The sequence below is a fragment of the Coregonus clupeaformis genome, chromosome 3 (genome assembly GCF_020615455.1).
Source record: "Coregonus clupeaformis isolate EN_2021a chromosome 3, ASM2061545v1, whole genome shotgun sequence".
NCBI lineage: Eukaryota > Metazoa > Chordata > Actinopteri > Salmoniformes > Salmonidae > Coregonus > Coregonus clupeaformis.
In genome coordinates, this window is record NC_059194.1 from 9,030,569 (window position 1) to 9,102,657 (window position 72,089).

Below are 72,089 nucleotides of genomic sequence, written 5' to 3' on the forward strand. Positions count from 1 at the left end.
GAGGTGTCATCTTGCGGTAGTGACAGTAGTATTTGTGGCATCATTCCAGAGCTACCTGATCGTGGTGACATGAGAGCGCACCCTCTTACGATTCAGAGGGCGATGGAAGAAAATTGTTGATTGAGTGCATGGGCCATGTATCACCTGTACAAAGGGCTCTTGAGACAAGCCAGAGCAGACTTTGCTACACAAACAAGACTTCAAACCTTAGGCTCTTTCACTCATGCATGAAACGCCGCCATTCCTTCTGGATATATGATAATACGGGCATCTATTTGAGTTAAGCTATGTGTTTGATACGGGTCAGTCACCTTTAATGTGTGCTCTGTTTCTATTGAGTCGTAGCAAAATGCTTTTCACCATGAACCTGTATAAGGTTGCGACACTAATTCTCTTTTTAAAAAGAAGGACAGCTGACAAACCAACAACAAACACTTAATTGATGTAGAAGACAAAAGTATTTCAAATCCTTAATAGGATTGAAGAATACATTAAATAATGTGAAGCCCCAAAATTGCTCCTGTTCTTTTGACCCACTGCATCACTTTAAGTTAGGTTGGTCTTGTACCTAGTAGAGACAGTTTTTTTTACACAACAACACTGAATTAACAGTATTTTTGTTTTTGCACAGCACTGGTGATAAGTGGTTTATGTAATTGGAGAAATAGGGACAGTTCCTTATTCCAAACACTACTCCATTACTGTGCACTGACAAAAGTAGCAGTGTTATTGTAGTACATCAAATCAAATCAAATTGTATTTGTCACATGCGCCGAATACAACAGGTGTAGACCTTACCGTGAAATGCTTACTTAGAAGCCCTTAACCAATAATGCAGGGTAAGAAATGATTTGCTAAATAAACTAAAGTAAAAAAAAGTTACACAATAAAATAACAATCATGAGGCTATATACAGGGGGTACCGGTAGCGAGTCAATGTGTGGGGGTACGGGTTAGTCAAGGTAATTGAGGTCATATGTACATGTAGGTAGGGGTAAAGTGACTATGTATAGATAATAAACAGCGAGTAGCAACAGCGTAAAAAAGGGGGTCAATGCAAATAGCCCGGATAGCCATTTAATTGACTGTTCAGCAGTCTTATGGTTTGGGGGTTGAAGCTGTTAAGAAGCCGTTTGGACCTAGACTTGGCGCTCCGGTACCGCTTGCCGTGCGGTAGCAGAGAGAACAGTCTGTGACTTGGGTGGCTGGAGTCTTTGATCATTTTTAGGGCCTTCCTCTGGTATAGAGGTCCTGGATGGCAGGAAGCTTGGCCCCAGTGATGTACTGGGCCGTACGCAATACCCTCTGTAGCACCTTGTGGTCGGATACAGAGCTGTTGCCATACCAGGCGGTGATGCAACCAGTCAAGATGCTTTCGATGGTGCAGCTGTATAACTTCTGGAGGATCTGGTGACCCATGCCAAATCTTTTCAGTCTCCTGAGGTGGAATAGGCGTTGTCGTGCCCTCTTCACGACTGTCTTGGTGTGTTTGGACCATGATAGTTTGTTGGTGATGGGGACACCAAGGAACTTGAAGCTCTTGACCCGCTCCACTACAGCCCCGTCAATGTGAATGGGGGTGTGCTCGGCCCTCCTTTTCCTGTAGTCCACGATCAGCTCATTTGTCTTGCTCACATTGAGGGAGAGCTCCTCCTTATAGGCTGTCTCAGCACTATGGTGTTGAACGCTGAGCTGTAGTCAATCACCAGCATTCTCACTTAGGTTTTCTTAGGGGCAGTGTGGAGTGCAATAGAGATTGCGTCATCTGTGGGGTGGTATGCGAATTGGAGTGGGTCTAGGGTTTCTGGGATGATGGTGTGGATGTGAGCCATGACCAGCCTTTCAAAACACGTTATGGCTACAGACAGTGTTACTACACAGGTATAAAAGCAATATTAATGTAAAATGGTACACATCATTACAAAACAGCAATTTCATACTACAGTAGATGTTCAAATCTCAAGTATCACAGGCTTATTTCTAGTTCCTTTGCAATGACTCCATCTGGTGGACGTAAATCAAAGTGGGGTTCCCCCTTTTGTCTCACCCCAAGCTTTGATTCGATTGGACAAATATGATTTCCACAACTTCCTTTCAGCTATCCCATTGGCTTACTGAGCTGTCACTTGCCTTTACGGAACAGAACAATAACATTTAGGTGGAAAATGGCGGAGGATAGCGTCCCAGATTTAACCAGACCTCAAATGTATTTATTTGGTGAGCACGTCTGTACTGCCAAGATTAATTTTAGTGCACAGTTAGTAATGGCAGACATTTGTCCTTCGTTACATAGCTATAGCTCTTCCACACACACCAAATGTCTATATTAAGCTAGCAATGCATATTAGCTTCTCGCGCCAATTCAGCAAAACCCTCTTTTGTTTGCAAGTTAGCTAGCTAGGAAGCTAGCTGGCTAGCTAGCTAGCTTAACTTGTTATCAATGATACTGTTATATTTCTGATTTCAATGTAGAATGTCAACAGCTATTTGCTTAGAGTTTGCTAACCTGTGTGTTGTGAACTTCAGGTTGTGCACTCAAATCGGACAAAAAGGAGTTCAAAGTCGAGGTGGAGGACGATGATGCGGATCATCAGCTGTCACTCAAAGCAGTAAGATCATGATGCCAATTCTGAGATCGAGTTTCCAATTACAGAATATCATGATATTGTAACTAGCTAGCTACTTTGCCAAAAGTTCATCATGGCGTTTTAAAACAATAAAAATGGCCATCAGAATTAGGTCCTGAAAACGGATGCATTTCAGTATGCTACAACTACTGTGAGTTTCTTTAACTGTAATGATATAGCTAGTTATATGTTCTTAAATATTATTCATCAAGTCCATTTATTTGTACACTTTTTGCAGTATATTTATCTTTGCACCTGTGCAGACTGGCACCTGTTAGGGATTTTTTGGGGACAAAAACGTTTTATTTTATGTAATGGAATATGTAGTCTCTTTCACCTGTTTCCCTTTTGTTTCATTACCTTTGGAAAATAACAGAAGTCCCTTTGTACCAGTACGCCACAATACCAAGTTCACCTTTGTCAACATAATGAGTAGAGATTTCTAATAGTCACAGTTCTTTGATGTGTATTTAAAGGAATAACATATTCATCAACAGACAATGTGTTTTCTTATACTTAGCTGACCTTCTGCTCATTTTCTTACCATTGCAAATGATCCAGTTCCTATCCTCTAAATAGATATCCTCATTGTAACATTCTTTCAGTCACTCAAGCAAAGATGATGATTGACAGACAAATGAGGGAGACTGGAGGGTGTTGGCGTGTTCCAACATGGAAAAACATACAGTATCATATCTGTGAAACAGCTGTGTGTGTTGGTGTTGCAGGTGTGCCTGGGTGCGGAGGCCGAGGATAAGTTTCACACGGTGGAGATCGAGGGCGTCACATACGACGGAAAGACCACCAAAATTCCACTGGCTGTGCTGAAGCCGTCCGTGCTGCCCTCTGTGAGTGTTTTAGAATGATGAATCTCCATAATTCGTGCTCTTACTCACTGTAAGCTTTAGGAATGTTCTTTTAACCTTGTCCCTTATTCCACTTTTGTAATAGCGAAAAACACTCCACTCCATTACCATGCAATTACTAAGATAACATGTGTTGTTACTGTAGTAATTACAGTGTTACTACACAGGTCTACACAGATGCTACAGGTATTTTTGGCCATGACCCAAGTCACAATACTGGGCTGGATTCAATGAACCACACAACCTATTACTATTGCACATTTTTGCACACGCTACATTGGTGGCTATAGAGACAGCGACCTACGCTTGTTATGACAAGGCCATGCCAGTGAGGGGCTATGTCTCCATGATGTCAGCCTGGTTTCTCCTAAAGCAATGATAGGCAACTTTGATGGGGGTGGGGGCCACAAAAAATCTGAACTCAACATGCGGGGCCACAGTGGCTTGCGGGTCTGCGTACCCACATCTATACCCACACATGCAGTCAGAGCTAGCCCTAGCCTTTTGAGGACCCTAAGTGAAATTTAGTTGGGGAGCCCACCAAAACAATTTCCTGCAATTCTGCACATTTTGCCATGGGGCGTAGAGAAAATATTGCCGTTTTAAAGCAAGTTTACTGCAATTCTACACATTTTACCATGGGACGGAGACAAGATTTAGCTATTTTTTAAACTAACTTCATACAATTCTACTCATTTTGCCATGGGGCGGAGAGAAATCTTTGCAGTTTTTAATATGATATCTGAGTGAGAGTGACTAACAAAATCAATGGGGGCCGGCGGTCGGTAAATCGACCATGATTACTTCAAGTTTAGATACTGTAGCTGGCCGCTAGACTTACTTACCAATAAATAAAAAATGCTCTGTGACTGACATAACAAGAGAGAAACTGCTGATGCACAACCACATTTTGAAATTGCACCCTGTGTATTCTACTATTCTAACTCTCAGCAGTAAGTTGACACCCTGACTGAGTTCCCTACTGAGTTCCCTACCTGAACACTTCAACAGTAGCGGAATTGATCCACGATCATACAAAAGGCCGCTAGTTGCCCATCCCTGTCCTAAAGTAATCCAGTTTCTACATATTAAATGGAAAATATGACTGCCGCCCTGATCCAGAGGTCCAGAGAACACTGTCACTGTTTCTGACTTCTATTATTGTAACATGCTTGGCTTGTTGTCTGCTGCTTGACTTGTGTGTGTTTTGGTTCTGGTTCAGGCTTGAAAACACTAGCTGGGAGTGGATAATTGTGTTACTTTATGGAAGTTATCACTACCTGAACACTTCAACAGTAGTTACTCTAATACCTACACCTGTGTTTTGTTTGGTTGCCATCACCACCAGAACAATGGCCTGGCACTTAGGAATTCACATTCACAACTGTCTGGCAGCACCCACAACTTTTATGTTTAGCAAGCAGATACAAGTGAATAGATGTTTTGATTTTAATATGGTAATACATTAATATATCATTTGATAAGATACCTTTGCTAGCAGATCCATGGGGTTCCTTCCCCATGGGGAAAAAACAAGTTGAATGTACATTCTCTAATGTCATTTGTGACGTTGAACTTCTATGTTTGATAGTTTCAACCTCTCATAAATGTGAAACACTTAAAATATTGATTATTTTATTCCTCATTTGAATGCTCTCCCCTGTTTGGCAGGTGAGTTTAGGAGGGTTTGAGATCACCCCTCCGGTAACCTTCCGCCTCCAGTCTGGCTGTGGACCAGTGTACATCAGTGGACAGCATTTTGTCAGTGAGTGACTTTTTATTTGCAGTCTGCTCATTTAGTTTCTTTGGGCTTGATATAAGGTGACATTTTGACAGGTCAAGACAGCAACACTGAATTAATTATTTCCACTTTGCAAAAAAAGAGGCGTAACCTAATCTCAATTTATAGGTGTGAAGGACTCTGATGAGGAAGAGGAGGAAAACAACACATCACCTGTGAAGAGGCTGTCAAGCTTGACCTCAGGGAAGCGTCCTGCTCCGGTAAGTTCCTCCTGCTGTTTACTTAGCTCATACAACAGGTATATAATGGAATAAACATGTTGTATTGTATTAAACTGCATACATACAGTTGAAGTCGGAAGTTTACATACACTTATGTTGGAGTCATTAAAACTTGTTTTTCAACCACTCCACAAATTTCTTGTTAACAACCTACAGTTTTGGCAAGTCGGTTAGGACATCTACTTTGTGCATGACACAAGTCATTTTTCCAACAATTGTTTACAGACAGGACAGATTATTTCAATTATAATTCACTGTATCACAATTCCAGTGGGTCAGAAGTTTACATACACTAAGTTGACTGTGCCTTTAAACAGCTTGGACATTTTCTGAAAATGATGTCATGGCTTTAGAAGCTTCTGATTGACATAATTTGAGTCAATTGGAGGTGTACTTGTGGATGTATTTCAAGGCCTACCTTCAAACTCAGTGCCTCTTTGCTTGACATCATGGGAAAATCAAAATAAATCAGCCAAGACCTCAGAAAAGAAATGGTATAAGTCCGGTTCATCCTTGGGAGCAGTTTCCAAACGCCTGAAGGTACCACGTTCATCTGTACAAACAATAGTACACAAGTATAAACACCATGGGACCACGCAGCCGTCATACCGCTCAGGAAGGAGACGCATTCTGTCTCCTAGAGATGAACGTACTTTGGTGCGAAAAGTGCAAATCAATCCCAGAACAACAGCAAAGGACCTTGTGAAGATGCTGGAGGAAATAGGTACAAAAGTATCTATATCCACAGTAAAACGAGTCCTATATCAACATAACCTGAAAGGCCGCTCAGCAAGGAAGAAGCCACTGCTCCAAAACAGCCATAAAACAGCCAGACTACAGTTTGCAACTGCAAATGGGGACAAAGATTGTACTTTCTGGAGAAATGTCCTCTGGTCTGATGAAACAAAAATAGAACTGTTTGGCCATAATGACCATCGTTATGTTTGGAGGAAAAAGGGGGTCACTTGCAAGCTGAAGAACACCATCCCAACTGTGAAGCACGGGGGTGGCAGCATCATGATATGGGGGTGCTTTGCTGTAGGAGGGACTGGTGCACTTCACAAAATAGATGGCATCATGAGGAAGGAAAATTATGTGGATATATTGAAGCAACATCTCAAGACATCAGTCAGGAAGTTAAAGCTTGGTCGCAAATGGGTCTTCCAAATGGACAATGACCCCAAGCATACTTCCAAAGTTGTGGCAAAATGGCTTAAGGACAACAAAGTCTAGGTATTGGAGTGGCCATCACAAAGCCCTGACCTCAATCCTATAGAAAATTTGTGGGCAGAACTGAAAAAGCGTGTGCGAGCAAGGAGGCCTACAAACCTGACTCAGTTACACCAGCTCTGTCAGGAGGAATGGGCCAAAATTCACCCAACTTATTGTGGGAAGCTTGTGGAAGGCTACCCGAAACGTTTGACCCAAGTTAAACAATTTAAAGGCAATGCTACCAAATACTAATTGAGTGTATGTAAACTTCTTACCCACTGGGAATGTGATGAAATAAATAAAAGCTGAAATAAATCATTCTCTGCTATTATTCTGACATTTCACATTCTTAAAATAAAGTGGTGATCCTAACTGACCTAAGACATGGGATTTTTACTAGGATTACATGTCAGGAATTGTGAAAAACTTTGTATTTGGCTAAGGTGTATGTAAACTTCCGACTTCAACTGTACCATATTCCTCATCAGGCCTTATTAACAAAAGTTTTAAATACATTGTGTTTATTTCCCTTTGCAGAAGAAACTGAAAATGGAGTCAGATGATGATGATGATGACAGCGATGATGATGATGATGCTGAGTATGTATATTTGGTTGTTTAGTGTGTCTTGCGTCATGTATCTTTGTAGGACTACCATTAGGTAACCTGACAAATCAATTTTCTTGTTCTATTCTTTGTAGTGATGATGACGACGATAGTGATGAAGATGAGAGTGAGGTGAAAGTACAGAAAGTTCCAGCCAAACCAACCATAAAGAAAGTAAGTCCTGTTATTCTCTGTCCTCAAATTTAGCAACCATAAGACCTTGACAAATGATGCTGGGTATAGATGATGAATCTTACATGTCCACTAGATGTCATGTTAGACAAGGACTTGTCCATGTAGAGGAGCACGCCAATAAGAAATCCAACAAGTACTATTATGTCATCTTAGATAGCTAGGATTGTGACACATTTCACCAGACCTTGGAATAGCCACAGGATGAGACGTTTCACAACATAATCTAAAATGTTGTAGGCATATTTTATTGTCTTATGTCAAGTCTCATTTGTGGTATTGCATATCAGTGTCAAAGACCATTTTGTCAAATTCTTGTTGTTATTGCAAGTCTGGTAAACTATACATGTTTTTAGTGCTCTCATTTGCACTCGCTGACCGGCGGCCATTTTGCTCGAGACGGAGTGGGGGAAATTTTTTCATCTTGTTCCCTCTAGTACCCATCTGGTTTTTCGAGACTAAAACACAGGGTCTGCGGGTATAATGATCACATTTCTCCTCTGTAATCTACCTCAACACTCACTGTTTCACCAGCACCGTGCAGAGCGAGACGCAGTAAAGACAAAATGAGAAACACAGCCCACACGTCTAGGCATGGGAATTCCCATTTCCTTAACCCCCGCCCCCTCACCTAGGCCTACATGTCCTGTCCCTCTGTCCTCCTGCCGCATCTTTCTTTATTCTATCTTCCTCTCTGACATCCCCCCTTCTCTTGTCCAACAGTTCCTCATTGCACCTGGCCTTTGTCTTTGAACAGTGTGTGTACGTGGCTGTGAACGTGCGTGCCTGTGTGTGTATCATTGTGTGTGTCTGTTTGTGATTTTGAAGGCAGCGTCCAAGTCTTAACTGTGCCAGGCCCGAGAGAGATCAAAGCGAGGCAGATGCACATACCTGATATGAGCACTGACTCTAGCCCCAGGGCCAGATGACAGCTGAGCCTTTCTGTCACCTGTTGATTTATTCTGCTATCCCCCTCTACAGATGCACATCTTTATTCGACTTCCTCTTCTTTTCTTTGCTCCGTAACTCTTTGTCATGCTCATACTGTATTATAGTGATGAGCAGTGACAGCATGGGTATTAATACGCTTCCTGGGTTGAAACACTGAGTGGATGGCGAGCATACTAATTACTGTTCCCCCAATACCCTCCTTTACTAATTTCCCATTTCCCTCCTTTTGAAGACTGAGGTAGTGTATATAGGCAGACAGACAGGCAGGCAGGCAGGCTTCTAAGTGAAATGGTCTATTTTGACAATAACAACACTTTTTTGCTGTGAACGTTATGTCATCCCAATTGAAAAGATTAGTAGAATTGGATTTTCTATTTTGTATGGTGCTTCCTGCATGTCTCCCAACTAGTTCTGTTGTCTGTCAGAGCCCGGAGCCTTTGGGGAAGAAGCCGAAAAGTGTGACATGGGCGCAGAATGGCTCACCAGGGAAACAAGGGGGACCATCAGCTAAACCTCAAACCAAGGTAGGTCAACTCTTACACCTGTTTAGACCTCTTTAGGCCAATGTGAAGCCAGAGTAATTACTCACATCCAAATTAAGCGCTGGTGGCTGCTCCCAAAAGTGGTCTTTTCATTTGGCAGATAAATCGTAGAGTTTTCAATCTATGGGAAAAGGTCATGTGATTCCAAAATAGGCCTAGAGCTGAGGAGGCAATGAGAGATTCCAAATAGTTGTTTGTGTTTAGGCAGTTCCAAAGCAGACAGTTTAAAGGGGCAGTCCCAAAGCAGACAGTTTAAAGGGGCAGTCCCAAAGCAGACAGTTTAAAGGGGCAGTCCCAAAGCAGACAGTTTAAAGGGGCATTTGTGGTCTAGGCTTCAAAATAAACTCATGGAAAACACATGTTCTCAGCCAGACAGTTTAGAGTGAAGAATCTTAATAACAGTGTTATGCATTAAAGAACATAATTGGTTAAAGAAAACTGTGATAAATAAAAAAGTATACCATTTTACATTTACATTTTAGTCATTTAGCAGGCGCTCTTATCCAGAGCGACTTACAGTTAGTGAATACATTTTTTATTTTTTTAATTTTTTATACTGGCCCCCCGTGGGAATGGAACCCACAACCCTGGCGTTGCAAACGCCATGCTCTATCAACTGAGCTACATCCCTGCCAGCCATTCCCTCCCCTACCCTGGACGACGCTGGGCCAATTGTGCGCCGCCCATGAGTCTCCCGGTCGCGGCCGGCTGCGACAGTCTGGATTCGAACCAGGATCTCTAGTGGCACAGTTAGCACTGCGATGCAGTGCCTTAGACCACTGCGCCACTCAGGAGTACAGTTTCATTTAAGGACCAAAGGATTGACAGCCGACCCATATAGATTGCAAAATAGTTGGGAAGAGATTTTTGACGTACCGATTCCATGGCATAGTGTTTATGAACTGATACGCAAAACGACGCCGGATTCTAAACTTTTTCAATTTAAATTACTATATAAAATTCTTGCTACCAATAGAATGTTATTTATATGGGGGATACAATCTTCCCAGCTCTGCAGATTTTGCTGCGAAGAGACAGAATCATTAGATCATTTGTTTTGGTACTGACCATTTGTAGCTTGTTTTTGGACACAGGTCCAGGAATGGCTAAAGGATTGCAAAATTTACCTGGAGCTAACTCTGCAGATAGCATTACTGGGTGATCTGAAAAGTCATAGTCAATCGATCAATAATATAATAATACTTTTAGCAAAAAAAAGTATTTTCAATTTACAATCTGTAGAAACAATGAGAATAGAAAGGTTCAGAACTTTTGTAAAACATCACAGTACAGTTGAAAAATATATGGCAAATAGAAATCCAATATGGATGGTGTTAAGAGATAGATGGGTGGTGTTGAATGGAGTTGAAGGATGGGACTAATAACTACTAACAACAACTAATAACAACAAGATAACTAATAATGTAAGCATACTGTGTCCATAATAAGTATATAGTTTATAGGTTGAGAGCTTTTGTGAAAGAGCACAGTTAGAAAGATATGGCATATAGAAGCAAACCGGATGGACATCATGAAAATGATCGGAGAGGTTGCGGGTAGAGGAAGTTCAGGAGTAAAAACAAACAAAATATAATTATTGTAAAATTGACTGTGTCCCTAAAATGTATATAGTATGTATAAGCTGGAAGTAGAGGCCTAAGCATTGTTGTTCACTAGTTTACTCCAGTTAGGGAAGGGGTGGTGGGGTTGGGAAGTAATAAAGGGAAATATATTTTTTTTAAGGATTTGTATGTATATATATATGTGTGTGTGTGTGTATAATATATATACAGTGAGGGGAAAAAAGTATTTGATCCCCTGCTGATTTCGTACGTTTGCCCACTGACAAAGACATGATCAGTCTATAATTTTAATGGTAGGTGTATTTGAACAGTGAGAGACAGAATAACAAAACAAAAATCCAGAAAAAAGCATGTCAAAAATGTTATAAATTTATTTGCATTTTAATGAGGGAAATAAGTATTTGACCCCCTCTCAATCAGAAATATTTCTGGCTCCCAGGTGTCTTTTATACATGTAACGAGCTGAGATTAGGAGCACACTCTTAAAGGGAGTGCTCCTAATCTCAGCTTGTTACCTGTATAAAAGACACCTGTCCACAGAAGCAATCAATCAATCAGATTCCAAACTCTCCACAATGGCCAAGACCAAAGAGCTCTCCAAGGATGTCAGGGACAAGATTGTAGACCTACACAAGGCTGGAATGGGCTACAAGACCATCGCCAAGCAGCTTGGTGAGAAGGTGACAACAGTTGGTGCGATTATTCGCAAATGGAAGAAACACAAAAGACCTGTCAATCTCCCTCGGCCTGCGGCTCCATGCAAGTTCTCACCTCGTGGAGTTGCAATGATCATGAGAACGGTGAGGAATCAGCCCAGAACTACACGGGAGGATCTTGTCAATGATCTCAAGGCAGCTGGGACCGTAGTCACCAAGAAAACAATTGGTAACACACTACGCCATGAAGGACTGAAATCCTGCAGCGCCCGCAAGGTCCCCCTGCTCAAGAAAGCACATATACAGGCCCGTCTGAAGTTTGCCAATGAACATATGAATGAGGATGAACTGGGTGAAAGTGTTGTGGTCAGATGAGACTAAAATGGAGCCCTTTGGCATCAACTCAACTCGCTGTGTTTGGAGGAGGAGGAATGCTGCCTATGACCCCAAGAACACCATCCCCACCGTCAAACATGGAGGTGGAAACATTATGTTTTGGGGGTGTTTTTCTGCTAAGGGGACAGGACAACTTCACTGCATCAATGGGACGATGGATGGGGCCATGTACCGTCAAATCTTGGGTGAGAACCTCCTTCCCTCAGCCAGGGCATTGAAAATGGGTCGTGGATGGGTATTCCAGCATGACAATGACCCAAAACACACGGCCAAGGCAACAAAGGAGTGGCTCAAGAAGAAGCACATTAAGGTCCTGGAGTGGCCTAGCCAGTCTCCAGACCTTAATCCCATAGAAAATCTGTGGAGGGAGCTGAAGGTTCGAGTTGCCGAACGTCAGGCTTGAAACCTTAATGACTTGGAGAAGATCTGCAAAGAGGAGTGGGACAAAATCCCTCCTGAGATGTGTGCAAACCTTGTGGCCAACTACAAGAAACATCTGACCTCTGTGATTGCCAACAAGGGTTTTGCCACCAAGTACTAAGTCATGTTTTGCAGAGGGGTCAAATACGTATTTCCCTCATTCAAATGCAAATCAATTTATAACATTTTTGACATGCGTTTTTCAGGATTTTGTTGTTGTTATTCTGTCTCCCACTGTTCAAATAAACCTACCATTAAAATGATAGACTGATCATGTCTTTGTCAGTGGGCAAACGTACAAAATCAGCAGGGGATCAAATACTTTTTTCCCTCACTGTATGTATATATATATATTTGCGAGAAAAAAAACAACATATTGGAAGTGATGCAGACAATTACATTGATGGAAGTTACAATCTATCTGCAATATTAAAGCTGATCTAACCCCCCAAAAAAAAAAACTTATGCTGTTGAACATTAAAAATGGCAGATATCTTTCAGCATATAGGAGTTGTGATGCGCATAGAGCATACACATCAGCTGTTTGTTCATGGGGGTCAGTATAGAAGATCCTGCGTGCAATAGCTACATTTATGTTAACAGTCTGTCACAAGAGACTACATTTGATGTAAATAAAGCTTATTAATACCTATGTATTTCCATAGTAGTTACATAGTCACCTTTTGAACGTTCACAGTAAGACACATACTTATTATGTAAGACGTGTCTGCTCATAAGACCACTGTTCCAGAAGTACTTGCCAAACCTTCAACAAGCTGCATTTAATTAAAGCACTGCAAAGAATGCGATAAATCCCAAGTAGCAATTAGCTCAAGACTGGTACTTAATTACTTAGGTGGAATGTCTTGGACAGCGGCCTTACAAACCCGAGGATTGAACTCTCTGTGTTAAACAAACACATCTGACCCCTGAACACATTTCCCAGGATGGGGTTTAAGACCACGACCCCTCGGCCTGACCTACCGTTTTGAGTTGCAGACCACCTTTGATGCCAAAACACGCCTCCCTCCCACCTTTGCAACCTTCTCATTTTCCACCCATCCTTAAGAATGCCCTAATCAGCCCCCCCACCCACCCACGTAGCCCCCCAAATGAGTCTAGCTTGACTTGAAACAGTAGCAGTGACCTTTTGTCGCAGTAATTTCTCTCTTGTATTGACATAACATAGACTAGCCTCGAACAACAACAGGTTGTTTTTGCCTTAATCAAATAAGAAATTAACGTAAATTAATGTAAGAGAACCTCTCATTTAAATTTTCAAAACTTCATAGCAGTGTCTCAAAGTCTGAAGCTCCTTTTCTCTCTAACAATATGTAAGGTAAGACGCCTTCAACACTTCCTGTCATGACAAGAAATGATCAAAATCCTCACAGCACATTGTTTCGGACTGAAAACGGTACCCTTTGTACGTGATGTCAGACACTAATGCACAATGAGGTGAGACTTGCTATGCTAATCACCGGGGTGGTGCGTAGCCCTCGTGGCAGCGTGCGGTGTGTGTCAGAGCGAACGCTGATTAATCTAGCTAATTCTGTAATGGCCGCTGTTCACCATGTCACGACAGCCGTTGTTAAAATGGTAGTGGGGATTAACCAACAGGCTAACCGCCGAAACCTCCTCAGTGATTTCCCTAAGGACATGGAGTAGCCAGCCAAATAGAAAAAGTAGCCAGCCAGGGAGTTTCGGGATGGGGGTGGTTTAGTTTTCCTCCATTTCTGCTCAGCTGCGCACAGCCCTATTCTGTGAGCAAGCAGAGTCACTCGGCTACAGAGCAAGAGGGGAGGGTCGAGGAAAGGGGACAGTCGGAGTCGAAGGAGGCTGAAAGGGAGCAGAGTAGGGTCGAAGATAACGCATGGCCGTCTGTGTAGGGGCTGAGTAGGTAGGGTTGGAGAATAAGTAGCAATAGCTTTTATAACTTTCAGTCTTTTTACTTTTATCGTATTCTCGAGCAGAGTGAGGCTCTGTCTCCACTACCTTTTGTTCCTGCAGTGAGGATTCAACATCTTCATCTGTTTTCAGAATTAATCTGCAGATAATCGCCAAAAAGCAGTAGTAGCCTACCTGTATGCAAATTACTGATGCGATTCAGTTCCCGGCGTTCACATTAAAGACCTGTTCAAAAAGAGCTGTTCTTAGCAAACAACCCATCACTAGGCTACACTGACAAGTCACTTTAGCGGTCACTGACGAGTCACTTTAGCGGTCTCTGACAAGTCACTTTAGCGGTCACTGGCAAGTCTTGACATGGGCTTCGAATCCTAGGAAAATACAAACAAGATCTTTGGTTTACTGTCCTGATGAGATGCCATGGACATATAACTACGTTGTATGATTTATGAATAGCAAAGGGACATAGGAGATTTACTTTATTCAGTCAGTTCGACGCCTTTTATAAACTAGTCAACACTTGCTGTTCGGTCATCAATCAAAGCGCAGTAAATAGCCTATGCACCCCGACTCCATGGCTGGCTATATGAAACGGGAAAGAAAATAAATGAATGTTTCCCAAAACAATAATGAAGTGGATTTCAACTCATCGTACACATTTACATTACAGGAGACGATGAAGAAGCATCATGCTCTCCCTCGTCCGTAAAAAGAAATTAGACTGCAACCACAGCGCACAAAAATAACACCAGTAGCGAGAGGCAGGACTGACAAACCAACAGTGTTTCCCTGTCATTGCTTGCTTTGTGACTGATAGGCGCCTGTCCTATCAATAGATCACTAGAAGATGCATTTCGTTCATTCTAGCGGGAAAAGGCTACACAGACTTTTCTGACAAGCGAATTGAATCTTTTAAATGAAACGAAGCCCAGTTAATTTATGGAAACTAACTAGGCTTAGGGAAAACCCTGGCCTCCTGCCAGTTTAACCCCCCAGTCCCACCCTACCTACCCCCCACTCCCTCAGCCACCCCTCTCCACAGCCTCCTCACACCCCTCGCTTCCTGGACACACCTTCTCCCAATTGCTCTCATTATGAGTGTTTGATGTCAGGGGCAGCAGGCAGGTTGCTCCCAGATGCTCCTGAAGTTGGAGGAAGCAGGCGTTTTCTTAGTGCTTGTGAATGGTCATTAGGGTGGCTCGTCAGATCCTTTGCCAGTACCTTTCTCACCATATTTCTAAACTCTTTGTCCCGTTGTCTACACTTTTTGGTGCGGGGGAAATTGGTCGATGTGACTGTCATTCGAGTTTGTTGGTCTGAAGTTGAGTCGTCTATGGTGTGTTAGTGCTTTTTGATTGATGGAAGTGGAAGCAGGCTGCCTGCTCTGTGATGATGCCTCCAAGCATACACCATGGTCATAAAGCTGTAAAATGCTCTGCCTGAGATTCTCCTCGTAAATCCTCACTTTTGGCGACTGACGGACACCCAGTTCAATTTGCATCTGTGTCTTGCCTACCTGTTCACAATTATTTTAATCACATCTCAAATTGTCCTGATTTTTCAATCGTTCTGCATTGTACTGTTTGAATAAAGTTGAGATAAATAAACACTTTTTTTAGTCCTAGTCTTGGGAGTGGAAGTTTCTCAACAAACTGTCTTTTGTCTCCTTACCTGGGCCCCAAAGCCCTCCTACAAGACACCAAAGGGACAATTACTACCTCACTCAGACTTAGCCGGCAGAAGTGTCATCATGACTATGTGTTTGAATCGGAGACGAGCGATTACATGAAATACTAGCGTGCAAGTGATTAAGTCACATGCCCCATCTGTAATCAGTGTCTGGCGGAGATTAAACAGCATGCTCTGTTTATCAGCTGTTTCAGGTCCACAGCTGTCCTTTGGAAGTGGAGAGCCGCCCCCAAATAATAAATACGCTGGGCTTTTCTTGGCCAGAAGCCAGTGGCATGTGTGTTTTTCAGAGTTGGAGGTGTGTGTGTGTGTGTGTGTACGTGTGTGTGTGTGTGTATGTGTGCGTTATTGTCCTCTCATTTGATACCTTTGATCTGTGCGATGAATGCCGATTTCTGCGGAGGAAAGAGAAGATTATTGCATTCTCCAAAGGGAAGAAAAAAAGAATCATGGCCTTGTTTTTTAACCGTTCGGCTCAATCTACTTCTTAAACCCTTGTCTACTTTTGTACAGAGGCGTAGTTGCCAAAAAATAGGTTCCTTTGTCCATCCCATAATCAAGATACTGTATCTCTGTTATTATTTCGGGTAATGATCAGAGTTTACACATTACTTTCAATATGTTTCAAATACAATGGTTTGAATTCTCACTGTGCGGATCCACATGCTTGTTGTGGACGCACACGGGCTGATGTTGCCGTGGTGATTCTGAGTGACATGCCATTTGAATGTGTTAACTTTGAATATACTATCCTCATTTGCTCCCATCACCTCTTTAGCTGCTATCTTCACATCAGTTATTGTATGTTTATATCTAATATTAAAAACAGCAAAGATCTTTTCAAAACCTTTTGACATCATGTACCATCATTGAGCACGGTTGATATAGTAGTTTGTTTAAAATGTTTACATGCTTTGCAAGAAGAACGATTTCCCTAATAATCCTTTTTACATGAAAAATCTGAAATCAGTCTACTGATGGGACTTTTGTTAAATGCAGAAAATTGGCAATTAAAATAAAACATTCTACCACAGTGACCATGTTATTTTTGCCAAACCTTTTTGATTCTGAGTTCTGACATATAGAGTTTGTATGTGAAAACTCTTTCTAAGATGCATTCTTTCAGTTTTTCTGAACTCACTTCACTCGCGCATAAGAGGGGAAGGCTCGCGCTACCAGTGCTGGCACATGTGCAGATCAAATACACCGCGGGAACGTCGATGAAGCTGTTTAGATGTCCTAATCATTAGAAAGATTGATCAGAAAACCAGGTGTTTTAATCAGTGTATGCTTACTTTGATTATGACTGATTTAAGATAATCAGAGTAAGGCGTTTACATGACTATTGCCATGCTCGGCCTACTGCCATAATCAGTTTTAATTATTAGTGTCCATGTAAATGTACTCATTAACCCTTTACACTCGTTTGAATTGGCCTATATGGATAGGGCTAAATCTAAATGTTTCTTATAGAAAAAATATGAAAAGCATATGCATGACCATCGTAGCAATCGAAAGGGAAACGCTTGGAGATTAAAGTTGAGGACACAGCAGTTCACCTGACAAGACTGAATCCAAACATTACACTGTTGATTTTATATGAATTTTACATTTACTGTACTTATCGCCACATTTGTTGATAACGAAATCTGAAAATACTCTGGATACATTCAGTAACATAAGAATATTCCTGGAAAATGTGGAGTAGATGCAACATAGACAAACAGAGGCTCATTCTATTCAGAACAACCCAGGGTATGACGCCATGTCATCTTGTAACTGTACATCAAAAATAGTGATCATAAACGTTGACACAGTACAGTGCCTTCGGAAAGTATTCAGACCCCTGAACTTTTTCCACATTTTGTTACGTTACAGCCTTATTCTAAAATTGATTAAATAAATAAAATCCTTTGCTATGAGACTCGAAATTGAGCTCATGTGCATGCTGTTTCCATTGATCATCCGTGAGATGTTTCTACAACTTGATTGGAGTCCACCTGTGGTAAATTCAATTGATTAGACATGTCTATATAAGGTCCCACAGTTGACAGTGCATGTCACAGCAAAAACCAAGCCATGAGGTCTAAGGAATTGACCGTAGAGCTCCGAGACAGGATTGTGTCGAGTTATAGATCTGGGGAAGGGTACCAAAACATTTCTGCAGCATTGAAGGTCCCCAAGAACTCAGTGGCCTCCATTATTCTTAAATGGAAGCTGTTTGGAACCACCAAGACAGTTCCTAGAGCTGGCCGCCCGGCCAAATTGAGTAATCGGGGGAGAAGGGCCTTGGTCAGGGAGGTGACCAAGGACCTGATGGTCACTCTGACAGAGCTCTAGAGTTCCTCTGTGGAGATGGAAGAACCTTCCAGAAGGACAGCCATCTCTGCAGCACTCCACCAATCAGGCCTTTACGATAGAGTGGCCAGACAGAAGCCGCTCCTCAGTAAAAGGCACATGACAGCCCGCTAGGAGTTTTCCAAAAGGCACCTATAGACTCTCAGACCATGAGAAACAATACTCTCTGATCTGATGAAACCAAGATTGAACTCTGTGGCCTGAATGACAGGCGTCCTCCCGAGTGGCGCAGTGGTCTAAGACACTGCATCGCAGTGCTAGCTGTGCCACTAGAGATCCTGGTTCGAATCCAGGCTCTGTCGTAGCCGGCCGCGACCGTGAGACCCATGGGGCGGCGCACAATAGGCCCAGTGTCGTCCAGAGTAGGGGAGGGAATGGCCGGCAGGGATGTAGCTCAGTTGGTAGAGCATGGCGTTTGCAATGCCAGGGTTGTGGGTTCGATTCCCACGGGGGGCCAGTATGAAAAATAAAAAAATAATGTATGCACTCACTAACTGTAAGTCGCTCTGGATAAGAGCGTCTGCTAAATGACTAAAATGTAAATGTAAATGGAGGAAACCTGGCACCATCCCTACGGTGAAGCATGGTGGTGGCAGCATCATGCTGTGGGGATGTTTTTCAGTGGCAGGGACTGCTGGGAGACTAGTCAGGATCAAGGCAAAGATGAATGGAGCAAAGTACAGAGAGATCCTTGATGAAAACCTGCTCCAGAGCGCTCAGGACCTCAGACTGGGGTGAAGGTTCACCTTCCAACAGGACAGTGACCCTAAGCACACAGCCAAGACAACGCAGGAGTGGCTTCGGGACAAGTCTCTGAATGTCCTTGAGTAGCCCAGCCAGAGCCCGGACTTGAACCCGATCGAACATAGCTGTGCTGTAACGCTCCCCATCCAACCTGACAGAGCTTGAGAGGATCTGCATAGAAGAATGGGAGAAACTCCCCAAATACAGGTGTGCCAAGCTGGTAGCATCATACCCAAGAAGACTCTGCTGTAATCGCTGCCAAAGGTGGTTCAATAAATTAGCAAACATAAAAAAAAAAAAACCTGTGTTTGCTGTGTCATTATGGGGTATTGTGTGTAGATTGATGAGGGGGAAAAAACAATTTAATCAGTTTTAGAATAAGGCTGTAAGGTAGCAAAATGTGGAAAAAGTCAAGGGGTCTGAATACTGTCCGAAGGCACTGTATATGACATGAGTTTTATGATATGGAAATGTACAGTGGCTTGCAAAAGTATTCACCCTCCTTGGCATTTTTCCTATTTTGTTGCCTTACAACCTGGAATGAAAATTGATTTTTTTGGGGTTTGTATCATTTGATTTACACAACATGCCTACCACTTTGAAAATGCAAAATAATTGTTTTTGTGAAACAAACAAGAAATAAGACAAAAAAACCAGAACTTGAGCGTGCATAACTATTCACCCCCCCAAAAGTCAATACTTTGTAGAGCCACCTTTTGCAGCAATACAGCTGCAAGTCTCTTGTGCTATGTCTCTATAAGCTTGGCACATCTAGCCACTGGGATTTTTGCCCATTCTTCAAGGCAAAACTGCTCCAGCTCCTTCAAGTTGGATGGGTTCCGCTGGTGTACAGCAATCTTTAAGTCATACCACAGATTCTCAATTGGATTGAGGTCTGGGCTTTGACTAGGCCATTCTCCTTAAACCACTCGAGTGTTGCTTTAGCAGTATGCTTAGGGTCATTGTCCTGCTGGAAGACTGAAACAGGTTTCCCTCAAGAATTTCCCTGTATTTAGCGCCATCCATCATTCCTTCAATTCTGTCCAGTTTCCCAGTCCCTGCTGATGGTGTTCTCGGGGTGATGAGAGGTGTTGGGTTTGCGCCTAGACATAGTGTTTTCCTTGATGGCCAAAAAGCTCAATTTTAGTCTCATCTAACCAGAGTACCTTCTTCCATATGTTTGGGGAGTCTCCCACATGGCTTTTGGCAAACACAAAATGTGTTTGCTTATTTTTTTCTTTAAGCAATGGCTTTTTTCTGGCCACTCTTCCGTAAAGCCCAGCTGTGTGGAGTGTACGGCTTAAAGTGGTCCTATGGACAGATACTCTAATCTCCGCTGTGGAGCTTTGCAGCTCCTTCAGGGTTATCTTTGGTCTCTTTGTTGCCTTTCTGATTAATGCCCTCCTTGCCTGGTCCGTGAGTTTTGGTGGGCGGCCCTCTCTTTGCAGGTTTGTTGTGGTGCCATATTCTTTCAATTTTTCAATAATGGATTTAATGGTGCTCCGTGGGATTTTTTTATAACCCAACCCTGATCTGTACCTCTCCACAACTTTGGCCCTGACGTGTTTGGAGAGCACCTTGGTCTTCATGGTGCCGCTTGCTTGGTGGTGCCCCTTGCTTAGTGGTGTTGCAGACTCTGGGGCCTTTCAGTTGGTAGAGCATGGCGTTTGCAACGCCAGGGTTGTGGGTTCGATTCCCACGGGGGGCCAGTATGGGAAAAAAATATATATAATAATGTAAGTCGCTCTGGATAAGAGCGTCTGCTAAAATGTAAATGTAAAATGTAATTATGTGACTTCTGAAGGTAATTGGTTGCACCAGAACTATTTGGGGGCTTCATAGCAAAGGGAGTGAATACATATGCACGCACTTTTCCGTTATTTATTTTTACCTTTTTTTTAAACAAGTTATTTTTTTCATTTCATTTCACCAATTTGGACTATTTTGTGTATGTCCATTACATGAAATCCAAGTACAAATTAATTTAAATTACAGGTTGTAATGTAACAAAATAGGAAAACGCCAAGGGGGATGAATACTTTTGCAAGGCACTGTAAGTGCACGTTTGGACTTGCTTGTATGACATTAAAACATTATAATAAATAATCTTCAACGTCTCATATTTCAAAATACATAGAGTCCTCTTAATTTACAGCATATCCCTCACTCAGACAACAAAACATTTGCAAAAGTTGCCCAATTAGCAGGAGGGATGATGAGGGCAACTTCTTATCGCGCGCGGTGCTCGTGTTCAGAACGGCTGTTAGTAAAAACCCGCTGTGAAGCGCAGAGTCAGCTCTGACGTAATGTATAGCATGTTACTGTACAGCCACTGCGTTCCAATTTAGGCATATGTGTAAATTAAAGGTGATTCTGATTCTGATCAGTGCCCAGATCTACAATTTTCAACCCATACGAGTGTAAAGGGCTACCACTGGAAAGTCAAGACACTAATGCGCACAACTGGAGAGGTAATATGATGCTTTTCACAAAACCCTGATTGGAGGGTTTGGGTCGGGTGCGGGTCATTTATTTGCACTGTACTACGGTGAGGATGCGGGTACATTTTTTTAAGGCAAGTGTCAAGTGTTCACTTGGAGAAGAAATGTTACTCCATGGTCATAATAAACAGCATTCTTTCTTTTAGTTATTTCTTCAGTCGCCTGACAGGAAGTCTCTCCAAGAAGGTCCCTTTCCCCTAGTTTCAAACACAGCTCCAGCCGTCAATGAAACCCTGCAATCACAGTGGATTCCAGCCGGGCCTGCATGTAGGAACAGGCTCCCTGCTTGTGTAACGTGCAGCCACGGCGTGTTGCGTGTCAAAGTGTGTCACACTCACACACTCCTAATTGAGGACCTCTGGGGCCTAGTCCGCCCAGCTCTGGACACACCTGTAGCCCTGTTAATGCTATGTTGGCAGAGATCTGTGAGGCTCACACACACTGTATGCACGCACACACACGAAAAGGAAACCAATGACATTGATGACAATCAAACGTTGTCAGCTTACATAATTGCTATGAGGGGATAAAGTCTCTCACCACTATAGGGCCTCTGAGTTTGTAATATTACTCAATAGTACTTCTCTTCCCGTACAAAAAACTTAATGAGAAGTGTTTGTTGGTAGCTTTTCACGCTAAGCCATGGCGCAAAAATCTTTCGTGAAACGCGAGCAAGCAGCCGCTGCGTTTCTCATGAGATAGTGACCCGTTTCACAGTGTCAGTCTGGGGGAGTTAACCCGCCACTGAAAAACAAATCTTTTTTCCGCTCCTCTTGGCAGACAACCATCCCCAGAGCTCTGTTGCTCAACGCTAAAGTCTGGGCTTGCCCTCGACTGCTTGGAAGCAATAAAAGGATAATTTGTACCCACCATATTTGTCAAAAGGTGGTGTAATTAGGGTAGAATGTGGTGTGTTTTGCTTTAATCCCCTTCCAGCTGGTTGCTCTCACCCCAATAGAGGAACCTTTCTCACTCACACTAAATAGGTGAGGATAGGGGCTGGAACCAGCGCACAGAGCACAGCCTGGGCTGGCCAATTCACTAGCTACAACCAATGGCTTGATGACAGTTGGGAATAGGGATGGGCATTTGAAATTATTTCACTTTCAAATAATATCATGACATTTTTTCAGAGATCCGGATAGTCGTAATACATGTTTTAAAGATGTTTACATATATATATATATATATATATATATATTTTTTTTAAACTTCAATGGAGACTTGCTTGCGTGACTCGAGAGAGAGCCAGTGCACTGCACTCTGCTTGTTTCAGCAGAAGGGTGGGGGAGGGGCGAGAGAGGAGCAGCGGCCGGTGTGTGACAGCCTATGTGTGTGGCACGGAGGAAGAGAGAGAGAAAGTAGCCAAACCGACTCGCGCTAGTAGTTAGATAACCTATTGCAGCAACAAGTTTGTCTATCATCCCATCTGGTAGTACCTGTCTTGACTGCATCAAATCATTGTAAGGAAGCTAGCTAGCTACAGTAGCCAGTTAGTTAGCTAGCTAGCTAGCTAGCCTGTTAAACTCTGAGCGGTCGTTTTGGGCCCTGTACAGGGCCCGGTGAGAAAATTTTCATCAGAAAATAGAAAGTCACATATCATTTGGAGCTACAGGTATTGTCTTTTTGGAAATCAAACTCAAATCTTACTGCCAGACAGGTGATATATTTACATCAATGGATAGGTAGAGACTTCAGCTTTCTCCTCATATGTAAATCATTCCTGTAAGACGTTGCACAAGCCCTGCGCCACCATTACGTCAAAGATCAGACTTTTTTTTTAATGTCTTTTTTAAAACCTTTTGGAACAGAAATTTGTGACATATTTTATCTCAGACCTAGACTTTCAAATCTCTTATTATAAATGTCAGTTTTTTTTTTGGTTTGCTCTATCTCGGGCTCTGTAGTAGTCACATTGTTTCTGATACATTTATCTGAATCCCACAGTTCGTACCTTTCTAACAGCACTAAGCATGTGTTTGTAGGACTGAAATGTACTTTGAAGATAGTATACAATATTATACGTTGTTTAGAAAATGCCACCAGTGGGGGTCAGAGTTTAACAGGCTAGCTAAAGTAGCAAGACTAATTGAGGCTATTTTGCTGCACTCCCCATCCTTGTCTACAACAACTCCATTCATATGAAACAACAGCCTACATGTTGGTTGATCATTGTAGCCTACTCCTTCTCATTTAGCCAATTAATTCCGTAATTTAAATTCCATTTCGCATTGATTAGAAATCTCCCACTTCACTTGCTACACATGTAGCGCCGCTGTGATTGGACAGTAACAACAAGCTACAGGTGTGAAACGTGTGTAGGCTACCGGTGGGTCTTTGTTATGGGCGCGCTCATACAAACTGTCATCAAACTGTTGTTTTATAAAACATGTGACTGTAATGCTCTATCCTTGTAGGCCATGTAGCAATGGCATAGATCATTTTAGTTCATTTTAGACAAAGCCTTTTCATTGTTAAAATAGGCCTATATATTTTTTTCCAGCTAAAAAATGTACAGTGGGGGAAAAAAGTATTTAGTCAGCCACCAATTGTGCAAGTTCTCCCACTTAAAAAGATGAGAGAGGCCTGTAATTTTCATCATAGGTACACGTCAACTATGACAGACAAAATGAGATTTTTTTTCTCCAGAAAATCACATTGTAGGATTTTTTATGAATTTATTTGCAAATTATGGTGGAAAATAAGTATTTGGTCAATAACAAAAGTTTCTCAATACTTTGTTATATACCCTTTGTTGGCAATGACACAAGTCAAACGTTTTCTGTAAGTCTTCACACACTGTTGCTGGTATTTTGGCCCATTCCTCCATGCAGATCTCCTCTAGAGCAGTGATGTTTTGGGGCTGTCGCTGGGCAACACGGACTTTCAACTCCCTCCAAAGATTTTCTATGGGGTTGAGATCTGGAGACTGGCTAGGCCACTCCAGGACCTTGAAATGCTTCTTACGAAGCCACTCCTTCGTTGCCCGGGCGGTGTGTTTGGGATCATTGTCATGCTGAAAGACCCAGCCACGTTTCATCTTCAATGCCCTTGCTGATGGAAGGAGGTTTTCACTCAAAATCTCACGATACATGGCCCCATTCATTCTTTCCTTTACACGGATCAGTCGTCCTGGTCCCTTTTCAGAAAAACTGCCCCAAAGCATGATGTTTCCACCCCCATGCTTCACAGTAGGTATGGTGTTCTTTGGATGCAACTCAGCATTCTTTGTCCTCCAAACACGACGAGTTGAGTTTTTACCAAAAAGTTATATTTTGGTTTCATCTGACCATATGACATTCTCCCAATCCTCCCAATGCACTCTAGCAAACTTCAGACGGGCCTGGACATGTACTGGATTAAGCAGGGGGACACGTCTGGCACTGCAGGATTTGAGTCCCTGGCGGCGTAGTGTGTTACTGATGGTAGGCTTTGTTACTTTGGTCCCAGCTCTCTGCAGGTCATTCACTAGGTCCCCCCGTGTGGTTCTGGGATTTTTGCTCACTGTTCTTGTGATCATTTTGACCCCACAGGGTGAGATCTTGCGTGGAGCCCCAGATTGAGGGAGATTATCAGTGGTCTTGTATGTCTTCCATTTCCTAATAATTGCTCCCACAGTTGATTTCTTCAAACCAAGCTGCTTACCTATTGCAGATTCAGTCTTCCCAGCCTGGTGCAGGTCTACAATTTTGTTTCTGGTGTCCTTTGACAGCTCTTTGGTCTTGGCCATAGTGGAGTTTGGAGTGTGACTGTTTGAGGTTGTGGACAGGTGTCTTTTATACTGATAACAAGTTCAAACAGGTGCCATTAATACAGGAAACGAGTGGAGGACAGAGGAGCCTCTTAAAGAAGAAGTTACAGGTCTGTGAGAGCCAGAAATCTTGCTTGTTTGTAGGTGACCAAATACTTATTTTCCACCATAATTTGCAAATAAATTCATTAAAAATCCTACAATGTGATTTTCTATGATTTTTTTTCCTCAATTTGTCTGTCATAGTTGACGTGTACCTATGATGAAAATTACAGGCCTCTCTCATCTTTTTAAGTGGGAGAACTTGCACAATTGGTGGCTGACTAAATACTTTTTTCCCCCACTGTATACACTCCCAAGTAATTGAATACTAACGTCCGCTTGGATATTCGAATAACCATGCCTCTCCTTAGTTGGGAATGGGCGAATGGCCTAGATGCCACTCATAGATACATTGACAGGATGTACTTGGAGTGTTTTGGCCAATGGACAGTGGTTTTCTTATAGGGTGGAGGAAGACACTAAAAACCTATTTAGCCTATATAGAATCTAGTGATTATTGACGGCCATCTAGACATAGCCTAAGTGTCAACCTTTCAGTTAGGCTAGTTAGTTAGGCAAATTCAGTTAGGCTGAATGGTACTGTGAATGATGTTGATCTTGTTTGACTTGCAGACACCAGTGGGAGGAAAAGAAAAAAGCCAGAAGGAAAAGTCTGGAGCTGGCCCTTCCAATGTTCTCACCGTTCCCGAAATCAAGAGCAAGCTTGCGTCGACAGCCAAAGAGGTAACACACAGTTATTTTCATGCTTCCAACATAGAGCTTTGAGAAAATGCTTCTCCATGTCTTAAAGGCCCAATGCAACAGTTTATTGCAATATCAAATCATTTATGGGTAACAATTAAGTACCTTAGTGTAATTGTTTTCCCATTTAAAATGGTCAAAAATAAATCAAAATAGCCTTTTAGCAAAAAAATACAATTTCTCAAGCAATAATTTTGCTGGGACTGTCAGGGAGTGGTCTGCGTGAGCACTTATTGGAGGGGCCTAATGGGAGAGATATGTAACCTGAAAACTAGCTCTTATTGGCAGAGAGGTTTAGAACGCTCTTTGTTATTGGTCTATTAATTTATACTGCTTGGTGATGTCACCAGGCAAGCCAAAACTCCACCAATGTAAAAGGTGCTGATTAGAAAGTCCTGTGTAACCAGCAACTATCAGGAAATAACACTGATCACATTTTTTCACACTTTTACAGTGTTAGTTTCATCAGCTGTTGTACAATATTATACAAAACACAGGAATAACATAATTTTGACTGCACTGGGCCTTTAATCAAAAGTCTACGGGTTATCTTTACTAGTGGTGATCCTCCCTCCCTCTGCATGCTTGCATACATAACATGCCATAAACGCCATAGTCGTCTTGGCAACTAAGGTGTTCTCTGAAGATAATTCAGCAGTACACATTTAGGGAGAACGGATGTCCTGTTTTTCCCCACTGATGCCTTTTAAAAAGGGCTGCAGCGAAGCCTCAGTGGAACACATGATGCACCTCCTCCAGAGTGTGTGCGAATAACCTCTGACCTTGCCAATGGCCACCAGCCATGACATCATACAGAGGGATAGGCTTCTCTCTTCGTCTTCCTCTCTTACAGTAACCTGTTGTGTCACTTCCAACTGGATTGACCACACATGTGGACCACATACCGTAGCGCTGCGTCAACTTTACAACGCCCACCTCATACTTGCCTCGTGTGAATGATACAGAATTGTAGGCTATACATGTTATGTAATATTGGCAATAACTTTGTTTTCCCCTCTAGTTTGATTTAATGTCTCACCCAGATTAAACATATTTACTGGCTCTTTTCCATCAGGGAAAATCTCTTCCGAAGACCGAGCAGAAGTTTGAAAACTATGCCAAAAGTGCTTTCAGGATGTCAGATAGAAAAGTAAGTATTCTTGTTGTCTTGATAGTAAAAGTGATTTTTGTAGCAGCAGCATTGCAGTAGTTTAGATAACTATTGACATTAATTGTTGAATAAAACATCTAAAACATTGAAATATATAACAAAAAAGGTTTTGCCCACCCTGTCCCAGTTATTTCAGATAGTTTTGTTGCAGTGTGTGCAGTGAAATATGTTAATGTTGGGTCTGCGGTCTCTTAAGGGATAGAATGGGAGTAGACCTGCCGAGGCAAAGTCTTCCCCATTGATTTACTGCCGTAGTTCTCTCACAAGTGTGTCTTTTGTAGCCCTAATGAACGGACTGGAGGTATGCGAATGGTACCAGTCTCTCATGTTCAAGGTCTTTGACTAAGTGAAGGAATATTTCTCTAGATGGATTTAGGGCTACTGGACTCTAGTACTACCTGTTCTTAGAAATACTGACGTAATGCAGGGACTTTATGTACATTTAAGATTGTTTTTACTCACGTCGATGCAGCACCTATTTATTTTTATTTTTTAGTCATTTTAGCAGATGCTCTTATCCAGAGCTAATCTGGAGAAGAGCATCTGCTAAAATGACTAAAAAATTAAAATAAATAGGTTCTGCATCGACGTGAGTAAAACAATCTTAAATGTACATAAAGTCCCTGCATTACGTCAGTATGAGTGCATACATTATTTTATTTTCATACTGGCCCCCTGTGGGAATCGAACCCACAACCCTGGCATTTCAAGCGCCATGCTCTACCAAATGAGCTACACAGGGTATTTAAGTAAAATACTCCTTTTATGTTCACCACATGGGGCCAAGATGGTATTCACTAATCACCATTATATCCCAGTTTAGTTTCTGGGAAACAATTGGAATTGAAATGTTTGTGTCAAACACGAAAAATCACTTTTTTAAATGGGAGTTCGTGCGTGCGTTAATTGTGTGTGTGCAGTCGTGGTCAAAAGTTTTGAGAATGACACAAGTATTGGTCTTCACAAAGTTTGCTGCTTCAGTGTTTTTAGATATTTTTGTCAGCTGTTACTATGGTATACTGAAGTATAATTACAAGCATTCCATAAGTGTCAAAGGCTTTTATTGACAATTACATTAAGTTTATGCAAAGAGTCAATATTTGCAGTGTTGACCCTTCTTTTTCAAGACCTCTGCAATCTGCCCTGGTATGCTGTCAATTAACTTCTGGGCCACATCCTGACTGATGGCAGCCCATTCTTGCATAATCAATGCTTGGAGTTTGTCAGAATTTGTGCGTTTTTGTTTGTCCACCCGCCTCTTGAGGATTGACCTCAAGTTCTCAATGGGATTAAGGTCTGGGGAGTTTCCTGGCCATGGACCCAAAATGTTGATGTTTTGTTCCCCGAGCCACTTAGTTAATACTTTTGCCTTATGGCAAGGTGCTCCATCATGCTGGAAAAGGCATCATTCATCACCAAACTGTTCTTGAATGGTTGGGAGAAGTTGCTCTCGGAGGATGTGTTGGTACCATTCTTTATTCATGGCTGTGTTCTTAGGCAAAATTGTGAGTGAGCCCACTCCCTTGGCTGAGAAGCAACCCCACACATGAATGGTCTCTGGATGCTTTACTGTTGGCATGACACAGGACTGATGGTAGCGCTCACCTTGTCTTCTCCAGACAAGGTGTTTTCCGGATGCCCCAAACAATCGGAAAGGGGATTCATCAGAGAAAATGACTTTACCCCAGTCCTCAGCAGTCCAATCCCTGTACCTTTTGCAGAATATCTGTCCCTTATGTTTTTCCTGGAGAGAAGTGGCTTCTTTGCTGCCCTTCTTGACACCAGGCCATCCTCCAAAAGTCTTCGCCTCACTGTGCGTGCAGATGCACTCACACCTGCCTGCTGACATTCCTGAGCAAGCTCTGCACTGGTGGTGCCCCGATCCCGCAGCTGAATCAACTTTAGGAGACGGTCCTGGCGCTTGCTGGACTTTCTTGGGCGCCCTGACGCCTTCTTCACAACAATTGAACCTCTCTCCTTGAAGTTCTTGATGATCCGATAAATGGTTGATTTAGGTGCAATCTTACTAGCAGCAATATCCTTGCCTGTGAAGCCCTTTTTGTGCAAAGCAATGATGACGGCACGTGTTTCCTTGCAGGTAACCATGGTTAACAGAGGAATGACAATGATTTCAAGCACCACCCTCCTTTTAAAAGCTTCCAGTCTGTTATTCTAACTCAATCAGCATGACATAGTGATCTCCAGGCTTGTCCTCGTCAACACTCACCTGTGTTAACGAGAGAATCACTGACATGATGTCAGCTGGTCCTTTTGTGGCAGGGCTGAAATGCAGTGGAAATGTTTTTTGGGGATTAAGTTCATTTATATGGCAAAGAGGGACTTTGCAATTAATTGCAATTCATCTGATCACTCTTCATAACATTCTGGAGTATATGCAAATTGCCATCATAAAATCTGAGGCAGCAGACTTTGTGAAAATTAATATTTGTGTCATTCTCAAAACATTTGACCACGACTGTATGTGCAAGAGTGTGAGTGTGTGTGCAAATCAAATCAAATTGTATTTGTCACATGCGCCTAATACAACAGGTGTAGACCTTACAGAGAAATGCTTACTTACAAGCCCTTAACCAACAATGCAGTTCAAGAAATAGAGTTAAGAAAATATTTACTAAGTAAACTAAAGTAAATAAAATAAAATAACAATAGCAAGGCTATATACAGAGGGTACCGGTACGGAGTCAATGTGCGGGGGTACAGGTTAGTCGAGGTAATTTGTACATGTAGGAAAGGGTAAAGCGAGTAGCAGCAGTGTAAAAACAAAGGGGGGGGGGGTCAATGTAAATAGTCCGGGTGGCCATTTGATTAATTGTTCAGCAGGCTTATGGCTTGGGGGTAGAAGCTGTTAAGGAGCCTTTTGGACCTAGACTTGGCGCTCCGGTACCGCTTGCTGTGCGGTAGCAGAGAGAACAGTCCATGACTTGGGTGACTGGAGTCTTTTTGGACCTTCCTCTGACACCACCTAGTATATAGGTCCTAGATGGCAGGAAACTTGGCCCCAGTGATGTACTGGGCCGTACGCACTATCCTCTGTAGCGCCTTACGGTCGGACGCCGAGCAGTTGCCATACCAGGCGGTGATGCAACCGGTCAGGATGCTCTCGATGGTGCAGCTCTATAACTTTTTGAGGATCTGGGGACCCATGCCAAATCTTTTCAGTCTCGTGAAGGGGAAAAGGTCTTGTCGTGCCTTCTTCACGACTGTCTTGGTGTGATTAAACCATGATAGTTTGTTGGTGATGTGGACACCAAGAAACTTGAAACTCTCGACCCGCTCCACTACAGCCCCGTCGATGTGAATGGGGGCGTGTTTGGCCCTCCTTTTCCTGTAGTCCACGATCAGCTCCTTTGTCTTGCTCACGTTGAGGGAGAGGTTGTTGTCCTGGCACCACACTGCCAGGTCTCTGACCTCCTCCCTATAGGCTGTCTCATCGTTGTCGGTGATCAGGCCTACCACTGTTGTGTCGTCAGCAAACTTAATGATGGTGTTGCTTGGCCACGCGGTCGTGGGTGAACAGGGAGTACAGGAGGGGACTAAGCACGGGCCCCCGTGTTAAGGATCAGTGTGGCAGATGTGTTGTTGCCTACCCTTACCACCTGGGGGCAGCCCGTCAGGAAGTCCAGGATCCAGTTGCAGAGGGAGGTGTTTAGTACCAGGGTCCTTAGCTTAGTGATGAGCTTAGTGGGCACTATGGTGTTGAACGCTGAGCTGTAGTCAATGAACAGCATTCTTACATACAGTGGCTTGCGAAAGTGTTCACCCCCTTGGCATTTTTCCTATTTTGTTACCTTACAACCTGGAATTAAAATGGATTTTTGGGGGGTTTGTATCATTTGATTTACACAACATGCCTACCACTTTGAAGATGCAAAATATTCTTTTTTTGTGAAACAAACAAGAAATAAGACAAAAAAACAGAAAGCTTGAGCGTGCATAACTATTCACCCCCCCCCCAAAGTCAATACTTTGTAGAGCCACCTTTAGCATCAATTACAGCTGCAAGTTTCTTGGGGTATGTCTCTATAAGCTTGGCACATCTAGCCACTGGGATTTTTGCCCATTCTTCAAGGCAAAACTGCTCCAGCTCCTTCAAGTTGGATGGGTTCCGCTGGTGTACAGCAATCTTTAAGTCATACCACAGATTCTCAATTAGATTAAGGTCTGGGCTTTGACTAGGCCATTCCAAGACATTTAAATGTTTCCCCTTAAACCAATCAAGTGTTGCTTTAGCAGTATACATAAGTCATTGTCCTGCTAGAAGGTGAACCTTCCCTCAAGAATTTCCCTGTATTTAGCGTCATCCATTATTCCTTCAATTTTGACCAGTTTCCCAGTCCCTGCTGATGAAAAACATCCCCACAGCATGATGCTGCCACCATCATGCTTCACTGTGGGGATGGTGTTCTCGTGGGTGATGAGAGAGGTGTTGGGTTTGTGCCAGACATAGTGTTTTCCTTGATGGCCAAAAAGCTCAAATTTAGTCTCATCTGACCAGAGTACCTTCTTCCATATGTTTGGGGAGTCTCCCACATGCCTTTTGGCGAACACCAAACGTGTTTGCTTATTTTTTTCTTTAAGCAATGGCTTTTTTCTGCCCACTCTTCCGTAAAGCCCAGCTCTGTGGAGTGTACGGCTTAAAGTGGTCCTACTCCAATCTCCGCTGTGGAGCTTTGCAGCTCCTTCAGGGTTATCTTTGGTCTCTTTGTTGCCTCTCTGATTAATGACCTCCTTGCCTGGTCCGTTAGTTTTGGTGGGCGGACCTCTCTTGGCAGGTTTGTTGTGGTGCCATATTCTTTCCATTTTTTAATAATGGATTTAATGGTGCTCCGTGGATGTTCAAAGTTTCGGATATTTTTTTATAACCCAACCCTGATCTGTACTTCTCCACAACTTTGTCCCTGACCTGTTTGGAGAGCTCCTTGGTCTTCATGGTGCCACTTGCTTGGTGGTGCCCATTGCTTAGTGGTGTTGCAGACTCTGGGCCTTTCAGAACAGGTGTATATATACTGAGATCATGTGACAATTCATGTGACACTTAGATTGCACACAGGTGGACTTTATTTAACTAATTATGTGACTAATGAAGGTATTTGGTTGCACCAGATCTTATTTAGGGGCTTCATAGCAAAGGGGGTGAATACATATGCACGCACCACTTTTCCGTTATTTATTTGTTCGAAGTTATTTTTTTCATTTCATTTCACCAATTTGGACTATTTTGTGTATGTCCATTACATGAAATCCAAATAAAAATCAATTTAAATTACAGGTTGTAATGCAACAAAATAGGAAAAACGCCAATACTTTTGCAAGGCACTGTAGGTGTTCCGTTTGTCCAGGTGGGAAAGTGCAGTGTGGAGTGCGATTTGGGATTGCGTCATCTGTGGATCTGTTGGGGCGGTATGCGAATTGGAGTGGGTCTAGGGTTTCCCGGATGATGGTGTTGATGGATGTGAGCCATGACCAGCCTTTCAAAGCACTTCATGGCTACCGACGTGAGTGCTACGGGGCGGTAGTTATTTAGGCAGGTACCTTCGCTTTCTTGGGCACAGGAACTATGGTGGTCTGCTTGAAACATGTAGGTATTACAGACTCGGTCAGGGAGAGGTTGGAAATGTCAGTGAAGACACGTGCCAGTTGTTCCGCGCATGCTCTGAGTACACGTCCTGGTAATCCGTCTGGCCCCGTGGCCTTGTGAATGTTGACCTGTTTAAAGGTCTTGCTCACATTGGCTACGGAGAGCGTGTTCACACAGTTGTCTGGAACAGCTGGTGCTCTCATGCATGCTTCAGTGTGGCTTGCCTCGAAGCGAGCATAAAAGGAATTTAGCTTGTCTGGTAGGCTTGCGTCACTGGGCAGCTCGCGGCTGGGTTTCCCTTTGTAGTCCGTAATAGTTTGCAAGCCCTGTCACATCCGACGAGTGTCAGAGCCGGTGTAGTAGGATTAAATCTTAGTCCTGTATTGACGCTTTGCCTGTAATGGTTGGTCTGAGGGCATAGCAGGAGTTCTTATAAGCATCCGGATTAGTGTCCCGCTCCTTGAAAGCGGTAGCTCTAGCCTTTAGCTCGGTGCGGATGTTGCCTGTAATCCATGCCTTCTGGTTGGGATATGTACTTACGATCACTGTGGGGACGACGTCGTCGATGCACTTATTGACGAAGCTGGTGACTGAGGTGGTATACTCCTCAATGCCATTGGATGAATCCCGGAACATATTCCAGTCTGTGCTAGCAAAACAGTCCTGTAGCGTAGCATCCGCGTAATCTGACCACTTCCGTATTGAGCGAGTCACTGGTACTTCCTGCTTTAGTTTTTGCTTGTAGGCAGGAATCAGGAGGATATAATTATGGTCAGATTTTCCAAATGGAGGGCGAGGGAGAGCTTTGTATACGTCTCTGTGTGTGGAGTAAAGGTGGTCTAGAGTTTTTTTTTCTCTGGTTGCACATGTGACATGCTGGTAGAAATGAGGTAAAACGGATATAAGTTTGCCTGCATTAAAGTCCCCGGCCACTATGAGCGCCGCTTCTGGATGAGCATTTTCTTGTTTGCTTATGGCCTTATACTTCTCGTTGAGTGCGGTCTTAATGCCAGCAATACCTAGACACTTCCTTAATTTTAGACATTGTGCGCCAGCTGTTATTGACAAATAGACACACCACCACGCCTCGTCTTACCAGACGTAGCTGTTCTGTCCTGCCGATGCACGGAAAACCCAGCCAACTGTATATTATCCGTGTCGTCGTTCAGCAACGACTCGGTGAAACATAAGATATTACAGTTTTTAATGTCCCGTAGGTAGGATAGTCTCCAGTTTATTCTCCAGTGATTGCGCGTTGGCCAATAAAACGGATGGTAGAGGCGGGTTACCCACTCGCCGATTAATTCTCACAAGGCACCCCGATATCCGCCCCCTGTATTTACGTCTTCACGGGGATTTGGGCCTGGTCTGGGAAAAGCAGTATATCCTTCGCGTCGGACTCATTAAAGAAACAATCTTCATCCAGTTCGAGGTGAGTAATCGCTGTTCTGATATCCAGAAGCTTATTTCGGTCATAAGAGACGGTAGCAGCAACATTATGTATAAAATAAATTACAAACAATGCGAAAAAACACACAAAATAGCCAGTTGGTTAGGAGCCCGTAAAACAGCAGTCATCCCCTCCGGCGGCATTCTGTGTGAGTGTGTGTGCTATGAAGGGTCACAAACCAGGTTGTCTTTTTATTAATGAGGAACCCTTTGAGATGAATCCCAAAGCCTGACATGTTAAGGCCTCCATTAAGATCGTGCTGTCAGCAGCAGCAGTTGTTTGTGCAGGTGAAAACTCTATAGACTGCAAGGTGCGGTCAGGGGGAGGCTTGATCCCAATGTGTAGAAAACATCTGTGGAAGCGATTTGGTTCCAAAGCCAAAGACTCTGAGATGTGTTAGACTCCTAGTCATTCTTTCTGGTATGTGCTATTGCCCCCACCCAACCCCTTGTACCCCTAAATGCCGTCTCAATTCATTGTTCCCCAGGCAAGGCAAGGCAAGGCGCCCACTAAAGGCATTCTGTAGTAAAAGTGAGTCATAGACTCATAACTCTCTGCTATGCAGCACGTCATTTGGATGCATTATAATTAGTCTCTCTCTCTCTCTCTCTCTCTCTCTCTCTCTCTCTCATACAGGTGGTTAAAGACCTCTGGAACTTTGTACAAACATTGAAAACAGAGAAGAAATAAGTAATTGCATTTCTTACAGTTATGTTAGATTTGTTTTGTTTTCTCTATGCTTTTATTTCCCCAAGAACATTGAAGGTGCAATGTTTAAACCCATTACTAAGAGCATCAGTGAATGCGTGTACCAATGTCACCCCTGCTAAAGAAACGGTTGTTAGCCTAATGTTGGTGTCCATCAGGAAACCATAGGCCTTTGAACTATGGTGATGTTTTCCAACTGTTTTATATGTTAAATATGTCCCAGCCTATTAAAGGAATAGTTCATATATTATTTTCAAATTGCATAGGCTGTTGTCGGTCGACCCAGTTTTAGGTGCATATGTGGGTTATTTAGTTAATTTCACCAGCATCTGGTTAGCTCAGAATGTTAGCATTCTTAGCATGCCCATTAGTATTAATTGTGGCAATGCTAGGATAAACATACCAAAACAACCAAGATGATCGGTAGGAATTAAGTGAATGATTTCATTACCGTTGTTTTGTGAAGTAACTGGGTTGATAGACGGAAGCCTAGGTAAGTGGGAAATGATGTTTTTATCATGTATTTTTAGTTAACTGTTCCTTTAAGGATTGTGTTTGTATGAGTCGTGAAGACGTTGCTTGTAAATAGTCCGTACAATTAAATGTGCTATGATGGCAGCTTCAGAATACTGTAGATCTGTGTATTTATGGTTATTCAAACTCCTCTGGTTCTGGCTTCTGTATTTTAGTTTTTCTCTCTAATTTTGCATTGTTTTGTTTTGTTTGTTCTTTTTTAAAATCCTGTAAACACATTATGTTATGGTCTTTTTATGTTCTAGTGAGGAAAATGTACTGCTAGTCAAGAAATGGTTTCCTATCCCTCTTAAATTTGGTGTCTTGATAAGTGTATTGACTGTGGAATAAGATATTGTTTTTAACCCATTTATGAGTAAAACGTCAGGAGAATGGCAAATGTTTATTAAAGACATTTCATCACTCATTGAGAAAAACTATCAGTGAACCACTCTCCATTCACTACAGTTGGATTTAGCGTCTTACCCAATTGGATCTTACATGTTTATTATATTTGGGCTGCTCTTCAGTTGCATGGCGTGAAAGTCGACAGGAGGAAGGAAGGCATTGGGCAATTTCAAAAGACTACTTGTAATTTAATTTGCTATTTGAAGGATTCTTGATATGTATGATGTATGTCAGTTAATAGTGGTTGTTTATTTATGGCTTGTTAAGATCAACATATCTGTCCATTTTTATCTGTCAGTTTTTTTCTGCCTTTTACCAGAATAAACTAAATCGAACCCTTTGGCATTTGTAAAACAGCTTCACTTTTAGTAGAGTCGTGAGACAACCGTCAACACCTGGCTCTCACACTTAGGCTCCTTTCACTAAATTCATACTGTAGTCTAGTAGTTGAATGACTTATTTTAGGCGACATTATGATGGATCCTAATTGAAGGGTGGATTGCTCTCTATTTGCTCTAAGTAGCATAACTGAATGCACACTACATTGCATCATTCGTCAAGCTAATACAACATTCTTCATGGTTGACTATATACTTCACCTTAATTGCATCATCAGCATTGGTTATATATAATGCTGGCTGGGATCACGTCAACTCTGGCAACAGTCCCCAACAGGGAAGCCCAGTCATTTCAAATGGAGAAGTCTGGCTTTGCAGGGACAAGGTTGCATAGCCATTGCGTTTGCCATGTGGCGCTTTATTGGAAGGTGATTTTAAAAGGATTTTGTGGCATTGTTAACACAGATATATGACATTTATGGACCACTCTTGTCTAGACTAGAGGACAATCTCAGAAAGTGAGCTCACCTGACCTGAGACACTGTCTTAACCATGATCTATTTAAGCAATAAGGCCTGAGGGGGTGTGGTATATGGCCAATATAACTACAATTATAAACTGGGTGGTGCGAGCCCTGAATGCTGATTGGCTGAAAGCTGTGGTATATCAGACCGTATACCACGGGTATGACAAAACATTTATTTTTACTGATCTAATTACATTTATAATAGCAATAAGGCACCTCAGTGGTTTGTGATATACAGTGGGGAGAACAAGTATTTGATACACTGCCAATTTTGCAGGTTTTCCTAATTACAAAGCATGTAGAGGTCTGTCATTTTTATCATATGTACACTTCAACTGTGAGAGACGGAATCTAAAACAAAAATCCAGAAAATCACATTGTATGATTTTTAAGTAATTCATTTGCATTTTATTGCATGACATAAGTATTTGATACATCAGAAAAGCAGAACTTAATATTTGGTACAGAAACCTTTGTTTGCAATTACAGAGATCATACGTTTCCTGTAGGTCTTGACCAGGTTTGCACACACTGTAGCAGGGATTTTGGCCCACTCCTCCATACAGACCTTCTCTAGATCCTTCAGGTTTCGGGGCTGTCGCTGGGCAATACGGACTCCCTCCAAAGATTTTCTATTGGGTTCAGGTCTGGAGACTGGCTAGGCCACTCCAGGACCTTGAGATGCTTCTTACGGAGCCACTCCTTAGTTGCCCTGGCTGTGTGTTTCGGGTCGTTGTCATGCTGGAAGACCCAGCCACGACCCATCTTCAATGCTCTTACTGAGGGAAGGAGGTTGTTGGCCAAGATCTCGCGATACATGGCCCCATCCATCCTCCCCTCAATACGGTGCAGTCGTCCTGTCCCCTTTGCAGAAAAGCATCCCCAAAGAATGATGTTTCCACCTCCATGCTTCACGGTTGGGATGGTGTTCTTGGGGTTGTACTCATCCTTCTTCTTCCTCCAAACACGGCGAGTGGAGTTTAGACCAAAAAGCTCTATTTTTGTCTCATCAGACCACATGACCTTCTCCCATTCCTCCTTTGGATCATCCAGATGGTCATTGGCAAACTTCAGACGGGCCTGGACATGCGCTGGCTTGAGCAGGGGGACCTTGCGTGCGCTGCAGGATTTTAATCCATGACGGCGTAGTGTGTTACTAATGGTTTTCTTTGAGACTGTGGTCCCAGCTCTCTTCAGGTCATTGACCAGGTCCTGCCGTGTAGTTCTGGGCTGATCCCTCACCTTCCTTATGATCATTGATGCCCCACGAGGTGAGATCTTGCATGGAGCCCCAGACCGAGGGTGATTGACCGTCATCTTGAACTTCTTCCATTTTCTAATAATTGCACCAACAGTTGTTGCCTTCTCACCAAGCTGCTTGCCTATTGTCCTGTAGCCCATCCCAGCCTTGTGCTGGTCTACAATTTTATCCCTGATGTCCTTACACAGCTCTCTGGTCTTGGCCATTGTGGAGAGGTTGGAGTCTGTTTGATTGAGTGTGTGGACAGGTGTCTTTTATACAGGTAACGAGTTCAAACAGGTGCAGTTAATACAGGTAATGAGTGGAGAACAGGAGGGCTTCTTAAAGAAAAACTAACAGGTCTGTGAGAGCCGGAATTCTTACTGGTTGGTAGGTGATCAAATACTTATGTCATGCAATAAAATGCAAATTAATTACTTAAAAATCATACAATATGATTTTCTGGATTTTTGTTTTAGATTCCGTCTCTCACAGTTGAAGTGTCCCTATGATAAAAATTACAGACCTCTACATGCTTTGTAAGTAGGAAAACCTTAAAAATCGGCAGTGTATCAAATACTTGTTCTCCCCACTGTATGGCCAATATACCACGGCTAAGGGCTGTCCTAGCACTCCACGTTGCATTGTGCCTAAGAACAACCCATAGCGGTGGTATATTGGCCATATACCACACCACACGCCTTATTGCTTAAATATGACCCATATTAGTTTTAAATATGGGTCATAAATCAATTATGATTCCAATTCATCACTTAGGACCGGTCACCACTTGGTGGCAGTAATGTCCATGGCTTACTTCAAAGCATGCTTCACGTCACTATGAAATGATTGTCCTTTACCTGTACTAGAGCTCAGATCTTCCATCCGTGAGCTATGAGCATCGTTTCCCCAAGTCAGTGCGTCTGTCCTGTAGCTCGTAGGAAGTGAGACACTAGAGGATGTAAGCGACATGGTGACGCGTAACTTAATGGTCCAAGGAGACGACTGCGAGGCACGTGGAAATCCCCCTGCTGCCCTTGACTTGAATTCCAGGCCAGGGTTTGACTTCAATGCAGCCTGGAGATATGAAAGAGAACATGACATTCTCCCGCTCTCTTATGTTATGGAACGTGACATTACTGGACACATTTGTGACAACCTGTGAGGGGACATCATGGGCATCTGACCAGCACTGACCATCACTGTTCACATCTGAGATATATTCTTTGTGCTCTTCTGTACTACTGGATGGACTGGGTGTGGGACAGTAGGGATGCAGAGGATGTGTCCTTTCTGCAGAACAGTAGAGTACTGAGTGGTCCTCAGCCACCTGTCTTAGACCAATGGTCTTCCATCCTGCTCCTGTGGACCTGCAGCCTAGTCCCAGCCTTGTACTAACACATCTGATTCTGATTCAAGCAATCAAGGGCTTTTGTTAATGATTGGATTAGTTGAATGGTGTTTTAGTACAAATGCTTACACCTAGTTGAACTGTAATTTCAATGGAATTGAATTGACCTCACCTCTGCAGCCACCTCTGGCAGACTACAGAGCCACGTACGGCAGCCACCTCTGGCAGACTACAGAGCCACGTACGGCAGCCACCTTTGGCAGACTACAGAGCCACATACGGCAGCCACCTCTGGCAGACTACAGAGCCACGTACGGCAGCCACCTCTGGCAGACTACGGAGCCACGTACGGCAGCCACCTCTGGCAGACTACGGAGCCACGTACGGCAGCCACCTCTGGCAGACTACGGAGCCACGTACGGCAGCCACCTCTGGCAGACTACGGAGCCACGTACGGCAGCCACCTCTGGCAGACTACGGAGCCACGTACGGCAGCCACCTCTGGCAGACTACGGAGCCACGTACGGCAGCCACCTCTGGCAGACTACGGAGCCACGTACAGCAGCTGAGGGCCTTATGTCAGTAGCTGAGGTCGACTAGGGCCTTGACCGTGTCAAATCCCCCTGAGATTTCTTCTCTTAGAAATATTGCTATTTCCGTACTTAGCAGACAACTGTACCCAGGCAGACTGACATAGCTTCACTTTTCACCACTTACCGATTCGTAATGGCTGCATATTTCATTCAGGCTGACTTGCTCTCAGAGACATGCTATCAGTGGCCTTCTCCTCTCCCACCTCAGAGACATGCTATCAGTAGCCTTCTCCTCTCCCAGCTCAGAGACATGCTATCAATGGCCTTCTCCTCTCCCACCTCAGATACATGCTATCAGTGGCCTTCTCCACTCCCAGCTCAGAGACATGCTATCAGTGGCCTTTTCCTCTCTCACCTCAAAGACATGCAATCAGTGGCCTTCTCCTCTCCCAGCTCAGAGACATGCTATCAGTGGCCTTCTCCTCTCCCAGCTCAGAGACATGCTATCAGTGACCTTCTCCTCTCTCACCTCAAAGACATGCTATCAGTGGCCTTCTCCTCTCCCAGCTCAGATACATGCTAGCAGTAGCCTTCTCTCCCAGCCACCTGATATTGAATTGGACATAAAATTATGATAGGGTCCCCTGACTATAATCACAACGCTCTGACAACAGTACTGCAAACATATTTAGTGCTGCAACAATGTTAGTGGAGCGTTAGGGGTGCATAGAGGATTACAGCTCTCCTGTCAGGCATAAAGCCAAGGTGTTGAACTTTCCGTGACTGACAGATTTGAATGTGTGTACGTTGTTGACCATATATCTGTTTCCTCAAGTTAAGGGCACACCAATGGGCTGAGTGTGGGGTCCCTCCCTCCCTCCCACCCCCTTTTCAAATGTGACCTTTCTTTTGAGAAAACAAGGATCTATATTCCAGTAAGTGACAGGTTGGCACATCACCTAGATACAGCTAAATAAACAAACAAGAAAGAAAATCCAGGGAACATTTCAAGCATTCATGGAGAGCTTTCAAAATGGAACTGGAACAATGAGTTAGCCTCGGGGGAAAAGTAATCATGTTGGTATGTTTATATTAGACAGAAAGGAAGCCATCATTGTCATTGTCAGGGATTTATTTTCACAGTAACCACTTTGACAGTCTACTGTCTCTTGACAACAATTCCTTGGATATACAGTTGTGGTCAAACGTTTTGAGAATGACACAAATACTAATTTCCACAAAGTCTGCTGCCTCAGTTTTGATGATGGCAATTGTATATACTCCAGAATGTCATGAAGAGTGATCAGATGAATTGCAATTAATTGCAAAGTCCCTCTTTGCCATGAAAATGAACTTAATCCCCCAAAAAAACATTTCCACTGCATTTCAGCCCTTCCACAAAAGGACCAGCTGCCATCATGTCAGTGATTCTCTCGTTAACACAGGTGAGAGTGTTGACGAGGACAAGGCTGGAGATCACTATGTCATGCTGATTGAGTTAGAATAACAGACTGGAAGCTTTAAAAGGAGGGTGGTGCTTGAAATCATTGTTCTTCCTCTGTTAACCATGGTTACCTGCAAGGAAACACGTGCCGTCATCATTGCTTTGCACAAAAAGGGCTTCACAGGCAAGGATATTGCTACTAGTAAGATTGCACCAAAATCAACCATTTATCGGATCATCAAGAACTTCAAGGAGAGAGGTTCAATTGTTGTGAAGAAGGCGTCAAGGCGCCCAAGAAAGTCCAGCAAGCGCCGGGACCGTCTCCTAAAGTTGATTCAGCTGCGGGATCGAGGCACCACCAGTGCAGAGCTTGCTCAGGAATGTCAGCAGGCAGGTGCGAGTGCATCTGCACGCACAGTGAGGCGAAGACTTTTGGAGGATGGCCTGGTGTCAAGAAGGGCAGCAAAGAAGCCACTTCTCCCAAGGAAAAACATCAGTGACAGACTGATATTCTGCAAAAGGTACAGGGATTGGACTGCTGAGGACTGGGGTAAAGTCATTTTCTCTGATGAATCCCCTTTCCAATTGTTTGGGGCATCCGGAAAACACCTTGTTAGGAGAAGACAAGGTGAGCGCTACCATCAGTCCTGTGTCATGCCAACAGTAAAGCATCCTGAGACCATGTGTGGGGTTGCTTCTCAGCCAAGGGAGTGGGCTCACTCACAATTTTGCCTAAGAACACACCCATGAATAAAGAATGGTACCAATACATCCTCCGAGAGCAACTTCTCCCAACCATCCAAGAACAGTTTGGTGACGACCAATGCCTTTTCCAGCATGATGGAGCACCTTGCCATAAGGCAAAAGTGATAACTAAGTGGCTCGGGGAACAAAACATCAACATTTTGGGTCCATGCCAGGAAACTCCCCAGACCTTAATCCCATTGAGAACGTGGTCGATCCTCAAGAGGCGGGTGGACAAACGAAAACCCACAAATTCTGACAAACTCCAAGCATTGATTATGCAAGAATGGGCTGCCATCAGTCAGGATGTGGCCCATAAGTTAATTGACAGCATGCCAGGGCGAATTGTAGAGGTCTTGAAAAAGAAGGGTCAACACTGCAAATATTGACACTCTGCATAAACTTCATGTAATTGTCAATAAAAGCCTTTGACACTTATGCTTGTAATTATACTTCAGTATACCATAGTAACATCTGACAAAAATATCTCTTAACACTGAAGCAGCGAACTTTGTGAAGACCAATATTTGTGTCATTCTCAAAACTTTTGACCACGACTGTACTTGTTACCTCCACAGATATGAACATCTTTATAGACCGAAAGCGGACCAAATGATCTCTCAGTTAATCTTTTAGACTGCTAGATCTTGGCCAACACTACATTGCCAGGAGTTCTTTGGGAGTGGGGGTTATCCAGTAGGGGTTATCCAACTTCTAAAACAGACGTTTGGAAGAGATCGTCTGGTGGAGGGGGGTGGGAGAAAAGACATGGAGGGGTTCATAATCTCTTCCTATTAGCGTCCCGGTCCAGGAAATACAGTTCGGTATAGCAATAGGCCGTGGTTATTAATACGAGGGGAGGCGCACTTTGCTCAACATGCGCCAACACGCGAACACATTACCTCCACGGCTGGCTATGGCAAAGATGTGCGCTGCATTCCTCTGCCCACAAACCCAGGCTTTAGACGTCTCACTTTAGAGCAAGATAGTGAGTTCATATGGATTTGTTGTGGACTTGTTCAGTAGTGTCTGTGCTAACTTGTGTTTTTCACCTCTTTGGAGCTTGGAGAAGAGTGCATGTGATGGACACATTTACCTTTAGCATGAATCCTCTGTCGTTCATCAGCTTTTGCTCCAGCCCTGCTGCTCTCTCTAGTGCTGAGCGATTAGTGCTTTTTGAGGTTGGTTTGGTTTCATTTCGATTATAAAAAAATTATCACGGTTTCCGATTTCGGTTTTGATTATTTTTTTAAACATTAAATCCATTATGAAATAGTGACATTAAAATGATTTTAGAGCTTTTTAATGGAAATTCCAAAGCCAAAAATAGTGAACATTCAATTGCAAAAACATTTAAAATATTCCATTGTCTCTGTCAGGTCCACATTGGGTAGACATCAATAGAAAAATAGGAAATTACTATGAAATAATACAATATTTCAGTTGTGTATATTACTAGTTTTTATTATTATTTTTTATTCCTTAAGCTATCATCTCATCTCTGCTTAGGCAGTAGCAGTCAGCCAGCCAGGCCATCTACCGTTATATCTCTGTGCTCCCCATACTGTACTGTCTTTAGTCATCCTATTTAGCTAGGCTAGTCTGCCTAAGTACTGTATGTTGAAGAGCTGTCCTACGAAAACATTTGACTAGTTCTTCAAAGTAGATAAGGTATACTTTCAGGAACTGTCACTACTAATGGTGAATGTTTTTCACCATTAGTAGTGACACACCCCAACATGTCCACCTCTGTAGACTTTGGCCCTAGAATGAGTGACCCTTCTATTAGTCATGTTGTGAATTCATGCAAATTGTTAAAAAAAACTAAAGCTATTAACGAACCCATAATAAGTAATATCATGTTGTGAGTGTTTAGAAGTGCCCTACAACAGCCCATTTGAGGACATTTTATTGTAACTGCACTCGGCATGTGGTTATTTAGAGTGACACTGTTTTCTAATGCTAATAACTCCAATTGGAGTGAACACAGGCAAAGGTGATATATGCTATTCAGAAAATACTTCCAATTGAGAGCCCTCATTTTCCTCATAAAAGTCCTCTGTTGCTTCCCCCCATTTCAGTCCAACCCCAGCACAAGGCTTGGGCTGTAGATTATTTAAGCAGACATTTGGCTAACATGTCTCACTCACAACAGTGGAGTTGAATAAAGCAATTTGTCAATCCCCAAACACTTCCAAAAATATGATTATATCTGTAATGATTGTAGCCCTCGAGGTGTGAGGCAGTTTAGCACTTCAGATGTTGTCTCACTTAACCGTAATGGGGTAACCTGTAGTATTCAAAGAATGATGGGAACTTTTTCCAGCTAAAGCGTATCTGCTCTGGAAGCTCTTATCAAGATGAATTGAACCCATTTACAGCTAAATCAAATCAAATGATATTTGTCACATGCGCCGAATACAACAGGTGTAGACGTTGCCGTGAAATGCTTACTTACAAGCCCTTAACCAACAGTGCAGTTTTAAGAAAATAGAGTTAAGAAAATATTTACTAAATAAACTAAAGTAAAAAAAAAAAGAAAAAAAAGAGAAAAAGTAACAATAAAATAACAATAATAAGGCTATATACAGGGTGTACTGGTACCGAGTCAATGTGCGGGGGTACAGGTTAGTCAAGGTAATTTGTACATGTAGTTAGGGGTAAAGCAACTATGCATAGATAATAAACAGCGAGTAGCAGCAGTGTAAAAACAAAGGGGGGAGGGGGTCAATGTAAATAGTCTGGGGGGCCATTCATTGAATTGTTCAGCAGTCTTATGGCTTGGGGGTAGAAGCTGGTAAGGAGCCTTTTGGAACTAGACTTGGCGCTACGGTACCGCTTGCCATGCGGTAGCAGAGAAAACAGTGACTTGGGTGACTGGAGTCTTTGACAATTTGTAGGTCCTTCCTCTGACACCGCCTGGTCTAGAGGTCCTGGATGGCAGGGAGCTTGGCCCCAGTGTTGTACTGGGCTATACGCACTACACTCTGTAGCGCCTTACGGTCGGATGACGAGCAGTTGCCAAACCAAGCGGTGGTGCAGCCAGTCAAGATGCTCTCAATGGTGCAGCTGTATAACGTTTTGAGGATCTGTAGGCCCATGCCAAATCTTTTCAGTCTCCTGAAGGGGAAAAGGTGTTGTTGTGCCCTCTTCACGACTGTGTTTGTGTGTGTGGACCATGATAGATCCTTAGTGATGTGGACACCGAAGCTAACGACCAGCTCCACTACAGCAGGGTTTCCCAAAGTCAGTCCCCCTGGGTGCAGGTTTTGGTTTTTGCCCTATCATTACACAGCTGATTCAAATAACCAACCATCATCAAACTTTGATTATTCTAATCAGCTGTGTAGTGCTAGGGCAAAAAACAAAACGTTCACCCAGGGGGGGCCCCAGGACCGACTTTGGGAAACCCTGCACTACAGCCCCGTCGATGTGAATTGGGGCGTGCTCGGAACACACCTGGTTTCAAATGCGATTTTTGGACAGAACATGAACAAATTGTAGCGTACGTGTAGCACTTTCTTTGACCAAAGGAAAGACTGTCCTCTCTATGTACTCTGAACACTCATAAAACAATGGTTCCCCAGACAACTCATCTAGCAGAGGGAACAGTTGCTGTTTGGCCCCACTTAACGTAGCGTCTGACACTTCACATTTTGCTAAGGTAGGAGACAATACAGGTCTTCTTGCAAAGAACATTTACCATTTTATTTATTTTTCAATGGGTGTGCGGAGGACTTATAACTGACAACGCAAAACACCCAGGTGTTCGACTTAGGGGTAGACATAACATTGTTAATATAAATCTGGGAGGAACATAATTGGTTAAAAAAAACTGTGATAAATAAAAAAGTATACCAGTTTCATTTAAGGACCAAAGGATTGACAGCCGTCCCATATACAGTGGGGGAAAAAGTATTTAGTCAGCCACCAATTGTGCAAGTTCTCACACTTAAAAAGATGAGAGAGGCCTGTAATTTTCATCATAGGTACACATCAACTATGACAGACAATCACATTGTAGGATTTTTAATGAATTTATTTGCAAATTATGGTGGAAAATAAGTATTTGGTCACCTACAAACAAGCAAGATTTCTGGCTCTCACAGACCTGTAACTTCTTCTTTAAGAGGCTCCTCTGTCCTCCACTCGTTACCTGTATTAATGGCACCTGTTTGAACTTGTTATCAGTATAAAAGACACCTGTCCACAACCTCAAACAGTCACACTCCAAACTCCACTATGGCCAAGACCAAAGAGCTGTCAAAAGACACCAGAAACAAAATTGTAGACCTGCACCAGGCTGGGAAGACTGAATCTGCAATAGGTAAGCAGCTTGGTTTGAAGAAATCAACTGTGGGAGCAATTATTAGGAAATGGAAGACATACAAGACCACTGATAATCTCCCTCGATCTGGGGCTCCACGCAAGATCTCACCCCGTGGGGTCAAAATGATCACAAGAACGGTGAGCAAAAATCCCAGAACCACATGGGGGGACCTAGTGAATGACCTGCAGAGAGCTGGGACCAAAGTAACAAAGCCTACCATCAGTAACACACTACGCCACAAGGGACTCAAATCCTGCAGTGCCAGACGTTTCCCCCTGCTTAAGCCAGTACATGTCCAGGCCCGTCTGAAGTTTGCTAGAGTGCATTTGGATGATCCAGAAGAGGATTGGGAGAATGACATATGGTCAGATGAAACCAAAATATAACTTTTTGGTAAAAACTCAACTCGTCGTGTTTGGAGGACAAAGAATGCTGAGTTGCATCCAAGGAACACCATACCTACTGTGAAGCATGGGGGTGGAAACATCATGCTTTGGGGATGCTTTTCTGCAAAGGGACCAGGACGACTGATCCGTGTAAAGGAAAGAATGAATGGGGCCATGTATCGTGAGATTTTGAGTGAAAACCTCCTTCCATCAGCAAGGGCATTGAAGATTAAACGTGGCTGGGTCTTTCAGCATGACAATGATCCCAAACACACCGCCCGGGCAACGAAGGAGTGGCTTCGTAAGAAGCATTTCAAGGTCCTGGAGTGGCCTAGCCAGTCTCCAGATCTCAACCCCATAGAAAATCTTTGGAGGGAGTTGAAAGTCTGTGTTGCCCAGCGACAGCCCCAAAAAAATCACTGCTCTAGAGGAGATCTGCATGGAGGAATGGGCCAAAATACCAGCAACAGTGTGTGAAAACCTTGTGAAGACTTACAGAAAACTTTTGACCTGTGTCATTGCCAACAAAGGGTGTATAACAAAGTATTGAGAAACTTTTGTTATTGACCAAACACTTATTTTCCACCATAATTTGCAAATAAATTCATTAAAAATCCTACAAAGTGATTTTCTGGAGAAAAAAAATCTCATTTTGTCTGTCATAGTTGACGTGTACCTATGATGAAAATTACAGGCCTCTCTCATCTTTTTAAGTGGGAGAACTTGCACAATTGGTGGCTGACTAAATACTTTTTTCCCCCACTGTAGATTGCAAAATAGTTGGGAAGAGATTTTTGATGTACCAATCCCATGGCATAGTGTTTATGAACTGATACGCAAAACGATGCCGGATTCAAAGCATATAATTTTTCAATTTAGATTATTATATACAATTCTTGCTACCAATAGAATGTTCTTTACAGTTGAAGTCGGAAGTTTACATACACTTAGGTTGGAGTCATTAAAACTTGTTTTCAACCACTCCACAAATTTCTTGTTAACAAACTATAGGTTTGGCAAGTCGGTTAGGACATCTACTTTTTGCATGACACAAGACATTTTTCCAACAATTGTTTACAGACAGGACAGATTATTTCAATTATAATTCACTGTATAACAATTCCAGTTGGTCAGAAGTTTACATACACTAAGTTGACTGTGCCTTTAAACAGCTTGGAAAATTCCAGAAAATGATGTCATGGCTTTAGAAGCTTCTGAAAGGCTATTTGACATCATTTGAGTCAATTGGAGGTGTACCTGTGGATGTATTTCAAGGCCTACCTTCAAACTCAGTGCCTCTTTGCTTGACATCATGGGAAAATCAAATGAAATCAGCCAAGACCTCAGAAAATAAATTGTAGACCTCCAGGGCGGCAGGTAGCTTAGTGGTTAAGAGCGTTGTGCCAGTAACCGAAAGGTCGCTGGTTCTAATCCCCGAGCCGACTAGGTGAAAAATCTGTCGATGTGCCCTTGAGCAAGGCACTTAACCCTAATTGCTCCCCGGGCGCCGAAGACGTGGATGTCGATTAAGGCAGCCCCCCGCACCTCTCTGATTCAGAGGGGTTGGGTTAAATGCGGAAGACACATTTCAGTTGAATGCATTCAGTTGTACAACTGACTAGATATCTCCCTTTCCCTTTCCCTTTCCCTTTCCCAAGTCTGGTTCATCCTTGGGAGCAATTTCCAAACGCCTGAAGGTACCACGTTCATCTGTGCAAACAATAGTACGCAAGTGTAAACACCATGGGACCACGCAGCTGTCATACCGCTCAGGAAGGAGATGCGTTCTGTCTCCTAGAGGTGAACGTACTTTGGTGCGAAAAGTGCAAATCAATCACAGAACAATAGCAAAGGACCATGTGAAGATGCTGGAGGAAACAGGTACAAAAGTATCTATATCCACAGTAAAACGAGTCCTATATCCTTCTATTGGGCGGCAGGTAGCTTAGTGGTTAAGAGCGTAGTGCCAGTAACCAAAAGGTCGCTGGTTCTAATCCCCGAGCCGACTAGGTGAAAAATCTGTCGATGTGCCCTTGAGCAAGGCACTTAACCCTAATTGCTCCTGTAAGTCACTCTGGATAAGAGCGTCTGCTAAATGACAAAAATGTAAAATAACCTGAAAGGCCGCTCAGTAACGAAGAAACCACTGCTCCAAAACCGCCATAAAAAAGCCAGACTACGGTTTGCAACTGCACATGGGGACAAAGATCGTACTTTTTGGAGAAATGTCCTCTGGTCTGATGAAACAAAAATAGAACTGTTTGGCCATAATGACCATCGTTATGTTTGGAGGAAAAAGGGACACCATCCCAACCATGAAGCACGGGGTTGGCAGCATCATGCTGTAGGGGTGCTTTGCTGCAGGAGGGACTGGTGCACTTCACAAAATAGATGGCATCATGAGGAAGGAATATTATGTGGATATATTGAAGCAACATCTCAAGACATCAGTCAGGAAGTTAAAGCTTGGTCGCAAATGGGTCTTCCAATTGGACAATGACCCCAAGCATACTTCCAAAGTTGTGGCAAAATGGCTTAAGGACAACAAAGTCAAGGTATTGGAGTGCCATCACAAAGTCTGACCTCAATCCTATAGAAAATGTGTGGGCAGAACTGAAAAGGCGTGTGCGAGCAAGGAGGCCTACTAACCTGACTCAGTTACACCAGCTCTGTTAGGAGGAATGGGCCAAAATTCACCCAACTTATTGTGGGAAGCTTGTGGAAGGCTACCCGAAACGTTTGACCCAAGTTAAACAATTTAAAGGCAATGCTACCAAATACTAATTGAGTGTATGTAAACTTCTGACCCACTGAAAATGTGATGAAAGAAATAAAAGCTGAAGTAAATAATTATCTCTACTATTATTCTGACATTTCACATTCTTAAAATAAAGTGGTGATCCTAACTGACCTAAGACAGGGAATTTTTACTATGATTAAATGTCAGGAATTGTGAAAAACTGAGTTTAAATGTTTTTGGCTAAGGTATATGTAAACTTCTGACCTCAACTGTATATGGGGGATACAATCTTCCCAGCTCTGCAGATTTTGCTGCGAAGAGACAGAATCATTAGATCATTTGTTTTGGTACTGTCTATTTGTAGCTTGTTTTTGGACACAGGTCCAGGAATGGCTAAAGGATTGCAATATTTACCTGGAGCTAACCCTGCAGATAGCATTACTGGGTGATCTGAAAAGTCCTAGTCAATCGATCAATAATATAATAATACTTTTAGCAAAAATGTTTATTTTCAATTTAGAATCTGTAGAAACAATGAGAATAGAAAGGTTCAGAACTTTTGTAAAACATCACAGTACAGTTGAAAAATATATGGCAAATAGAAATCCAATATGGATGGTGTTAAGAGATAGATGGGTGGTGTTGAATGGAGTTGAAGGATGGGACTAATAACAACTAACAACAACTAATAACAACAAGATAACTAATAATGTAAGCATACTCTGTCCATAATAAGTATATAGGTTATAGGTTGAGAGCTTTTGTGAAAGAGCAGAGTTAGAAAGATATGGCATATAGAAGCAAACAGGATGGACATCATGAAAATGATCGGAGAGGTTGAGGGTAGAGGAAGTTCAGGAGTAAAAACAAACAAAATAGAATTATTGTAAAATGTACTGTGTCCATATAATGTACATAGTATGTACAGTGAGGGAAAAAAGTATTTGATCCCCTGCTGATTTTGTACGTTTGCCCACTGACAAAGACACGATCAGTCTATAATTTTAATGGTAGGTTTATTTGAACAGTGAGAGACAGAATAACAACAACAAAATCCAGAAAAATGCATGTAAAAAATGTTATAAATTGATTTGCATTTTAATGAGGGAAATAAGTATTTGACCCCCTCTCAATCAGAAAGATTTCTGGCTCCCAGGTGTCTTTTATACAGGTAACGAGCTGAGATTAGGAGCACACTCTTAAAGGGAGTGCTCCTAATCTCAGTTTGTTACCTGTATAAAAGACACCTGTCCACAGAAGCAATCAATCAATCAATTTCCAAACTCTCCACCATGGCCAAGACCAAAGAGCTCTCCAAGGATGTCAGGGACAAGATTGTAGACCTACACAAGGCTGGAATGGGCTACAAGACCATTGCCAAGCAGCTTGCCAAGCAGCTCGATTATTCGCAAATGGAAGAAACACAAAAGAACTGTCAATCTCCCTCGGCCTGGGGCTCCATGCAAGATCTCACCTCGTGGAGTTGCAATGATAATGAGAACAGTGAGGAATCAGCCCAGAACTACACGGGAGGATCTTGTCAATGATCTCAAGGCAGCTGGGACCATAGTCACCAAGAAAACAATTGGTAACACACACTACGTCGTGAAGGACTGAAATCCTGCAGCGCCCGCAAGGTCCCCCTGCTCAAGGAAGCACATATACAGGCCCGTCTGAAGTTTGCCAATGAACATCTGAATGATTCAGAGGAGAACTGGGTTAAAGTGTTGTGGTCAGATGAGACCAAAATCGAGCTCTTTGGCATCAACTCAACTCGCTGTGTTTGGCGGAGGAGGAATGCTGCCTATGACCCCAAGAACACCATCCCCACCGACAAACATGGAGGTGGAAACATTATGCTTTGGGGGTGTTTTTCTGCTAAGGGGTCAGGACAACTTCACCGCATCAAAGGGACGATGGACGGGGCCATGTACCGTCAAATCTTGGGTGAGAACCTCCTTCCCTCAGCCAGGGCATTGAAAATGGGTCGTGGATGGATATTTCAGCATGACAATGACCCAAAACACACGGCCAAGGCAACAAAGGAGTGGCTCAAGAAGAGGCACATTAAGGTCCTGGAGTGGCCTAGCCAGACTCCAGACCTTAATCCCATAGAAAATCTGTGGAGGGAGCTGAAGGTTCGTGTTGCCAAACGTCAGCCTCGAAACCTAAATGACTTGGAGAAGATCTGCAAAGAGGAGTGGGACAAAATCCCTCCTGAGATGTGTGCAAACCTGGTGGCCAACTACAAGAAATGTCTGACCTCTGTAATTGCCAACAAGGGTTTTGCCACCAAGTACTAAGTCATGTTTTGTAGAGGGGTCAAATACTTCTTTCCCTCATTAAAATGCAAATCAATTTATAACATTTTTGAAATGCGTATTTCTGGATTTTTTTGTTGTTATTCTGTCTCTCACTGTTCAAATAAACCTACCATTAAAATTATAGACTGATCATGTCTTTGTCAGTGGGCAAACGTACAAAATCAGCAGGGGATCAAATACTTTTTTCCCTCACTGTATATATATATATATATATATACCAACCAGTAAGAATTATATTATATATACAGTGGGGAGAACAAGTATTTGATACACTGCCGATTTTGCAGGTTTTCCTACTTACAAAGCATGTAGAGGTCTATAATTTTTTATCATAGGTACACTTCAACTGTGAGAGACGGAATCTAAAACAAAAATCCAGAAAATCACATTGTATGATTTTTAAGTAATTAATTTGCATTTTATTGCATGACATAAGTATTTGATACATCAGAAAAGCAGAACTTAATATTTGGTACAGAAACCTTTGTTTGCAATTACAGAGATCATACGTTTCCTGTAGGTCTTGACCAGGTTTGCACACACTGCAGCAGGGATTTTGGCCCACTCCTCCATACAGACCTTCTCCAGATCCTTCAGGTTTCGGGGCTGTCGCTGGGCAATAGGGACTTTCAGCTCCCTCCAAAGATTTTCTATTCGGTTCAGGACTGGAGACTGGCTAGGCCACTCCAGGACCTTGAGATGCTTCTTACGGAGCCACTCCTTAGTTGCCCTGGCTGTGTGTTTCGGGACATTGTCATGCTGGAAGACCCAGCCACGACCCATCTTCAATGCTCTTACTGAGGCAAGGAGGTTGTTGGCCAAGATCTCGCGATACATGGCCCCATCCATCCTCCCCTCAATACGGTGCAGTCGTCCTGTCCCCTTTGCAGAAAAGCATCCACAAAGAATGATGTTTCCACCTCCATGCTTCACGGTTGGGATGGTGTTCTTGGGGTTGTACTCATCCTTCTTCTTCCTCCAAACACGGCAAGTGCAGTTTAGACCAAAAAGCTCTATTTTTGTCTCATCAGACCACATGACCTTCTCCCACTCCTCCTCTGGATCATCCAGATGGTCATTGGCAAACTTCAGACGGGCCTGGATATGCGCTGGCTTGAGCAGGGGGACCTTGCGTGCGCTGCAGGATTTTAATCCATGACGGCGTAGTGTGTAACTAATGGTTTTCTTTGAGACTGTGGTCCCAGCTCTCTTCAGGTCATTGACCAGGTCCTGCCGTGTAGTTCTGGGCTGATCCCTTACCTTCCTCATGATCATTGATGCCCCACGAGGTGAGATCTTGCATGGAGCCCCAGACCGAGGGTGATTGACCGTCATCTTGAACTTCTTCCATTTTCTAATAATTGCGCCAACAGTTGTTGCCTTCTCACCAAGCTGCTTGCCTATTGTCCTGTAGCCCATCCCAGCCTTGTGCAGGTCTACAATTGTATCCCTGATGTCCTTACACAGCTCTCTGGTCTTGGCCATTGTGGAGAGGTTGGAGTCTGTTTGATTGAGTGTGTGGACAGGTGTCTTTTATACAGGTAACGAGTTCAAACAGGTGCAGTTAATACAGGTAATGAGTGGAGAACAGGAGGGCTTCTTAAAGAAAAACGAACAGGTCTGTGAGAGCCGGAATTCTTACTGGTTGGTAGGTGATCAAATACTTATGGCATGCAATAAAATGCAAATTAATTACCTAAAAATCATACAATGTGATTTTCTGGATTTTTGTTTTAGATTCCGTCTCTCACAGTTGAAGTGTACCTATGATAAAAATTACAGACCTCTACATGCTTTGTAAGTAGGAAAACCTGCAAAATCGGCATTGCATCAAATACTTGTTCTCCTCACTGTATATATATATATATAAATCCGGGACACTTCAATTGGTATGATATGTTACGTTTCGTATGTTATGTATTAATTTGTGGATGTCCATCATCCATTTCTTATGATATGTTACGAATTGCAATTTGTACAATATGTTATGAATTTGCAAAATGTATCATATATTACAAATTCCGATTTGTTGTGGCTAATGTTAGCTAAGGGGCAAACGTTAGCTAGGCTAGGAGTTAGGGTTAAGGTTAGGGTAAGGAGTTAGGGGAAGGGGTTAGGGGAAGGGTTAGATAACACGCTAAGTAGTTGCAAAGTAGCTAAAAAGTAGTACTAGTTGCAAAGTTGCTAATTAGCTAAAATGCTTTGACCGTGATGAAATTCGAACACGCAACCTTTGGGTTGCTAGACATTTGCGTTGTATGCCTACCCATTGCCTTAAGTAACCTTCTGTCTTATGAAACCATACCAAACGTGTCCCGGATTTACGTTTACTAAGTTACGTCTAGTCTATGAGACCAGGCTGAGGCACCATAGTGCCCTCAAAGCTCATCACTAAGCTAAGGATCCTGGGACTAAACACCTCCCTCTGCAACTGGATCCTGGACTTCCTGACGGGCCGCCCCCAGGTGGTAAGGGTAGGTAACAACACATCTGCCACGCTGATCCTCAACACGGGGGCCCCTCAGGGGTGCGTGCTCAGTCCCCTCCTGTACCCTCTGTTCACCCATGACTGCATGGCCAGGCACGACTCCAATACCATCATTAAGTTTGCTGACAACACAACAGTGGTAGGCCTGATCACCGACAACGATGAGACAGCTTATAGGGAGGAGGTCAGAGACCTGGCCGTGTGGTGCCAGGATAACAACCTCTCCCTCAACGTGACCAAGACAAAGGAGATGATTGTGGACTACAAGGAAAAAAAAGAGGACTAGCACGCCCCCATTCTCATCGACGGGGCTGTAGTGGAACAGGTTGAGAGCTTCAAGTTCCTTGGTGTCCACATCACCAACGAACTATCATGGTCCAAACACACCAAGACAGTCGTGAAGAGGGCACGACAAAGCCTATTCCTTCTCAGGAGACTGAAAAGATTTGGCATGGGTCCTCAGATCCTCAAAAAGTTATACAGCTGCACCATCGAGAGCATCCTGACTGGTTGCATCACCGCCTGGTATGGCAACTGCTCGGCCTCTGACAGCAAGGCACTACAGAGTGTAGTGCGTACGGCCCAGTACATCACTGGGGCCAAGCTTCCTGCCATCCAGGACCTCTATACCAGGCGGTATCAGAGGAAGGTTCAAAATTGTCAAAGACTCCAGCCACCCTAGTCATAGACTGTTCTCTCTGCTACTGCACGGCAAGCGGTACCGGAGCGCCAAGTCTAGGTCCAAAAGACTTCTCAACAGCTTCTACCCCCAAGCCATAAGACTCCTGAACAGCTAATCATGGCTACCCGGACTATTTGCACCCCCACCCCATCTTTTTACGCTGCTGCTACTCTGTTAATTATTTATGCATAGTCACTTTAACTCTACCCAAATGTACATATTACCTCAAATACCTCAATTAGCCGGTGCCCCCGCACATTGACTCTGCACCGGTACCCCCCTGTATATAGCCTCCCTACTGTTATTTTATTTTACTTCTGCTCTTTTTTTCTTAACAATTTTTTGTTGTTGTTGTTTTATTTATCTTTTTATTAAGAAATAAATGCATTGTTGGTTAAGGGCTGTAAGTAAGCATTTCATGGTAATGTCTACACCTGTTGTATTCGGCGCATGTGGCAAATAAAATGTGATTTGATTTGATTTGACTGACTATTTAAGCAAAGTCAATTTATCTATTTTTGCAACACTGCTGTGCATGAATCTTGACATGCATGCATCACTTTTCCCATCATCGCAATTAATATCATATGATGAACATTATTCAATATAACTAATGTTTAGTGAGTTATCATAAAGGAAATCCATTGATGCAGATGTCACAGCAAAAATGTAGGTTATAACATAGTGTTTTCCCTCCTCAAAACGAAGAAACTCAAGCAACAACAACAGTAACTCCAGGGGTGTGGACTAATCCAGTATTTTACAGCGGATGGAGGTATCAGTCTGCACGCCTTTTTTTATCTTCAATTCTACATCTGGAACAGGACATTTTTTCCTTCTGCAAATAACTTCTGCAGCTAAAAACCCAGACAGGTAGTTAGAGCTGATTGGTCATGGATGGATTTTCCTCTCTCTCCTTCTCTCTCTTTGCCTCTCTACAAAGCCCAGAGGCTAGTATTTCACTGATTACAGAGTCCCCCCATTTGAATGGCCGTTTGTGTATTGTCAGAACAAAGGGGTGAGGAGGCTCTAAAGAGGTGCTAGACAGGGGAATGGATTGGACTCAACCATTAGGCTGAGTGGAGTTGCAGGTTGAGGCTAGCTGCAGGGGCACCCTCCTACACTGAGGGGACTCCTCCTACCTACCGTGGCTGTTGCTATCCCTAACAAGCTACATGGCTAACGGGCGGTCCATCAGAAGGGGCATCTTATCGAACCCTAGTCACACAGCTGACCTCGAGGAGTGAAGCGGGACTACTTTCTCAGGACCCACCACTACCTGAGGAAGTATACTCGCCCACCCCACAGTTTAATAGCAATTAGTTGGGTTGATCCATTTTGTTGACATGTTTTGCCCTTTAAACACTCACTAAATACTTATCTCCTGCTAACTTGAAGGTAATGACTTCAAATCAAAGTGTTTACCGCCTTAGGTGGGTTGACTACGTCATGAGGTTGGAGGACTGTGGCTTTTTTATTTTTTTTATTTCACCTTTATTTAACCAGGTAAGCCAGTTGAGAACAAGTTCTCATTTACAACTGCGACCTGGCCAAGATAAAGCATAGCAGTGCGATAAAAACAACAACACAGAGTTACATATGGGGTAAAAAAACATAAAGTCAAAAAATACAACAGAAAATATATATACAGTGTGTGCAAATGTAGCAAGTTATGGAGGTAAGGCAATAAATAGGCTATAGTGCAAAATAATTACAATTAGTATTAACACTGGAATGCTAGATGTGCAAGAGATTATGTGCAAATAGAGATACTGGGGTGCAAAAGAGCAAAATAAATAACAATATAGGGATGAGGTAGTTGGGTGGGCTAATTTCAGATGGGCTGTGGACAGGTGCAGTGATCGGTAAGGTGCTCTGACAACTGATGCTTAAAGTTAGTGAGGGAGATAAGAGTCTCCAGCTTCAGAGATTTTTGCAATTCGTTCCAGTCATTGGCAGCAGAGAACTGGAAGGAATGGCGGCCAAAGGAGGTGTTGGCTTTGGGAATGACCAGTGAGGTATACCTGCTGGAGCGCAGACTACGGCATTGACACAGGGGTACAATCTCATAGAAGACTCTTTTTGGAGGTGTTTTTAATTTGTTGTTGAAGTTACAAAATGGTTACGCATTTATAGAAACTTATTTCACTGTATGCACAGCTGTATAACTTGAAAAAAAATTGACATGCTTTCCAGCCTTCAAAACTGAAAGCTGGGAGGATGGTTTGAGTCAAGCACTCTGGCCAGGTTCTCCAAGTCTTGCAGCAATGTTATCAGGGGTGCAACTTTGGTTTTAGAAATGGCGGGGACATAATTGTATTATTATAAATTTTTTCATCTAGTCGGATAAACACTCTAAACAGCCTACCTGACGCTCGGAGGCATCCGCATGGTCCTAAAGCACACTGTTGCCTCGTTTTGTATCACATTCCAATGATATAAAACTGGGGGGGACAAAAATGCAATTTCAGAATGTGGGGGGGGACATGTCCCCCGTCCCCAGTAAAAGTTGCGCCCCTGAATGTTATGCCACATTACCAACAACCAGCTCCTTAATTAGGTCATTACAGCAACCCAACAAACAATTAGGGGGTCATTTCATTTTGATGCAGAAAAAATTCAAGAGCTGACAACAAATCAATCATATCATTCAGCATGGGTTTGAAAGCATAAATAAGCACCCAACATTAGCCTCTGCTGTCCAAGTGACTCTTCATATTCTGCCAAAGATACAAAATGGGTCAGAAAACTAGAAGTATGTGGCTCATGGACCAGTGTTATGAAACAATTGTTTTTACTACATCATGACACTTTTTGGCAGTTGTGTTTTTCACCATCCACTAATCTGGAGCTTGAGAGTAATTGTTCAGAATCATTAAGAGGAGTTTAGTGAGGCGTGCACATACATTATGAAAATTATAACATATGTTAACAACTAGTGACGAGTGAGCCATACTGTGTGTTTGTAGTTTTGTACAATTTAAGACCTCTGTTGAACTGAGACGGGGAAATATCGTCATTAGTGTACTGATGCTAATGAATATGTTAATATGTTCAGCATGTATTGCGGTGCTCTGAGATGATTTGTCGAGGAGCAAGTTTCATTATCACCCCACACTCAAATTACCTCTTTCTCTCTCTCACGCACTGGCCGCCAACTTCAACGCACACCCACACACACTGTCGCCCCCAACTTCAACGCACACCCACACACACTGTCGCCCCCAACTTCAAGGCACACCCACACACACTGTCGCCCCCAACTTCAACGCACACCCACACACACTGTCGCCCCCAACTTCAAGGCACACCCACACACACTGTCGCCCCCAACTTCAAGGCACACCCACACACACTGTCGCCCCCAACTTCAACGCACACCCACACACACTGTCGCCCCCAACTTCAACGCACACCCACACACACTGTCGCCCCCAACTTCAACGCACACCCACACACATTGTCGCCCCCCAACTTCAACGCACACCCACACACACTGTCGCCCCCAACTTCAACGCACACCCACACACACTGTCGCCCCCAACTTCAACGCACACCCACACACACTGTCGCCCCCAACTTCAACGCACACCCACACACACTGTCGCCCCCAACTTCAACGCACACCCACACACACTGTCGCTCCCAACTTCAACGCACACCCACACACACTGTCGCCCAACTTCAACGCACACCCACACACACTGTCGCCCCCAACTTCAACGCACACCCACACACACTGTCGCCCCCAACTTCAACGCACACCCACACACACTGTCGCCCCCAACTTCAAGGCACACCCACACACACTGTCGCCCCAAACTTCAAGGCAAAGCCTAGATGCCCTAAATGACTCCAAGCAAACAACATGTGATGGGGGACAAATTACAAAATGCTTCCCTTTTCTTCAAGGCGAAGCTTCAAGGCTCTCTCTCCTTCTCTCTCAGCGACACTCTTCTGGGCACTGTCTCCATCACCCTATTGCACAGCGAGGTGTCGCGACCCCGCGGTGACCTGCTCCTGACTAGCCAACGTTACGCCGCAGGACTCCGGGGGCACAGGGCCAAAGAGCCTAGCCAACAGTGTGAAAGGGGCCGCCAATACACTAATGGGGTGGGGTTGATTCCTGGGAGATGAGAGGAAGAGGCTGTCCCCGCCTCTTCACACGCTCGTTGGGCTGTGACTTGGAGTGAAAAGGGTCTGGACGGCTTATACGAGCCACTAGGCCCTCTTCGGCCGTCCCCTCACCTTGAAAATTCAATAGGATGCAGATGCCCCCTGAAACCCCCCACCCAATATGTTCGTGTCGGAGATGAAAGTGGGAAGCGAGGGGGAGAAAGGAGGTGGCGGGGGGGTCCTTGCACTAATGTAGTACATTGGGCTTCACTTACAGACACTGCCAAGTTCTTTTGTCAAGCTTAAAGGCCTGCTAGGTCCTTTGAACCCCTGGCTCACCGCCCTCGGATAGCTTTTTCCACCCCACCTTTTTTTCCTAGCGTCAATGAGATATTCTCCACATTCCTGATGACCGTCTGGACACAGTCTCAGAGACATCTACCGGTAGTGGTGATGGTGGAAAGCTGCAGTGCTTTTTGTAGCAAACTCTCTTTCGTGGCTGTAGGCTCTCAACCAAGACCTTTAGCTTACCTGCTTGTTCTTTTCTTCACTCAGTCAGTTCAGTAGCTGTGGGTAACCTAATCCTAACTCTTGAGTTGCTGGCTTGCCTGCCCACCTCCTCCTCAGAGGGATTGAGACAGCTCCCCATTCATGAAGCTCAACTCTAGTCATTGTCAACCAGTGGGCCCAACCTTCCAACCAATACAATTCTCAATGGTTGGTCACAATTCCGACCAGACTTCATAGCTACTTTGTGTAAATGCTAAATGTAGTTTCCAATAATAAATCTGACATAAATCGTAGTTCGTGTGGCTTAATGTGACTGATTAGAGTCAACGGTCAATGTATCCTCCCTCCTAGAATAAACTATGGAATGGAAAAGTTATGTGTCATACATATCTGCTGTAACGTGGTTCTACCATGAAAATGTGCAGGTAAACAGTATGCAGGAGCTTCTGTTGAAGCTTGCCACAAGTGTCACACAGGTGAGCACATCAAAGACACAGCTCTGTTCACTCTGTGCCATAGCTCTTAATTTATACTTTCAAGGCATTGTCACAAGCCTGTGCTTTGGAGGTGATGAGTGACTACTCAATGCTGGCTCCTTTGTGCAGTTTCGTAATTATTGTTTATTATACCTGTGGTTTTAGTCACTTTTCAACCAGCTTCATTTTGGACTGTCAGCCAATGCTTCAAACATAGTATTTTGTTGATTATAACTACTTTGGATGTACAACAAATGGAAGCCCCAGGTCAATCTAACCATCAGATGTGCACACATTGTGTGTTTATTTAACTGTTCCCATCATAAATTATTATATTTTGTGCAATTAGGGTTTTTGAATTTCTTCAGTGGAGGACATTGTTTATTATAGGAGTTTTGAAATCTGATAATACACATGTATTGTACATAGGTATAGAATTGCATAACATTTGTTGTAATAGCCTATTGTGAAATTATACCAATTCACACAGTCACCCTTATTCTTACAAGCTATTCAAAGTGCAATCCACTATAGTTTAAATTGATACCCCGAACTATATAGGGAAATTTTAAACGCAATGAGGATGGAATGCTGTAGTTCCCGTTGTAATAGGACAATAAATGAGAATCACACAATGGTCCTAAGTGGCGGGAGGGATGTGGGGTCATTCCACTGCGAGTTCAGAGGGCATCGTAAACACATTCACACCTCTCTTTCATTTAAATGCGGGATAAGTTATAGCACATTATTGAAAAATCGAGTTCCACACCAACCTGCATTTCAATGCTGTCTGGGAGAGCGAAGCCCAATCCACAAACGACGTGGCCTCCAACATAACCACAAAACAAGGGAAGACGAAAAGAGTAACTCGGCACACTGAATTGTGTTAGAATTGTGTTCTTAAAATACATGACACACACACTCTTTCTCAACTCTAGACAAAGGTAATACAACAAAAACAGCAGCAAATATATAACTAATATGAATAATTATAATAAACTAATTAGTGATGGTTACGCCATTAATAATAATGGAAAATAATATGTAAAAAGACTGATCTATGAATAATAAAACATTTGATTTAAGAAAAAATAGCTTCCATTGAGAAATCCAGTAGGCCTATTCTCCCAAGTAGGGGCGGCAGGTAGGCTAGCGGTTAAATTGGGCCAGTAACCAAAAGGTCCCTGTAGCTCAGTTGGTAGAGCATGGCGCTTGCAACGTCAGGGTTGTGGGTTCGTTTCCCACGGGGGGGCAGTATGAAAATGTATGCACTCACTAACTGTAAGTCGCTCTGGATAAGAGCGTCTGCTAAATGACTGAAATGTAAAGGTCGCTGGTTCGAATCACTGAACCGACTAGGTGAAAAATCTGTCGATGTGCCCTTGAGCAAGGCACTTTAATCGCTCTGGATAAGAGCGTCTGCTAAATGACAAAAATGTAAAGTAGCCTAGGCTATTTTTGTGAACTTGAAATATGCCTGCATTTAAGGAAATATCCCTTAACGAATTGCTCCAAATAAAATGTATATACAAAAGTGTCTAAAATGGTAAAAACAAGTCCATGTAGCCTACCAACTCCCACCCAAGCACCATCATTTATGACTAGAGGAAAACATTCTCCAAACTGATGGTCTCTCAAAAATTACCCTATCAGGTGCAAACCGTTGACAAGTTTCCACCCACCAACAACAACAAAAAACTCACTGTGCCCAAATCCTTAGCCGCAGACACTCTACTGACAGGCATTACACCATCGCCCCTGCTACGAAGATCTGGCGCTGCGTTTGATTCAGATGTAATATTTATACTCTCTGGATATCATTGAAGTTTTATCACAGCGTGAGGTATTCCCAATAACGTTTTTTATTTTCCTATTCGATCTTACGCACTTGTCCCCTTTTGCCCTTTTCTCACTCTGGAGTCGGAAGATTAACATGATATATGTAAAGTGTAGATATCCCCAGGTACGGACGGAATTGAAATACATCTGATCTTTGGAGCAGCACCTTTGGGAGCAAAGAGGGTGCGCGCAATGGATTTTTAAACAAGGGAAAATCTACTAAGCAATGGTTGCAAATTGAATCTTTCCGCGCTTAGCAAGATACCGCTGTCTGCACAGACCGTGAGAGCGGAGCGAGGAGATTTGGAGGGGGACAAGAAACAATAGGCTACATTTTCCCCTCTGGATCAGATTTTTTTACAACAAGGAAGCACCTAATGTTGCATTCAGTGACATTGTTGCACTCCAGTTATTTATCATTTCACTGGGATTCAAAGGCACCTCCGGAATTGTTTGCGTAGCTTAAGGACGCTGGCGGGTCTATCCTCAACTTCTCTCGGGACTTTAAAACTGTGGAAACAGGTGTATTTCAGCAAGTCAAGATGTCTCTTCTGCCTTCGAGGTTCATATACCTGTAAGGATTCCATCTTTCTATTCCTTTCGTTTCTCAAAACACGTACATTCTTACCAATAGAAGTCGCTAAAAGCTAGTTACTACCCTTGTCATCCAGTTAGGCTATAGTGTTTATATTTCATGTAATTGCTTGTGATTAACCCCCTCCTCCCCTTCTCTCTCCAGGTGTTTACATTTTCTGGTCCTCTATTTCCAGCTCCAGGTAGGTTGATTCGATTGTTCAGTTTTTGGACAGTGTTTGTGTGTGTGTGATTTTGCAGCACTCATTCTAGATTTATTACGAACAAATCGTTATCATATAATTGGATACTTGCAAACTGGAACATACGGCGCGCTGGTTATTTTTCTCAGATTTGATTTATTAATTTTTTATATGACTTTAATGACATAAGATTAACACAATTCCCTAATTAAAGTGTTATTGTTCATTTAATTAAAATACAAGCATAGTAACTCTACCCTCGTTTAAATATTATATTTATGGTAAGGAAATAGGTTTGTAATGTAGAAGAAACTATCCTACTGCGCACCTTACTCTAATGAACGAGGAGTCATCGAGTGCATCAGATTAGACATGGAAAGAACTGACATGTAGCCTGAAGAAATTTAAAGGACATTTAGATCAGGATCATTTGCGATTTTGATCATTTTCAGTGTCGTGGATCAATTCGGTAAAAATATAAACTCCACTAATCGCGCGCCTTTTACGCATGTGATTGATTTGTTGAATTGGTTGTCTATAGCCTACCTTTCATGCTCAAGTCAAAATCCACATGATGTATTATTATGTAAAGTAACATTCTACATGTAGTTTGATTCAATTGCTCAACTGTAGCCTAATATTAACAATGAATGTATTTCCGTTTTGGGCATGGTTATAGGCTATTGGTTATTTTTAGTACATGATATGTGACATATGAACAAGAATGTAAAACATCTAGACATTTGACATTATGTATTTGGTTTAAATTAATGTCAGATATTAAGGGTAGTTAGGAAACCACCATGTTATATTGCTGGATACAGTGAGAGGCAGTGGTTAGCCCACATCCTGCTTCCATGCCTCTGTTATTGGGGTTAGTTTTATAGTCTAGTCAGTATCATATACCAGGTTGATGCCAATCAAACCTCTCCGGTATTACAGAGAAATACTAGAATTGTTTCACCTTTTTCACTCTGTCTCCAATTTAAAGCATATATGAAAATTACAAAAAGATTGCTGTCTATTTATACAGGGCTAAGTATTTACATACAATGCGCTCAATCCTTTCCCCTCTGATTGACGTGATAAGATATCATGAAATCTAGTTTGAAATGTTCAAAAATCCTTTGGATTGAAGATGAGGATTAAGATTTTCAAAAAACCACTCATGCCAACCTAATTATTGATGGAGAGGCCAATCCATCCAATGAGGCAGCAATAGATGAAGACAGAGAATAGTAGAATCCCCCTTTTACCTCTTGGATATCACATCTCTGTCAGAGACACCACATCTCTGTTAGAGATGTTCCTTAACAAATGGGTCAAGGGATCATGATTATAAAACCTGGCATTCCCATTTCATAATAAAAGGGGACATTTTACGAAGACACCCCTCAGGAAGGAACAAAACCTGTGGTTTAAAAAAAGGAGACACAGCTGGGTAATGTGAGGGTTTGTGCTCTGATTGTTCCAAAGGAATTGAGACAAACAATGCTAAAGTGTTACTGTCTGATTTCTCCCCTGTCCTAGACAGTAATTACAATACTAGTGTTTTAATGCTGATGTGTTTCTTGCTTTGTATAACTAATTGCTTCTGTAAAGAAGATGTAGGCCAGAAGGAAGTCTCATAGAGGCTTTCCCGAAGACAAAACCCTCTAGATAGACCAATACAATTATGTAGCACAACCTTGATGGCAGGTAGAGTGTTTCATAGACCTGTGTGTGTTACGCAGATAGTAAGGCGTATCTGAGATGCAAGGGGGCTAAGCTTCTCAGTGAAGATGGTGCCAGACTTTTGAAGTTTCAACCATATCCATTTTCGGCCCGTCTTTGAAAAGGGAGACGGCTCGATAAAAAATGTTGCCGATTGCATTAACCTCAGCCCTCTGCAGAGGCTTGCTTTTTTCCTCCATGTGAAATGAAACTGTCTACAAAACAAACCTTTATGTTTGTTTAGAGATGGAGAGATTTGGCAAAAATCCCTCAGCAGTAGTTATCCCCCCAAAAAATGTTTTAGTGCATGCTGGCTTGGTGGTGAACTTTTTTTTTTTTTTGGGGGGGAGGGGGTGTAGTATAATGGACAGATGATGTCCTTCTAAGGTTGTGGAGAGTTTTGGATGCTCTATTTAGATGCTCTATTGGTTTTGAATGCTCTTTTAGTGTTGTAGAGACTCTATTGGACGCTCTATTATATGAAAGTATGAGGTGTCATAATAACTTTGAATGTTCCTCCCTCTAAAACTGACTCAATTCAAAGGAAGTTTGATAAAGATATTTCAATAAGAATTGCTTATTGATTAAGATACATGTTTTCTTGAGGCAAATAACTTTATTTTATTTTAATATTAAAAAGTGATATACAATTGTTTCATCATATTTTGATTAATAACTTACGATCGTATTTCCAAAACTAACTGTGTTTCGTGGTGCCTTTAATTTTTGCTGACACCAATTTTTGCTGAGAACAGCCATAATGTGGCTTCAAACAACTGGGATTTGTATTCAGATCAGTGGTTTGTTTTCCCCTCTGTATTAAAGATTTGTTCTACCCTGAGCATATTTCCCCACTCATTCACTAAATGTCATTAATTTGCTGAGGTTAAAATAACATGGAGTTGGAGTATGTAATGTGTATATAATTAGCCACCTGAGAGAAGCTACATAAAAGGCCATTACTATATAATTACCACACGATACAGCTGGGGAACAGGATCTTGGCGTGAATCGAGATTTCAGGAGTTTTGAAAGTGTACATTTTCCTTCCCATCCACATATGGGGTTGGGTGACAGGGCGCACAGGCTGCATGCATTTTGATGTGTTGTCGAAGTCAGCTATTTTTAAAAAGTATTTTAGGCCCTTAGGCAACTTGTAAGTGCAGAACAGACCTTTGCATTCATTCTAGCGGTGTGAAATATTTGAATGTGGGAGTTTATGTTACAAGATGCTCCCTCCGAGTGTGCTTTTGTGGTACGAGCTGACTCTCGCCATCACATCCATATCTCCACTGTGATTTATGGGCCTTACTGGGCCCTAGGGCAGATATATTGTTGATGATAGTGTAACAGGTCTGGATGCTTCAGGTGTATAATTGCTAGTGGCTTGCTTGCTTGCTTGTGGAAATGGAATACTGGTTTTTCAATATGGCCCCAGGCAAATAGTATACAGCTGCCTCAATACAAAGACATGCAATAATAATGAAGCATGTAGCATGTAGCATGTTGCACTTTTGTTCTCATTATTTTCTACAGTATGTGCCCTTTGAATTTGTTAGCAATGCCTCACAGTTAGATCACCTTGTAAGCGTGTTGTGTGGAATAAACGTGCAAACAAAACTTAAAATGTAAGCTTACAACATCCAATATGTTGCCTCATAGTTTCTGGCCCTTAAGCAGAGCTTCATGACAGAGTACCTAGTAAAAGCTGGTCCATGAACTCCTGTGTCATGTCTTTCTCCTCCAGGAATCGCAACAGAGCTCAGCCGATTTTAGGATCTATATCGAGAACCACACGCGGAACCCGGACGACCTGAGCCGGAAGCAAATCCGCATCTACCAACTGTACAGCCGCACCACGGGCAAGCACGTCCAGATCCTGGGCAAGAAGGTCAACGCCAACGGAGACGATGGGGGCAAGTACGGTACGGGAGAATTCCTGTGCACTTCACTTACAGACGCTTTAGCCAGTTCCCCTCATCAATGGTCTTTATTGTGGGAATTATCCCATGTGAACCAGGATTCATTGGACCTATTTTGGACCGCTACTGGTCAGAGTTGGGGCTACATTTCTAAGTAGTGAACTTTGACCCTAACTCAGCTACTTACTGATTGCTTGGTTAAGCCATTAAGATGATGAATAGTGTGGGAATTTGAGGCTATAAGCATGTCTGCCACAGATAAAGCACGGCTAGATGTACACTACCGTTCAAACGATTGGGGTCACTTAGAAATGTCCATGTTTTCGAAAGAAAACCAAATTTTTTGTCCATTAAAATAACATCAAATTGATCAGAAATACAGTGTAGACATTGTTAATGTTGTAAATGGCTATTGTAGCTGGAAACGGCTGATTTTTAATGGAATATCTACATAGGTGTACAGAGGCCCATTATTTTACATTTACATCATTTAGCAGACGCTCTTATCCAGAGCGACTTATCATTATCAGCAACCATCAGTCCTGTGTTCCAATGGCACGTTGTGTTTGCTAATCCAAGTTTATAATTTTAAAAGGCTAATTGATCATTAGAAAACCCTTTTGCAATTATGTTAGCACAGCTGAAAACTGTTGTGCTGATTAAAGAAGCAATAAAACTGGCCTTCTCGAGACTAGTTGAGTATCTGGAGCATCAGCAATTGTGGGTTTTGATTACAGGCTCAAAATGGCCAGAAACAAATAACTTTATTCTGAAACTCGTCAGTCTATTCTTGTTCTGAGAAATTAAGGCTATTCCATGTGAGAAATTGCCAAGAACTGAAGATCTCGTACAACGCTGTGTACTACTCCCTTCACAGAACAGCGCAAACTGTCTCTAACCAGAATAGAAAGAGGAGTGGGAGGCCCCGGTGCACAACTGAGCAACAGGACAAATACATTAGAGTGTCTAGTTTGAGAAACAGACGCCTCACAGGTCCTCAACTGGCAGCTTCATTAAATAGTACCCGCAAAACACCAGTCTCAACATCAACAGTGAAGAGGCGACTCCGGGACGTTGACCTTCTAGGCAGAGTTGCAAAGAAAAATACATATCTCAGACTGCCCATCTTAATCTTTTCTTTTAATTGGCCAGTCTGAGATATGGCTTTTTCTTTGCAACTCTGCCTAGAAGGTCAGCATCCCAGAGTCGCCTCTTCACTGTTGACGTTGAGACCAGTTTTATTGCTTCTTTAATCAGCACAGTTTTCAGCTGTGCTAACATAATTGCAAAAGGGTTTTCTAATGATCAATTAGCCTTTTAAAATGATAAACTTGGATTAGCAAACACAACGTGCCATTGGAACACAGGACTGATGGTTGCTGATAATGGGCCTCTGTACGCCTATGTAAATATTCCATTAAAAATCAGCCGTTTCCAGCTACAATAGCCATTTACAACATTAACAATGTCTACGCTGTATTTCTGATCAATTTGATGTTATTTTAATGGACAAAAAAATTGATTTTCTTTCGAAAACAAGGACATTTCTAAGTGACACCAAACTTTTGAACGGTAGTGTATATATTGCCTTTATTCATTGAATCTCAGCTGTGTTCCTTCTACTGTTCTGGTCAGTGACCATACTGAGGTGGGAATACAGCTGATTGTTGTCATGGGAAGTAATTCTGCGTGATGCCTGGCATAGTGGTTTTCAATTCTACAGGGGGTCTATCAGTTTCTACATTCACTACAGTCTCTACAGTCACTGTGAGCATGGCACATATTCTATTCGAAGTTGGACGGTGGTCTAGGTGCGTTTGTATGGGAGTGCTTGCCTGTTTGCGCTCACATGTATGATTTGCCAACAAACAGGCTGTAATGTTGCCGGCCTGAGTCGACCGCACTGTTGTGTCGACTGTGTTCAGTCACAGATATGCTGAGGCGAAGTTTCCTCTCATTGCTTGTTAGAGCTTGAGTGGAAGCAGATTCAATGTTTCCCATGAAGACTTGCCAACCCTGCCCCCTCCCCTCAGCCCCAGTACCTGGCACCTGTGAACTCCCTGACACTGATTTAACAGGAGGCTTGGAAAGACACTCTTCTCTCATCTCTGCACTAATCCTCACTCAGTCATAACAGCAACCTCACAATGGAGGGTCAGAAAGCACGGCTGAGAAATGGAGCCGCAGCTACAACAAGGTCAGCTACCCCACATATACACGCGGATCAGAGGGAGTTATTATTCTCCCCAGGCAGGAGTGCTTGCCTTCAAGAAATGTGGTATATATAATGTGTCACATGCAATCCCACATAATTGATGTCACCATTTGTCCTACTAGGATAGCATCTTATATATCTGAATGCATAGGCATTTGTACAAATGTGTAAAAATCCATGTGAAACAGGCAAATGTTTTTTAAAGGCAGTTGTTGCACCTGTAGTTTCCAGTTGAACTTGCACAAGTCCGCCCTCGGCACGGTCGTTTGAGAGCCAGCACTGAGAATGCTGTGGGGCTTCTAAAGCTTGGCTGCAGGGAGCAACACTACACTAAAACCACTTTAAGCCAGGCTATCACAGTACAGCTTGCTTTTTTCCTTTGTAGTATGAAAGGGAGGGAAGAGGGGCAGCTAAGTGGGGACTTGTGGCGCTCTCTGTCCCAGCTCCTCCAACTCCTCTCAGGAGCTCCATTGTGTTTCTCAAACCAGGCCTCCCGTGAATTCAGAGAAGTCTCACCACTGTCATTTTATCCTCTTTGCTCCCTGGTTGAGAGAGAGGGATGTCTTCTTCCCCCCCCTCTCTCTCTCTCTCTCAACGTCAGTTTTTAGACGAGTTTCCCACTCCCCTTCCCCTCCAAGATTGTTTAAAGGGACAGTTTTGGAGATGCCCCTCCCCACACCTCCTGGCTCCCCCCTCCTGCCTCCGTTCCCTTGAGTGCCACTGAATAGGCCAGTGTGTTAAACAGATGGATCATCTTTAACTTTTTGATTGAGTGAGCACAGACTAAAGAGAACCTGAAACCTAATCCTGAGGGAGCGTAACCCCTCCAAAATGTTTGGCAGATCTCTTGCCCGCTAGGAACGAACAGAAACAAAGATGACTCCACAGGGGTGAAGGTTGTGACAGAGCAAAAGAAGCCGCTGGTGTGCTTGTTCATAATGGATCATTTCAGATGTAACGGCAGCTCATCATTTTGTTTGTGTAAACTTTATCACTGCAGGAAGATGGTACTGCATTGGTTTCTACCTCTCTGGGATTTATAGTAAATTGTCAAACAAATGTTTTATCGGTTAAAACTGTTTATGGACTGTATCAACTTAATGGATGTAAGTGTTTGAAAATAATGATCAAGTTGTGTTTCTCTTTCACCTTCTAGCACTTCTTATTGTCGAGACGGAAACCTTTGGGAGCCATATTCGAATAAAAGGGAAGGAGAGTGGGCATTACATCTGTATGAACAAGAATGGCAAAATAGTTGGAAAGGTAAGCATATCCTTGGTTGTTACTCTATTGCCAGAGAACGGGGAAAATCTAACTCAATGAAATACAATTGGGCCCCTCTTTTTTCTCTTGTTTTCTAGTGATAATAACAGATTGTTTGAGAACACCTAAAGAGCGACTCCAGTGTGCACATTACTATAACTAACCATAGAAAAATGATTTTATGTGTGCTAAAGTTCGTATTTTTTAGCAAGACTAAGACATTCATAATAATACACATCAATATATGAAGAATCTACAGGTAACCACCAGAATAATGGAAACACTTGAGTAAATGAGGTATATAAAGTATATTGAAAGCAGGTGCTTACACACAGGTGTGGTTCCTGAGTTAATTAAGAAATTAACATCCCATCATGCTTAGGGTCATGTATAAAAATGCTGGGCAGACTATTATCTTGGCTACCATGGCTATGCCCCCATAGGATGACAATGCCCCCATCCACAGGGCACGAGTGGTCACTGAATGGTTTGATGAGCTTGAAAACGATGTAAAACCATATGCCATGGCTGTCTCAGTCACCAGTTCTCAACCCAATTGAACACTTAGGGCAGATTCTGGAGCGGTGCCTGAGACAGTGTTTTCCACCACCATCAACAAAACACCAAATATGGAATTTCTCGTGGAAGAATGGTGTCGCATCCCTCCAATAGAGTTCCAGACACTTGTAGAATCTATGCCAATGTGCATTGAAGCTGTTCTGGCTCGTGGTGGCCCAATACCCTATTAAGACGCTTTATGTTGGGGTTTCCTTTATTTTGGCAGTTACCTGTATGTTCACTTGCCTAACATACAAGCCATAATGGAGAGTGCTCACTCAGTGTAACCCTGATAAAAACCCTTTGATACGTAACCTGTGCCTTTATTTTGACACTTCATCAGTCAATTATAGACTGCAATCCTCACAATGATCACAATGCTTTGAAAGGCTAATGGCCACATAGGAGGAATGCCATTGCAATTATACCTCTTGTTCACCAGGTGGCGCCATGTAAAATAGCAGCATGTACACTCTCCTCTGTATTTATTTGGACAGTGAAGCTAAAATTATAAATTTGGCCCTATACTCCAGCATTTTAGATTTGAGATCAAATGTTTTATATGAGGAGACGTTACAGAATGTCACCTTTTATTTGAGGGTATTTTCATACGTATCTGTTTTACCATTTGGGATTTAAATCACTTCATGTATTGAGTCCCCCCATTTGAATACGTTTTTTTAAATATACCGTTTGGGATTTAAATCACTTCATGTATCGAGTCCCCCCATTTGAAGAAGTTATTTTTTAATAAGTATTTGGACAAATTAATTTATGGTGTATTAAAGTAGTCAAAAGTTTAGTTTTTGGTCCCATATTCCTAGCACGCAATGACTACTTCAAGCTTGTGACTTTACAAATTAGTTGGATGCATTTGCAGTTTGTTTTGTTTCAGTTTCAGATTATATTTTGCCCAATAGTAACTGAATGGTGAATAATGTTTTGTGTTATTTTGGAGTCACTTTTATTGTAAATAAGAATAGAGTATGTTTCTGAAAACTTCTACATTAATGTGGATGCTCCCATGATTACGGATAATCCTGAATTAATCGTGAATAATGATGAGTGACAGAGGCACAAAGATCATACCCTCAAGGCACGCAAACCTCTCACCATTAACCAATAACGGGATGTTAGCATTTTTTGGGGGGTATAATCTTTGTTCCTCTGTAACTTTCTCACTCATAATTATTCACGATTCATTCATCATTATCCATAATCATGGGAGCATCCACATTAATGTAGAAGTGTTCAGAAACATATTTTATTCTTATTTACAGTAAAAGCGACTCCAAAATGATACATTATTCACCATTCTGTTCCTATTGGGCAAAATATAATCTGAAACACAACCAAAACAAGCTGCAAATGCATCCAACAAGTTTTGAGAGTCACAAGCTTGATGTAGTCATTGGGTGCTAGGAATATGGGACCAAATACTAAACTTTTGACTACATTAATACACTATAAGTGAATTTTGTCAAAATAATTATGACATCTTAAAATAGTAGGACTAGATAAATAAAGTGCTTTCATTTCTAAATGGTAAAACAGATATGTATGTAAATACCCTCAAATAAAAGGTGACATTCTGTACTGTCGCCTCATATAAAACATTTGGGTCTCTATTAAATCAGATCCGCTTTAACCAACATCCACATAGTGGTTGTTTTGGCTGTGTCAGAGGTGGAACTGCTTTAGAACTGCCAAAACCACAAGTGGCTCCTGGCATTATACCTAAAGCTGACATTGCCATTGGCTGCACAGAGTCGCATTAAAGGGATACGTCGGGATTTTGGCAATGAGGCCCTTTACTTCCCCAGAGTCAGATGAACTTGTGGATTTCCATTTCTATGTCTCTGTGTCCAGTTTGAAGGAAGTTAGAGGTATTTTCTTGAG

The 72,089-nt window shown here is 42.7% G+C and overlaps 2 protein-coding genes across 2 annotated transcripts in view; both read left to right on the forward strand.

Annotated features, from left to right (window-relative positions):
• The first annotated feature begins 2,131 nt into the window (after positions 1–2,131).
• On the forward strand, positions 2,132–36,016 carry LOC121541726 (nucleophosmin). The gene is made up of 11 exons (XM_041850986.1): positions 2,132–2,217; positions 2,527–2,609; positions 3,356–3,475; positions 5,165–5,258; positions 5,403–5,494; positions 7,265–7,326; positions 7,428–7,506; positions 8,901–8,999; positions 25,699–25,809; positions 26,903–26,977; positions 34,684–36,016. The coding sequence occupies exons 1-11, from the start codon at positions 2,166–2,168 to the stop codon at positions 34,735–34,737; spliced, it is 921 nt and encodes a 306-aa protein (XP_041706920.1). The 5' UTR covers positions 2,132–2,165; the 3' UTR covers positions 34,738–36,016.
• Positions 36,017–61,641: 25,625 nt separating this feature from the next.
• Positions 61,642–72,089, forward strand: part of LOC121546301 (fibroblast growth factor 18-like) — a 13,102-nt gene continuing 2,654 nt past the window's right edge. Inside the window, exons 1-4 of the mRNA XM_045209086.1 lie at positions 61,642–62,317; positions 62,483–62,519; positions 65,980–66,157; positions 69,526–69,632. Coding sequence (XP_045065021.1) covers positions 62,286–62,317; positions 62,483–62,519; positions 65,980–66,157; positions 69,526–69,632 — 354 coding nt within the window. The 5' untranslated portion in view covers positions 61,642–62,285. The remainder of the gene's footprint in view (positions 62,318–62,482; positions 62,520–65,979; positions 66,158–69,525; positions 69,633–72,089) is intronic.

Coding starts and splice junctions, on each gene's coding strand:
- LOC121541726 (XM_041850986.1), top strand. CDS start 2,166: ATGGCGGAGGATAGCGTCCCAGATTTAACCAGACCTCAAATGTATTTA. Junction 9,000..25,698: donor CAGCTAAACCTCAAACCAAG/GTAGGTCAACTC, acceptor TTTGACTTGCAG/ACACCAGTGGGAGGAAAAGA. Junction 26,978..34,683: donor TCAGGATGTCAGATAGAAAA/GTAAGTATTCTT, acceptor TCTCTCATACAG/GTGGTTAAAGACCTCTGGAA.